The sequence below is a fragment of the Primulina tabacum genome, chromosome 5, assembly GCF_025594145.1.
Source record: "Primulina tabacum isolate GXHZ01 chromosome 5, ASM2559414v2, whole genome shotgun sequence".
In the NCBI taxonomy this organism is placed as follows: domain Eukaryota; kingdom Viridiplantae; phylum Streptophyta; class Magnoliopsida; order Lamiales; family Gesneriaceae; genus Primulina; species Primulina tabacum.
Window position 1 is genome coordinate 23,167,991 of NC_134554.1, and position 72,089 is coordinate 23,240,079.

General features: G+C 39.8%; 3 protein-coding genes and 1 long non-coding RNA gene across 4 annotated transcripts in view; 2 read left to right on the forward strand and 2 right to left on the reverse strand.

Moving 5' to 3' along the window:
- Positions 1–10,690: 10,690 nt before the first annotated feature.
- LOC142544274 (uncharacterized) lies at positions 10,691–12,449 on the reverse strand. Its single transcript, XM_075651334.1, has 3 exons — positions 11,873–12,449; positions 11,312–11,608; positions 10,691–11,034 (listed from the first exon to the last, which is right to left on the reverse strand). The coding sequence occupies exons 1-3, from the start codon at positions 12,447–12,449 to the stop codon at positions 10,691–10,693; spliced, it is 1,218 nt and encodes a 405-aa protein (XP_075507449.1).
- A 33-nt stretch (positions 12,450–12,482) lies between these two features.
- Positions 12,483–13,238, reverse strand: LOC142544275 (uncharacterized). Its single transcript, XM_075651335.1, has 2 exons — positions 13,036–13,238; positions 12,483–12,936 (listed from the first exon to the last, which is right to left on the reverse strand). The coding sequence occupies exons 1-2, from the start codon at positions 13,236–13,238 to the stop codon at positions 12,483–12,485; spliced, it is 657 nt and encodes a 218-aa protein (XP_075507450.1).
- Positions 13,239–33,278: 20,040 nt separating this feature from the next.
- On the forward strand, positions 33,279–34,800 carry LOC142547325 (uncharacterized). Its single transcript, XR_012820658.1, has 3 exons — positions 33,279–34,133; positions 34,243–34,468; positions 34,618–34,800. It is a non-coding gene; the product is annotated as an uncharacterized LOC142547325 (long non-coding RNA).
- A 34,921-nt stretch (positions 34,801–69,721) lies between these two features.
- The window catches only part of LOC142547326 (uncharacterized protein At4g37920), a 5,509-nt gene continuing 3,141 nt past the window's right edge, over positions 69,722–72,089 (forward strand). The window contains exons 1-2 of the mRNA XM_075655576.1: positions 69,722–70,032; positions 70,689–71,101. Coding sequence (XP_075511691.1) covers positions 70,862–71,101 — 240 coding nt within the window. The 5' untranslated portion in view covers positions 69,722–70,032; positions 70,689–70,861. The remainder of the gene's footprint in view (positions 70,033–70,688; positions 71,102–72,089) is intronic.

Below are 72,089 nucleotides of genomic sequence, written 5' to 3' on the forward strand. Positions count from 1 at the left end.
GATAAGTTTTATAATGCGTCTCCTAATAAGATACATGCTTTCTTTAGAATTGGTTTAATCATTTCTATTACAGGACATTTTATACTATCATGTATCCGTGAACTTTGTAATATAGAATGATCGATTTCCAGGGAACTTGGGAATCGAAATTACCTCTAGTAGAGTTTACATACAACAACAGTTTTCAATCATCCATTGGTATGGCTCCATATGAGGCATTGTATGGAAGGAAGTGCAGATCATCAGTTCATTGGGATGAGGTTGGTGAAAGAGTAGAACTTGGTCCGAAGATAGTTCAGCAGACTGCAGATGTAGTGGTCAAGATTCGAGACAGAATGAAGACCGCCCAAAGTCGCCAAAAGAGCTATGCAGATAAGAGGAGAAGAGATCTCGATTTTTCCGTAGGTGATCACGTTTTTATAAAGATAGCACCCATGAAGGGAGTTATGAGATTTGGGAAAAGAGGCAAACTGAGTTCGAGGTTTATTGGACTGTTCGAAATTTTGGACAGAGTTGGGACACTAGCCTATCGTGTTGCTCTTCCGTCGAATCTGGCCGGGGTGCACAACGTGTTCCATGTCTCAATGCTGAGGAGGTATCTAGCTAATCCTTCGCACGTGTTGAGCTATGAACTTTTACAGTTGGCTTCGAACCTGTCATATGAGGAAAGACCCGTCCAAATAGTAGACAGACAGGAGCGGAGACTTCGGAACAAAGTGACCAAGTTGGTCAAAGTCCGGTGGCTAAATCAATCAGTAGAGGAGGCCACTTGGGAAGTCGAAGAAGATATGAGGAACCGCTACCCGGAGTTGTTCGGTAAGATTTAATTTTGATGACGAAATTTTTATAAATGGGGGAGGAAATGTAGTGTCCAAATTCAGTACACGTATAATCCATGCATTATTTGAATTGTTAAATATTTTATTTAAGTTTAAAGTGATGTTAGTGATGCATGATTTATTTAAATTGCATTATTTTAATGTTCATGTGATGCACGTTAAAATGTTTTTCAAGTTTCATGTTTCAGACGATTACTCGAGGCGGGATCGAGGAAAAGATCGGTGACGAGTTTGGCAATTTTTAAGCATGGTATTTTATTTTTAAGTTAAGGATGGGGTATTTTAATTAATTTATTTAGTTTTTAGTATTTTAAAAGCTTTATTTATTTATTTAGTTATTTAAGAGTTTCAAACTTTTAAAGTTAAACACTTGTGTGCGTTATTTTACTTTTGGGGTATTAGCTTTTCAATTACCTTGTGATTGATTATTATTTATTTAAATGAACTAATTATCTCTAATTTCCCTAATTATCCACACACACACACACACTAATTAGCGACACAAACACACACACATATTTCAGAATTTTAGTTTGAGAAAATACTAGGGTTCCTAGAGCAAGAGTGCAGCCGCCCCTCTCTGAATTTCCCAACGAGTTTCGTTGATTTTTCCTTGAAGAAAATCACGCCACGTTCGTCCCGGATGAACGAGTTTGGCATTAGAAGTCGTAGGAAATATTTTGGTGTCAAAATGTCGTGTTCACGGTTTGAGTTGCGTTGTATAATTTGTATCGTTGTTTTGAGGCATCATGGTAGTTTGAATCATTGCCATAGCGTCCTAGGATGGGTCTCGAGGTGTTGGTTCATGGTCCGTATTATTGAGTTAGGAGGATTAAGCCGCAAGTGTAGTGAATTCTGTTGGTTTACAATTCCAGAGCCTACACGGACCCAGAGCCGGACTCTGACACGGGGTCCGTGCCCTTATTTCTTTCGAAATGTTAATTTCCAGCGTGTACCTGGACCCGGACCCGGACCCTTACACATGGTTCGTGTCTCCCATGTTTAAAAAAAAATTTAAAAATATGTATATATATATATATATATAGGGATTGTGTTGTGGTTTGGTGTCATGATTTAGTACGATGATTAAACGAGGTCGAGTCCCGAGAGATTTAGAACGTCATAAGGAAATTTGTCATTTTTGGGTGTGAGCATGACTAATACGTCTAAGTTATTAAAGATAAGTGTTTGAACTCATGTTAGTATGTGCATCAGTGGCCCCAAGCGAGACCCAACGCATCCTTCAATGCTATGTAAGTATGTTCGACGATGAAAAAAGAAATATTTTATGTTTTTGAGGTATGTTAAATGTCTTGTGATCAATTATGAACGGATTTGGAAGTCGGTGAATGTGGCCGAGGACCTCTCCACCCTGGTAAAGCATGACCAGGTTTAGATCAAGATCGAAAAGCGGTAAAGCATGACCAGGGACCAATCCACCCGTTAAAGCATGACCGGAGATCTCATGTATGTGGTAGTGGATTTTCCTTACCAGCCCAGTACTGTGGTTTAGTGTGATCAAATGCATTTATGTATGAGTCACTTGCTTTGAAACATATCTCTACGCAAAATGATGAAGTTTATGCATGTTCAAGTATGTATGATGCAAGTATGTTTATGAAAAGTTTTACGATGATGGCACGTCTAGGTTTATATAATTACGTTCAAGTTTCAAGTATGTACGCCCTACTTCATAGATGAACTAGTATTTAACCCGTGCATTGCACGGGATGATATTATTAAAAATTAGTGAAAAATAAATAGACATTTAAATTGAAAAAATAATATAAATATAAACTATTTTTTTCATTAATTTTAAAAAACTTTCTTAAATACAACGTATGTCGATTAATTTTTTTTGCTAATAATCACTATCATATATCAAAATTTTTGATTGTGTTAACCTAAGGCAATGGCATGTTGCTTATCGTGTTTAGTGTATTGATGTCAACCATCAAACTTAATACATATTTACTTCTTTAATTTTTGAGAAGCTATATATTATTATTTTTTAACATGTGATAAAAAATATTTTTAAATCAAATTCAATAAAATTAATGAGAAATAATTTTTTTTTAAAGTTCAATAATTTCATCTAAATCTACATGACACGTGTTTGACACATTTGAATGATAACAATAATTATTTTATCAATATCTTTATCCAAATGAGTTGTGATTTTATCTACAACATCTCTTCATAATATACACAACAATATGTTATTCCTAAAGAAAAATGAAATATGCGATTATAAATAAATTCTGTATAAACCGGAAAAGTTATTTTATTAACATTTACTATGTGTATTCCAAAACAATGCCGATAAGTTTTATAATGCGTCTCCTAATAAGATACATGCTTTCTTTAGAATTGGTTTAATCATTTCTATTACAGGACATTTTATACTATCATGTATCCGTGAACTTTGTAATATAGAATGATCGATTTCCAGGGAACTTGGGAATCGAAATTACCTCTAGTAGAGTTTACATACAACAACAGTTTTCAATCATCCATTGGTATGGCTCCATATGAGGCATTGTATGGAAGGAAGTGCAGATCATCAGTTCATTGGGATGAGGTTGGTGAAAGAGTAGAACTTGGTCCGAAGATAGTTCAGCAGACTGCAGATGTAGTGGTCAAGATTCGAGACAGAATGAAGACCGCCCAAAGTCGCCAAAAGAGCTATGCAGATAAGAGGAGAAGAGATCTCGATTTTTCCGTAGGTGATCACGTTTTTATAAAGATAGCACCCATGAAGGGAGTTATGAGATTTGGGAAAAGAGGCAAACTGAGTTCGAGGTTTATTGGACTGTTCGAAATTTTGGACAGAGTTGGGACACTAGCCTATCGTGTTGCTCTTCCGTCGAATCTGGCCGGGGTGCACAACGTGTTCCATGTCTCAATGCTGAGGAGGTATCTAGCTAATCCTTCGCACGTGTTGAGCTATGAACTTTTACAGTTGGCTTCGAACCTGTCATATGAGGAAAGACCCGTCCAAATAGTAGACAGACAGGAGCGGAGACTTCGGAACAAAGTGACCAAGTTGGTCAAAGTCCGGTGGCTAAATCAATCAGTAGAGGAGGCCACTTGGGAAGTCGAAGAAGATATGAGGAACCGCTACCCGGAGTTGTTCGGTAAGATTTAATTTTGATGACGAAATTTTTATAAATGGGGGAGGAAATGTAGTGTCCAAATTCAGTACACGTATAATCCATGCATTATTTGAATTGTTAAATATTTTATTTAAGTTTAAAGTGATGTTAGTGATGCATGATTTATTTAAATTGCATTATTTTAATGTTCATGTGATGCACGTTAAAATGTTTTTCAAGTTTCATGTTTCAGACGATTACTCGAGGCGGGATCGAGGAAAAGATCGGTGACGAGTTTGGCAATTTTTAAGCATGGTATTTTATTTTTAAGTTAAGGATGGGGTATTTTAATTAATTTATTTAGTTTTTAGTATTTTAAAAGCTTTATTTATTTATTTAGTTATTTAAGAGTTTCAAACTTTTAAAGTTAAACACTTGTGTGCGTTATTTTACTTTTGGGGTATTAGCTTTTCAATTACCTTGTGATTGATTATTATTTATTTAAATGAACTAATTATCTCTAATTTCCCTAATTATCCACACACACACACACACTAATTAGCGACACAAACACACACACATATTTCAGAATTTTAGTTTGAGAAAATACTAGGGTTCCTAGAGCAAGAGTGCAGCCGCCCCTCTCTGAATTTCCCAACGAGTTTCGTTGATTTTTCCTTGAAGAAAATCACGCCACGTTCGTCCCGGATGAACGAGTTTGGCATTAGAAGTCGTAGGAAATATTTTGGTGTCAAAATGTCGTGTTCACGGTTTGAGTTGCGTTGTATAATTTGTATCGTTGTTTTGAGGCATCATGGTAGTTTGAATCATTGCCATAGCGTCCTAGGATGGGTCTCGAGGTGTTGGTTCATGGTCCGTATTATTGAGTTAGGAGGATTAAGCCGCAAGTGTAGTGAATTCTGTTGGTTTACAATTCCAGAGCCTACACGGACCCAGAGCCGGACTCTGACACGGGGTCCGTGCCCTTATTTCTTTCGAAATGTTAATTTCCAGCGTGTACCTGGACCCGGACCCGGACCCTTACACATGGTTCGTGTCTCCCATGTTTAAAAAAAAATTTAAAAATATGTATATATATATATATATATAGGGATTGTGTTGTGGTTTGGTGTCATGATTTAGTACGATGATTAAACGAGGTCGAGTCCCGAGAGATTTAGAACGTCATAAGGAAATTTGTCATTTTTGGGTGTGAGCATGACTAATACGTCTAAGTTATTAAAGATAAGTGTTTGAACTCATGTTAGTATGTGCATCAGTGGCCCCAAGCGAGACCCAACGCATCCTTCAATGCTATGTAAGTATGTTCGACGAGAAAAAAGAAATATTTTATGTTTTTGAGGTATGTTAATTGTCTTGTGATCAATTATGAACGGATTTGGAAGTCGGTGAATGTGGCCGAGGACCTCTCCACCCTGGTAAAGCATGACCAGGTTTAGATCAAGATCGAAAAGCGGTAAAGCATGACCAGGGACCAATCCACCCGTTAAAGCATGACCGGAGATCTCATGTATGTGGTAGTGGATTTTCCTTACCAGCCCAGTACTGTGGTTTAGTGTGATCAAATTCATTTATGTATGGGTCACTTGCTTTGAAACATATCTCTACGCAAAATGATGAAGTTTATGCATGTTCAAGTATGTATGATGCAAGTATGTTTATGAAAAGTTTTACGATGATGGCACGTCTAGGTTTATATAATTACGTTCAAGTTTCAAGTATGTACGCCCTACTTCATAGATGAACTAGTATTTAACCCGTGCATCGCACGGGATGATATTATTAAAAATTAGTGAAAAATAAATAGACATTTAAATTGAAAAAATAATATAAATATAAACTATTTTTTTCATTAATTTTAAAAAACTTTCTTAAATACAACGTATGTCGATTAATTTTTTTTGCTAATAATCACTATCATATATCAAAATTTTTGATTGTGTTAACCTAAGGCAATGGCATGTTGCTTATCGTGTTTAGTGTATTGATGTCAACCATCAAACTTAATACATATTTACTTCTTTAATTTTTGAGAAGCTATATATTATTATTTTTTAACATGTGATAAAAAATATTTTTAAATCAAATTCAATAAAATTAATGAGAAATAATTTTTTTTTAAAGTTCAATAATTTCATCTAAATCTACATGACACGTGTTTGACACATTTGAATGATAACAATAATTATTTTATCAATATCTTTATCCAAATGAGTTGTGATTTTATCTACAACATCTCTTCATAATATACACAACAATATGTTATTCCTAAAGAAAAATGAAATATGCGATTATAAATAAATTCTGTATAAACCGGAAAAGTTATTTTATTAACATTTACTATGTGTATTCCAAAACAATGCCGATAAGTTTTATAATGCGTCTCCTAATAAGATACATGCTTTCTTTAGAATTGGTTTAATCATTTCTATTACAGGACATTTTATACTATCATGTATCCGTGAACTTTGTAATATAGAATGATCGATTTCCAGGGAACTTGGGAATCGAAATTACCTCTAGTAGAGTTTACATACAACAACACTTTTCAATCATCCATTGGTATGGCTCCATATGAGGCATTGTATGGAAGGAAGTGCAGATCACCAGTTCATTGGGATGAGGTTGGTGAAAGAGTAGAACTTGGTCCGAAGATAGTTCAGCAGACTGCAGATGTAGTGGTCAAGATTCGAGACAGAATGAAGACCGCCCAAAGTCGCCAAAAGAGCTATGCAGATAAGAGGAGAAGAGATCTCGATTTTTCCGTAGGTGATCACGTTTTTATAAAGATAGCACCCATGAAGGGAGTTATGAGATTTGGGAAAAGAGGCAAACTGAGTTCGAGGTTTATTGGACTGTTCGAAATTTCGGACAGAGTTAGGGACACTAGCCTATCGTGTTGCTCTTCCGTCGAATCTGGCCGGGGTGCACAACGTGTTCCATGTCTCAATGCTGAGGAGGTATCTAGCTAATCCTTCGCACGTGTTGAGCTATGAACCTTTACAGTTGGCTTCGAACCTGTCATATGAGGAAAGACCCGTCCAAATAGTAGACAGACAGGAGCGGAGACTTCGGAACAAAGTGACCAAGTTGGTCAAAGTCCGGTGGCTAAATCAATCAGTAGAGGAGGCCACTTGGGAAGTCGAAGCAGATATGAGGAACCGCTACCCGGAGTTGTTCGGTAAGATTTAATTTTGATGACGAAATATTTATAAATGGGGGAGGAAATGTAGTGTCCAAATTCAGTACACGTATAATCCATGCATTATTTGAATTGTTAAATATTTTATTTAAGTTTAAAGTGATGTTAGTGATGCATGATTTATTTAAATTGCATTATTTTAATGTTCATGTGATGCACGTTAAAATGTTTTTCAAGTTTCATGTTTCAGACGATTACTCGAGGCGGGATCGAGGAAAAGATCGGTGACGAGTTTGGCAATTTTTAAGCATGGTATTTTATTTTAAGTTAAGGATGGGGTATTTTAATTAATTTATTTAGTTTTTAGTATTTTAAAAGCTTTATTTATTTATTTAGTTATTTAAGAGTTTCAAACTTTTAAAGTTAAACACTTGTGTGCGTTATTTTACTTTTGGGGTATTAGCTTTTCAATTACCTTGTGATTGATTATTATTTATTTAAATGAACTAATTAGCTCTAATTTCCCTAATTATCCACACACACACACACACTAATTAGCGACACAAACACACACACATATTTCAGAATTTTAGTTTGAGAAAATACTAGGGTTCCTAGAGCAAGAGTGCAGCCGCCCCTCTCTGAATTTCCCAACGAGTTTCGTTGATTTTTCCTTGAAGAAAATCACGCCACGTTCGTCCCGGATCAAGCCTCGCTTCATTTCCGCTTCGGTAACGTCGTTACGGTATTTCAAATCATCAAAAAGGCACGTATATTCTGTTATTTCTGCATCGATCTCGTCATATTTTGCGTTGTGTTGTTATTTATGCGTAAAAATACATGTGTGATGCATAGAAGTTTGAGCAATTATGTTTAAAACATTTTTGAAACCATTTTCAGATCTAAATTCACGTTTTTACGGTCTTTTTAAATACTGCGATTTTTCGGTCGCGTTTTTGAGAAAACTTTCACACAAAAATTGTAGAACTTTTCGATACCTTATATTTGACAGTAAATTCGAAATATTTGGATAAAAATTGAGTGATTTATGATATTTTTCGTGGGACTGCTTAAACTGCGTTTTCAGAAAATTATGTTATTGATGTGTTCTTGAGATTTTCTTGTTGCAGGCTTCGTTCGGCATCGATGGTTGATCATTGCTGCGTTTAGGTATACTGAGAATGATGTTGGGGTGTACGTTTGTATTTCCTTTCGTGTCTTTAGGCAATTGGTTGAGTTAGAAATCGTAGGAATTGATTTTGATGTCAAATTTCGTGTTCATGAGTTGAATTGCGTTGTAAGTTGGACGTCGTTGTTTGGGACATTCTCTTGAGTTGAATGAGTGTCCTAGCACTCTAGGATGGGTCTCGAGGTGTTGAGTTGTGATCGGGATGATAGAATTAGGAGAAATAAGTTTTGAGTACACGACTTTCCATTGGTTTACTTCTACCGAGTCTATACGGACCCCTCGATGGACCCTGGCACGGGGTCCGTGTCCTTGATTCCTCCTTAGTGTCAGTGAACCGAGTCTAGACGGACCCAGACACGGGGTCCGTGCCTTCATTTTCCTTGAAAGTGTCAAATTTGCGAGCCTACACGGACCCCTAGACGGACCCTAGCACGTGGTCCGTGTCCTTATTTCTTTTCGAGCATTTCTTTTGCGAACCTACACGCACCCATACACGAACCCAGGCACGGGGTCCGTGTACTTCATATATCCTGGGAAATTCTAATTGTGTTTTGGGAGTTTCATGTCTTGGGTTAGTACGATAATTTAAAAAGAGGACAAGTCCCGAGTGTTCTAGAACGTCTTAAGTTATTTGTTGAATTCAGGGGTGAGCACGTGCGCCTACGTCGAAGCTATGCAAGTTAAGCATTTAAATTCATGTTAGTATGTGCAGCAGCGACCCCAAATGAAATCCAACGAATCCCTCAACGCCAAGTAAGTATGTCGACATGCAAGAAAATATTTTTTCAAGATTTTGAGATATGCTAAATGTCTTGTGACCAATGTATGTATGGGGTTGAAAAGCGTTAAATCATGAACAGGGACCAACCCACCCCGTTAAAGCATGAACGGGTTTAGATCAGGATTGAAAAGCGTTAAATCATGAACGGGAACCAATCCACCCGTTAAAGCATGAACGGGGATCTCATGTATGTGGCAGTGGATTCGTCCTTGTCGGCCTAGTACTGTGATTTAGTCTGATTAGGCGATTTATATTATGAGTCACTTGCGTTGAAACATGCCTCTACGCAAAATAATGAAGTTCATGTATGTTTATGTATGTACAAGTATGCAAGCATGTTTATGAAAGTTTTCACGTTATGGCACATCTAAGTTATGTACGTAAGTTCAAGTTGAAGTGTAAGTTCAGGTTTCAAGTATGTATATTCGATTTTAAAGTTTCATGTGGTTTTATTACGTATTATTCGTTACTCCCAGTTTATACGTGTTGAGTCTTTAGACTCACTAGACTTGATCGATGCAGGTGTGGATGATCATGAGGAGACGGGAGGTGGTGACCAAGGGGCAGGCTTGGACTGAGTAGGAGGCTATACCCGAGGACCGCCAAGGTTTAGTTTTATGAAAATGTTCAAATACTTTTGTCAAACTTAAATTCTTAGATCTTTTGTTGCAACAGATTTGGAGACGTACAGTTTACTTTATCAAACTCTGGGTGTTCATGATTTATTTAAGAAAATTTTAAATTTTTCCGCAAATTTTTGAATAGTAAAAGTACGGTACGTTACAGTCCCACATAACGGGGGTTTAGCTTCCCAGCTCTACTGAACCGAACAACTCCTTTCATGGGCGAGACTTTTACGTAGGCCTTCTCGCCAATGTTGAATTCTACTGGCCTTCTTTTCAGGTCTGCCCAACTCTTTTGTCGGTCTTGAGCTGCCTTGAGTTTCTCTCGGGCGACTGTAACCTTGTCTACTGTTGTCTGTACGAGTTCAGGTCCTACTACTACCTTTTCTCCCACTTCATCCCAATATAAGGGTGACCGACATTTTCTTCCATAAAGAGCTTCATATGGAGCCATCCCAATACTGCTGTGATAGCTGTTATTATAAGCAAACTCGATCAATGTTAGATGATTGCTCCAATTGCTACTGAATTCTAGGGCGCATGCCCGCAGCATGTCTTCCAGGGTTTGAATTGTTCTCTCGGTTTGGCCATCGGTTTGAGGGTGATAGGTCGTGCTAAGAGTAAATTTCGTTCCCATGGCCCCCTTGGAAGCTCTTCCAAAAACGTGAGACGAACCTCGGGTCTCTGTCGGACAGGATGCTCACTGGTACTCCATGAAGTCGTACAATATTGTCCATGTACAGTGTAGCCAACTTGTCCAGATTGTAGTTCATATGAACGGGTAGGAAGTGTGCAGATTTTGTAAGTCTATCTACAATTACCCATATTCCGTCCTGACCTTGTCTCGACTTCGGCAACCCTACCACAAAGTTCATGGAGATATGCTCTCATTTCCATTCAGGTATCTCCAAAGGTCGCAACAATCCTCCAGGTTGCTGGTGCTCTGCTTTGAACTGCTGACAAAATTGGTATTTAGAGACAAATTCTGGCACGTCTCTTTTCATTCCGTTCCACCAAAATTTTCCTTAAGGTCTCGGTACATTTTTGTACTCCCTGGGTGGACTGAAAATTTGGACTTGTGTGCTTCTGATAGTATTTCTTGGCGAAGGTTATCGCTGTCTGGTACCCACAGTCGTCCTTTCATCCATAGGACTCCCTTGTCATCAATTTGTAGATCTTGAGACTTCCCGCTTTCGAATTGCTCCTTAAGTTTCTTTAGCTCAAGGTCTCGGTCCTGATTTAACTTGACGGTCTCTTGCAGACATGGTCGAGCGGAGACTGAAGCTAGAGTGATCTTGCCTCCATTTTTACGACTTAGAACATCGGCCACCTTATTCGCTTTACCTGGATGGTAATTTATAGTCAAGTCGTAATCCTTCTGTAGTTCGATCCACCGCCTTTCTCATGTTTAGTTCTTTTTGGGTGAACAAGTACTTGAGGCTCTGGTGATCTGTGAAAATTTCACACTTGGCGCCATAGAGATAGTGCCTCCAAATTTTCAAAGCAAAGACGAATGCTGCTAACTCCAGATCATGCGTAGAGTAGTTCTGCTCGTGTGGTTTCAACTGCCTTGATGCGTGGGCGATCACTCTTCCCTCTTGCATGAGTACGCATACCAGACCTTCCTTAGAAGCGTCACTATAGATGGTGAATTCCTTATCTTCAGTGGGTAAGATTAGTACTGGCATGGATGCGAGCTTTTCTTTTAATGTATGAAAAATTTTCTCGCAACCTTCGTCCCAGACGAACTTGGAATTCTTTTGAGTGAGTTTAGTCAGTGGTATGGCAATTGAAGAAAAACCTTCGACGAACTTCCTGTAATAACCTGCCAATCCAAGAAAGCTCCTGTTGTCTGTGACGTTTTTAGCGTTTGGCCATTCTGTAATTGCCTCAACTTTCTTGGGGTCCACTGATACTCCTGCTTCAGAGATCACATGTCCTAAATAGGATACTCTTTAGTCAGAACTCATATTTCTTAAACTTAGCATAGAGCTCCTTCTCTCTCAGAGTCTGTAGTGCAAGGCGGAGGTGTTCTTCATGCTCTTTCTTGTTGGACGAATAGACGAGGATGTCGTCAATAAACACCACTATGAATCGGTCCAGAAATGGTTTGAACACTCTGTTCATTAGGTCCATGAAGGCTGCAGGCGCATTGGTCAGCCCAAAAGGCATCACTGTGAACTCATAATGCCCATATCTTGTCCGAAAAGCTGTTTTGGGGATATTTTCAGCCCGACCTTCAGTTGGTGGTATCCAGTCCTCAGATCCAGTTTAGAAAAGACCGCAGCTCCCTTAAGCTGATCAAATAGGTCGTCTATCATCGGGAGAGGGTACATGTTCTTGATAGTGATTTTGTCCAGAAATTCCTGGAGTTGCTCTTTTAACTCCTTGAGTTCAGCTGGCGCCATCCTGTAAGGTGCTTTAGAAATCGGTGCTGCACCAGGAACTAGATTAATTTCGAACTCAACTTCGCGGTCCGGGATTGTCCCTGGGAGTTCTTCTGGAAAAACATCCGGGAACTCTCGTACTATTGGGATATCTTTTATCCTCAGTTCGACTTCTCCTTGCACTTCACTGATCATTGCTAGGTAGAGGTCTTCTTCGGATTTCATGGCCTTCCATGTTTGGGAAGCGGAAAGGAGTGCTTTTCGTTCCTTGTATTTACCGTGAAACACGACTTCTTCTTGACCTGGGGTTCGGAGTTTGACCCCCTTTCCCTTGCAATCTACTATTGCATTGTTTCTTGCTAACCAATTCATTCCTAAGATGATGTCGAAATCGACCATAATCAACTATATCAAGTCGGCGCTAAAAGTCTGATTATCGATACTGATTTTACAATCTCTGTAAATTTCGTGGGTTTCAGTGGCCCTATTTGTAGGTGTGGCTATTCGAAAGGGCTCATTTAGTTTCTCGAGCTTACATCCTAACTTCTTAGAAAATCTCTTAGACATAAAAGAAGGCGTAGCACCACAATCAAATAACACATAAGCAGACACTTGCTGAATAAATATGGTACCTGACACGACGTTGCTTGCGTCGTCTGCCTCCTCTTGCGTCATGGCAAACACCCTGGCATTAGGCTTATTCTTCTTTGGTTTGTTGGGGTTAGCTCCCACATTTGACCCAGTTCCTTTGTTGGGCCCTGCTGGTTGGTTGGCAACGGTAGGGCACTCTGAAATTCTGTGCCCTGATTTCCCACATCCATAGCATACGCCGCTGGCCCTTCGGCATTCTCCGAGGTGTCTGAAACCGCATTTTGGGCACGGTTTGGGTCCTTGGTAGTCAGTGGCTACTGAGGGTTGCCCTGAAGAAGGTCCTCATGATTGATTGGGTTCCCTGAACTTCTGACCATTCTGAGAAGACTGACTGATATGCGGACGCTTGTTCTTATTCTCTCCATCTCTTCGGCGGATATCGGTTTCAGCTCGGATAGCTGCGCCCATAAGATCTGCAAAATTGGCGGGCTGATAAACTGCTAAGGCCGACTGGATTCGGCTGTTCAATCCCTTCTTGAAACGGTGCAGCTTCAAAACTTCGTCCGCCATGATTACCGGAGCATACGACCCAAGGGCATTAAACTGAGATGTGTACTCCACTACTGACATATCTGGAGCTTGAGTGAGGTTTTCAAACTCACTTAACTTTTGAAATCTGACTTCCACCGGATAGTATTGTTTCAGAAATGTTTCTCGGAAGTTTGAGTGCCTCGGGAACTTCCAATAACCTCAACTGAGTCTCAACACTCTTTAGCCAACTCTGGCCAACTTCGGGATCAGCGTCCGCTCTGAATATCGGACACCTGTTCTTGCGGAGGGACTCATAATGAAATTTGATTCCATTAGGTGGTGGTGGTGGTGGAGGTTGATTGGCGTTCGGGTTTCCCAACCCTTGTATTGTTGTCGCCACTATAGTTGCTATGGCCATGAGATCAGCTCGGCTTAGGTTGACTGCAGGCGGCGGTCCATTCTCTTGTACATTCTCCTGTCTGCCTTCGCGGTCGGTATTCGCGTAACGCGGGTTGCGATTCTGTCTCGGGGGTCTGCCGGCCATTTCCTACAATTGCAATTTCTAATAATTTGTAGTACAAGCAGAGTTCATGTAATAGATTGTGTTGAAATTAATTGAAATCAATGGAACAAATAAAATATTTATTGATTTCTCAAAAGAAATGAACATGACCAATCTAAGAGAAATAAATAATGTACTGAATTTTTGAAAAGAAAACGTAGCAACAAGAAAAATAAACTGCTAAAAATGGTCCACTAAAACGCCCTACTCTACTATCTCTCCATTTCCCATGGCCACATCGGGTGGGGCTTCTTCCTCCTCGGGATCCTCCTCCGGCACCTCCGGGTCTATCAAGTCTGCAAGCTGCAACTGGAGATTTTGATTCTCTAATTTCAACTCAGCAATCTCTTCAATGTGGGCTAAAATTCTTCCTACAGCATCATTTAACTCGTTTCTTGCATGCACACAGTTTGTCTTATTCTTCTCGATGAGCTCCTTCTTCTTCACTTTCCCTTTGTCCACCTCCTTGGACAGCCTTTGATTACTCTCGGACAACTGCATAATCATATTCCATGATTCTTCAATTTTCTTTTTATCCTTCAGTCGTGTTTGACGTGCTTCAGACAACTCCATGGTACGTCGATCTACTTTTTCCTTTGCCCGCTTGGCTTGACCCACCGCTATCTCTAAAGAGTCTCGAAGCTCGAAATTATGACCCTTAGTGAGCTCGAACTTTTGGAAGATCTCATCATTCCTCTTCTCTGCTGTCATCAGCTTGGTAGTTAAGTTCTCCACTTGTTGCCTGCTCTCGAAACTACTAGCTCTCAGCCTTCTGATAGTCTTATCCTGGTGTCCTAGAGCCAATTCGTTTAAACGTATAACCGCCTGAGCGTGCGTGCGAGGTTGGTGATAGTCTAACGGAATCGTCTCCCTGTGAGTAATCGGGGCTACATTCTTACGAGCAGTGACACGCATACGAGCCATTTCCTGGAAACAATAAAAAAGAAATGCTCAGAATATCATAAATAGGACAGAATAAAATATCAGGGTAATATAGAGTCAATTATATAAAAATAATTAAAATTTTCGAAAATTTCCAAAAATAGAAAGTTTTGAGATAGACATATGGATTCGAAGCATATGTCGAGAGGATTCCAGAACAGTTGACGGAATCGAATTCGGAGTTTCCTACAAAAAGTTATAGGGGTTACGAAACTTTCTTAAAACGGCAAAAACGGGATTTCGGAGGCCTAAACGAAGAAATTTCGCGATTTCGACCCCTACCTCACGACAAAGTCGTGAAATTGCTCGTTGGGCCGTTTCGGAGGGGATAGCGTCGGCCTCGAGTAAAAATTCCACCGAAAATTTTTTTTTCGTCGATTTTTTTTTTCGAAAATCGATTTTTCCCACTCGGATTATGAACCTGGCGGCTTTGATACCACTTAAATGTCACGCCCCGCGACCGGGGTTAGTCGACATCGACATTGTTTATCAATCATACAATCGAAAACAACCAGCCTCGTAGCACAGTATAAACCGAAAACCAGTTTATTTCATAAATCTCAAAAAAATACCAATGTCTTTACAACTGAAAAGAATTAAATGCGGAAGAGTTTTAAAAGGAAAATAACTAGATAACAATTTCGAAATATCATGACTACTAAACTTTCGAAAATCACCAGCCCTAGAATTGTTCAGATTTCTCTTCTTCAACCTGTTCTTCGGATTTATCTGGGGAGGGGAGAGTGAGGGGTGAGTATTTTGGGAAATACTCAGCAAGTGGGGGTCGTTCGAGCACAACAAATAACAACATGCAAATTTGAATAACTTGTACAACATTACATTACATGCATAACATTTTCCAGACACCGAGATTCCTCAACTTTCAATGGTTTACTGATATCAGTCCCTAATTTTTACTCCTCTAAGGGGGCGAGGCCGAATCGGTTATATCCTCACCGTATGAGGGTCATATCATGGTTGGAATTCCTACCCATATCGGGTTGAATCCTCATAGTGTCAAACAAACTCATATCGAAAATCTTAACCAGAAGGGTAGAAGAAGAATTTGCACTCGACCGAATTTTAAAACACACGAAATGCATAACCGAAACTTACACATTTAAAACAAGCCCACTTACCTTAGATCTTGATGAAGAAAAACGTGAAAGGCTAGGGTTTCTTGCACTGGAAATTTTGAATTTCCTTCCCCGGATCTGGACTGCAGCAGCTCTTCGAAACCCGGCAGAACTTCGAAAGCAAAAACTCGAAAATACTAGAGAGGGAGACTCAAAAATATGGAGTGAATGAGAGGTGTGATTTTCGAGATACTAGGCCCTCCTATTTATAGGGGTTGGCTGATATCCGATCGTGTATTATCCGCGCGTTTAAACTTGAATCAAATCTTCATCTAGAATCGTGATCTATCCATGATCTTGGGTGATATCTAAATCTTTCATCTCTATCAAATTTCGAAATTATCCATTAAATACACCATTGAATTTGAATTCTAGGGGTTGTATTATCCTTGGCTTGATTTTTATCTCGGTATCTCAATATCATCTCAAATCTTAGGTCTTTATCTGCTCAAATTTCGAAAATATACATGATTTTATCTTAAATTCTTGAGTTCAAAATGTTGCACACGATAGAATTATCCATTCTAAAATTACAAATACTATCATCATAAAAAAATCGAAATCTTGGATTTTACAATATGTTATTTATCGTCTGGAGCAATATATGAATACATAGAAAAAGCAACCGTGAGGTTGGGATTTCCAGTGCTGATGGAGCGAGCAGATGATAGCGCCTACAAACTTGAGTTTAAAGGTAAACATGTTGATAATATAATGCTTTTTATTATTAACTTGCTTCATTTTTGTGTAGCTAGCCAAGATTTGTGGACAAATCTTTTTTAATAAAGGGACTATGATATGAATCTGATCGGGCTTGGCGTGCTAATGGTTTGAAAGAGAGTCAAGGAAACATTGCATAGACTCATAAGTGATCGAGAAGAGCTTGCAAACAAGGTCTCAAGCCTCGAGGGATTCGTGATGCATGAGAGTGTGTTTGGAGGCCATATGAATGTTATTCAAGTGTGCAATGTTGATGGACTAGCGTCACATCGCCAAGGAAAAACCATTGTAGCGTTAAAAAGGAGCACTTAGTGCCTAGGCGCTACTAACTAGCGCCGCAATGTTGAATATGTCGAAATAGTAGCACCTAGGCGCTACAAACAGGTGCCTAGGCGTTGAGTCTACCGAAACGTCAGCGCCTCGATGCCTCAAAGCAGACTTTTGTATAGAAACCCTAGATTGCGATTTTGTTATATTTTATTATATAAATACATTGTATACACGAAGTAAATGATAGATATTGAGTTTTAATAATATTTTGGGAGTTTTTCTCTCAAATTTAAAGCTTGGCTTTATATATACCTTTGTGTGTTTCTCAAATCTAACTTATCAATGTTTAACACTTTCTGACGTTTTTCGATTGTTCTTACGCGGGTTGACAAAGACAAGTTCTTTGAAAGTTCGTTTGAGTGTCGATTGTTTATTTTTGATTGTTTATTACTAAACCACGTATTTTAGGGATGCAAATTGCGCATTACTTGATTCAATAAATCGAGACATCACAACACGGATCCTTAATCGTTATTGAATTGAGAGCACGATTCCAATTAATCATATTTGTCTTTCTTGCGTACGAGGATTCGAATCACTAAACTCGACACATTTTTATTTCTTATGGTTTTAAATTACATTGAGTGAAATTTGAAAACATTTTTCCCATGATATAAGAGAATGAAGAACATTGAGATAGAGTTGTATTGTGAAGTGAATCCTGAGTTCGATCCCCCACATATGACATGTATGAGTCCAATCTGATCATCTCTAGAGCTAGCTTTTGGAGTTGAATTCGGTCCAAGTCTTAATCTTAACAGTAGACAATGTGCCTGATGTTCGAAGAAGAACTCAAATTATATAGTCTCAAGTCAAAACACGTGTGTGGAAGTGTAGTCTGTGTAGGCCACAACCGATTTACATGTAAAACAACTATGCTGATGTATTTGTACCTTGAACTAAAATGTTTTCTAGCACACGGGAAAAGGAGAAGTTTAGAACAAATATTTTGCGATGATTCATCTACAAGAAGATGTACTCGATCCAGCAGCGGAATTTCTTATTTGTGGTGCGTCACATTTATTTGTTGTTGTTATGTTGTGGATTATGCAAATTTGGCATTTATTTCAAACTGCCATTTGCATTTTTGTGTACTCCTTCATAACATTTCTGGCTGTACTAATGTATAATAGGATCTTGTCAAAATTTCATCGGAAAGTTAGTGTGAAAAAAGATGAATTGAGCATTGTTGTACCGAAATGGCGGAGGCCATGAAGGTTGAGCAGAGCCCAACATCGCAAAGATCAGCCCGGATTGTAGGAGCTAACAGGTATGGGGCGCCCTGTATTGATCATCATTGGGAGGTCTTTTAGCACACGTGGGTGATGTGTCTAGACTGCAGTAGATATGGGTTGTCAGAATTGGCAGTATCATTGAACAAAAGTATGAGCGACCATCTCGCCATGAGTAACAGCTGGACAATAAAATCAAAGTGATCATTAACTTCTCTCCTCTAAATATCGGGTTTGTTTGAAATTAATTCATTTATACGTTTTTGATAAACAAGCATACTCTCTATACATTCTCCTGATATAAAATCACTTAATTGACTTAAGCGTCGGAGTGGACGCGTCTCCTTCGCCCTACTAATGATCTCTTTTATTTTAAGTGTGCAGACATACCAGAGTCCGGATAGTACTCTTCATCCAAGATCCTTCAGAAAACATCAAGGAAAAAACAAATATTTTTTGGTTTTAACCCTGCGACATTGAAGGAATAAGAAAAGACTTTATAGAAATTTTTTAAATTTAAAACGGCTCGATGGACCTGGTTTACGAATATATTCTAACTCTCAACGAATTCCTAGAATTTTAGGTGGAATGTGGATTGTAATAATAGAGCAGAAAGCAGCCCGATCCGATGTAATTGTCCACGACTCTCAAACTCAATTCACCTGGTCCTCAAATGATACACATGAATTGAATAATAACTTTTATACCAATCTATTATTCTAAATAAGGGTATCATTATTAAAAATTATATTATAAAAGATAAATATGGAGTAGAGTTAAAAAAAAAAATGGTACGCACTTTCCAGATTATCATATTTTTATGACCATTTTCTCGTAATATATGCTAAATTTCCAGATTAAGTACTGCATTTTAGACGAAATATACCACAATCACGTTACATTATGCCCAAATTGTCATAAGTGACTAATGTCATGTATTCGGTAGATAAAAATTATTATAAAATTTAGATGAATTATATTGAAATCATACTACATTATGCTCGAATTTTCATATTTTGTGTCAATAAATGTATTTGTAGTGCCTCGTGTTCGGTAGATAAAAAAATATTGTAAGAATTTTTCTTGCTAACTCTTATTTATTAAATATGGATTTGAGTTTCGTTGGAAAAGATTATAAAATTAATGAGTAAGAGTTTGAGAAATCAACTTATTATCATGATTTTAGTCTATCAAACAGAAGATCATGTCAACAATTTTATTAGCACAAAATATGATAATTCAAGCATAATGTCCTGCAAATGTCATATAATATGGTTAGTTACAATTGAGTATAAGGCATGACTATTGGAGCATAATTTTTAGGAAAACTCCCTTTGTCTTATTACTAACTAATATGCACATATGATGAGTAAGAGTTGAAAATAAACTTATTCCGTGATTTTGGTATTATTGGTATAAAATATGATAATTCAAGTATAATGTCTTGCAAATGTCGTATAAGGTGGCTACAATTTAGTAGTATAAAACCAGACTATTTAAGCATAAACTTTTAGAGAAACCCTTTTTGTCGTAAACAAAAACTTGTGTGATACAGTCTCACGGGTCGTATTTTGTGAGAAAGATCTCTTATTTGGGTCATACATGAAAAAAATATTATTTTTTATGCTAAGATATGTTTGGTGTAAGTGATAAGTGTAGGATAGTTTGTTAAACACGTGTTTGTCTCATTTTTATAGGCCCAATTTGTAATGCCCGGAAATTTAATCCTAGTAATCTGTAATTATGGATTTATAATTTGATATGATTATGAAAGGATTAACCGAGACACGATTTGAAGTAACGTGTGATAATTTATGTGCGAGGACAGTGCCTCTCGCGCACGTGCGCGACGTGATGCGCGCCCATGCGCCAAATGGACAGAAGACCTCGCGCATATGCGCGACATGAGGGCGCGCATATGCGCAAGCTGCACAGGTCGAGTCCAGAGAGTCTCGCGCATATGCGCGGAATCGAGGCGCGCATATGCGCGAGCGGCTGGGAAGACACGCGCCGAGACATATTGTCTCGCCCATATGCGCCGAGAAGGGTCGCGCATATGCGCGAGACGTGTTGCGCGTAGAGTTCGCCATTTGCCTTGATGCATGTTACGTATATATATATATATAAGCAAATACGTAAACATCAGAAAACGAGAAATCGAAGGGGAAACTTTGGGGAAAAATTGTCCTTGAATCTTAGGATCGCGATTGTGTAAAATCCGTCCGTCTGATTTTGAATCTGACTTCGGTACTGTGTTCATATCAACGCAGGCTACAACTAGGACGTAAGTTTTGTTACGTTTTGATATGTCTTGAAATTATGATATTGCCAGAATTGAATGGAATTCATATATGATGTTCTTGACATGTTAGACATCATAGAATCGAAGTCAGATTAAGAAACGGACTGATTATGGAATTGTTATGAATTTTGGAGTCGATTTGATTGAGAATCGATATCAGATTTATATCATCATTGAGATTATGATTTCTACCAATATTAATTATGAGTTCTGGTATTATATCTGTGGTATTGGAATTGACGGGGTTATCGAGACTGTATTGTTATGCCGTCGAAACATCCGTAAATTGATATTGATCAGACTCGGTATTGGTTGAGATGGTATTGTGGAATCATATATCGATTAGCATTGATCAGATTATGTTTTGATTTGAGTATTAATCAGAACAGGTTTTGAACTGAGTTATATACTGAGAATGTATCTATTCGATTGTCATTATCAGATTGGGTATGGACAGAGTTGACTTCGATACTTCGTCTTCGTCGGACTGAGAAAATAAATGTATAAATTAATGTTGAGTTGGGATTGCACAACTCGAGTGAGGTTTGGCTCGAGTTTCCCTAAATCACATACTTTACGTTATTGTATTGATTTGATTGATATACTTGTTCTCTTGATTTATAGACAGCAGGTATTAGACGAGTAATCTTGTGACAGAAGTGCCTGATAGTGATGGGATCGTCACGGGCACATTGCACGATGTCACAAGATAGTGTATTGGCGATAGTGCCAAAGTCTGTCACCGGATGATTGGCTATCGATGTGGATAGAATTTGGGTTTCTTCTATTACTGTTGATCGATGTCGTATCGGTGTGGATAGAATTGGAGCTTCTTCTATTACTGGTTATCGATATTATATCGGTGTGAATAGAATTAGAGTTCCTTCTATTACTGGTGATCGATACCATATCGGTGTGGATAGAATCAGACCTTTTTCTATTTCTGGTGATCGATACCTTATCGACGTGGATAGAACTGGAGTCTTTTCTATTACTGTTGGTCGATATAGGAATGCCAACTTCTGGAAACCGGGATCCCTAGACTAGGATTGAGTCTAGTCTGAATTGTAGAGTTACGAGTATTGTCGACAGTCTGATATTGATTATGTTTCAGATTTTGATACATAATGCTGTTATCTGTTACATGCTTTATATTTTTTTATATGATTGCATGTTTCGTTGATTTATACTGGAATTATATTCTCACCGGAATTATCCGGCTGTTGTCTTGTTTGTATGTGTACATGACAACAGGTGGGACAGGATCAGGGTCCAGGAGATGAGGAGAGATCGTGATAGAGTGGAGACTTCGGACTTTGATGTATATAGGGTTTTGGCACTTGATAATTAGATGTTGAACCTTAGTTTTTACTGATTTGTAGACGGTACAGGACTTGTACTTTATTTTATACTGAGTTGTATATTAGTTTGATTTCACTACATTCCGCATTATTTAAAAAAAAAAATTATGACCCTAATTACTTGATTAGTAAATTGATCCTGATGACGATTAAAAACTGATTAGCGTCCGGGTCCCACAACAGGTGGTATCAGAGCGATAGATCCTTTAGACTGAGATAGAAGAGAATGAGCGGGGTAGATTGAGTTTTCTTTCCTTGCATGTGATTGCTAGCATATGATTGATTATAATGTGGAATTATATTGTGTGTGCTAGCATGATGTTATGTGTTGTTGCTTGAAGTTACATAGCATATGATTGAATATAATGTTGAAATTACACTGTATATGCTAAGATTTCAGTATGTTTTTACTGTATATTAAGCTACATGTTACCTGAATATCTGAGTTGATTTGGTAATATGTATTATTTGAAACTGGATCAGAACCAATTTTTGATCAGAGGTAAGCTGATCAGGATTGGGATTGAGACGGAATTGTCTCCTGTTACTACTACCATCTGTGATTATCAGATATTCCTCCTAGAAGAGTTCCAGAACGAGGTAGTACTTCGACTGATCTGATGGATGTATCAGAAACTCTGATGGAAACACAGTTGATGAGATTTCAGTCATTTCAACCGTCGATTCTGAGGGGTATTGAGGCGCCAGGCGATTGTGAGAATTGGATGGAGGATATAGAAATGTTATTTGAATTTCTGGGTTTCACAGATGATTGCAGAGTTAAACTGGTTGGAAATCAACTACGGGAAGTCGCTAGGAGTTGGTGGCTGGTAACCAGGGAAGCCATAGCACAGCGTGGCTCAATGATTACGTGGAAAATTTTTAAAGTTGAATTCTATCAAAGATTTGTACCTCTATTATACCGACATGATAAAAGTGCAGAGTTTACAAATCTGAGACAGGGTCAGTTGAATGTTGATGAGTATTTGGCCCAGTTTTTCACCTTGATACATTTTGCCCCTCAAGTGGCTAGAAATGATACAACTGTATCTGATCAGTTTATCCAAGGGATTGAATTCGGAGATACGCACATTGGTGAATGTGAAACAACCGAGTAAATTTCCAGCAGCTGCAACCTTGCTTGCATCGCGTCGTTTGCGAGACTTTTGGCCATTGGGGCTTGAACCACCAACCAAAGCCTCTCCACAACGTCCCAAGGAATGATTTGAACCATGGCTAAGGGCCCTAGGCCAGCCACAATTCGCCTCATTCCAGCAACCACCCGAAAGTTCTTACCGAGGGCCCTCATGCGTGCGTGTGTAGTGTTTTGTTTTGATTGCTGTCTCATGTCGTTCCAGTGGCCATTTGATTGACCATGGCACGATCTAGACATCTAGGGGCATGGTATGAACCGTGGCTAAGGACCATAGGCCAACCAAGATCCACACCAAACCAACCAACTCGAAGTACATGTGCTGTCAAAACCGAAGGGGCCGAGAGGGGAGGGGGCTGTTCTTGATGTTTTATGTAAAAACCGATGAGCCATGGACCAAGCCACCAAAAGGGCGACTTAGTCACGTCTTAGACATGCTAGGGGAGTGATCCAACCAGGGCTATAGGCCCCTAGGGCAGCCATGATCAGATCCTTACCCTTGGACAACAAAACTGAATTTTCGAACACAACTCTGCACCTATGGGGAGCTTGCTGTGATTTCGGTTTTTTCCAGCAAGGATGGGGACTGAATGAATGGACCAACATGGTCCTAATGCATCCTATTACATGTATAGGAGCCGCCTTGGGAGCCTGGAGTCGAGACATCCACCTGAAACGTCAAAACAAGAGAACCCGTGAAGCTTGTCATGGAAACCGAAAATCTGCATGTTATATTTTTCTGAAATTTCTTGTTGTATTTCGGTTTATGGCCAAAGAAATCATGATCATGCAATGAAAATAATTGATAATAGGACTTGATTGAGGTGTGAAAGAATCTAGACATGCCTTAGTTTTCGTTTGAAATAAAAACGAAAAGAATACGACGACTCGGCGCGGAGGAGGTGGAGCGCTTCTCTCCTTTTCTTTTCTTGCTCTCGACTTTCACTCTTGTTCTAGGCTATGAGGGTCACGATTTTTCTACTCTATAAGCTCTGAATTTCGGTCATGGGGGAGGGAGAATGATGGTTAGGAGAGTGAGGGAAGTGGGTGCAAGATATAGGGGATAACTCAAGACCAAGTCTTCACCTTTTGAATTTTGAATTCTAGTTTGATATCAAATGATTTGTTGGTGCATGTTGGGGTGAGGTGACCGATCAATTACCATCTAGACTAGGTGAGGAGAAGGTTGATCATTAATTAAATTGTGCTCCCAAAAATAAAAGAATTATCCTACTAATTAAATACAAAGAAAGGGTCAAAGGTGTTGAGTTGGCATATCAATGCTTAATCATCTAAGGGGCCGAAAATTCATCTAATAAATGGAAGGAAAAATGTTTTCTAGCTAGTAAATTTATAACCCTTAAAAGCCTCACTAATCTTTAATTAATTTAGTGAATTAATCCCTTAATTAAGTAACTTAAATGAGCTTATTTCTTAATCACCTCAAGTAATTAAATTAAATCCTCAAAACATCCTTTTTAACTTAAATGAACTTACTTGCTAGCTAAATTAACTTCTGAAAATATTTCTCGAATCTTAAATTCTATCTCAAAGCTCCAACTCCAGTCCGGCCTCACTGAAATAACTGAAAAATCAAACTACTGCATGAAATAATAAAATAATTAACTTCAAAGAAATGCCTTTAAAATAATCATGCAATGAAGTCAATTAAATTTTAAAAATCTAGAATTATGCATGGCTTATACATAGACTGATTTACGGGTTCTACAATCCTTCCCCCCTTAAAAGAAATTTCGTCCTCGAAATTAGAACTCACCGAATAACTCGGGGTATCGATCTCTCATCTCAGGCTCAGACTCCCACGTAGCTTCCTCCTCTGAATGGTTGAACCATTTGACTTTAACTCGCTTAACCAACTTGTTCCGAAGTTTCTTCTTTTGCCGGTCTAGGATCTGCACTGGTCTCTCCTCATAAGACATGTTCGGAGTAAGTTGCGACGGCTCAAAGTTCAGCACATGCGAAGGGTTCGCCATGTACTTCCTCAGCATGGAGACGTGAAAGACATTGTGTACTCCGGCCAGATTCGGCGGAAGAGCCACACGATAAGCTAGCGTCCCAACTCTGTCGAGGATCTCAAACGGTCCAATGAATCTCGGACTGAGCTTCCCTTTCTTCCCAAATCTCATGACACCCTTCATAGGTGCCACTTTCACAAATACATGATCGCCCACTGCAAACTCTAAATCTCTCCTCCGCTGATCGGCATAACTCTTCTGTCGGCTCTGAGTAGTCCTCATCCTATCACGGATCCTGACTACTACATCTGCTCCCTGCTGAACAATCTCTGGACCCAACTCTGCTCTCTCTCCTACTTCATCCCAATGAACAGGAGATCTGCACTTGCGGCCATACAGTGCTTCATACGGAGCCATACCTATAGACGACTGGAAGCTGTTGTTATAGGTGAACTCAACCAATGATAAGTTCGACTCCCAACTCCCTGAGAAATCAATGACGCAGGCGCGAAGAAGATCCTCCAAAATCTGAATAACTCGCTCCGACTGCCCATCTGTCTGCGGATGAAAAGCTGTGCTAAACAGCAACTTCGTACCCAAAGTCGAATGCAAACTCTTCCAAAACGAGGAAGTAAATCTGGGATCTCTGTCAGATACGATCGAAACTGGAATACCATGGAATCGGACTATCTCTCGGATATACAGCTCTGCATACTGAACCATGGTGAAAGTCGTCTTAACAGGCAAGAAGTGCGCTGATTTGGTAAGACGATCTACAATCACCCAGATAGCATTCGATCCTCTGGCTGACCTCGGCAATCCGATCACAAAGTCCATGGTAACATTCTCCCACTTCCACTCGGGAATAGGGAGAGGCTTGAGCAAACCTGCTGGTCTTTGATGCTCGGCCTTCACTAACTGGCAGGTCAGACACTCGGACACAAAACGTCTGATGTCCTTCTTCATACCAGGCCACCAATACAATAGCTGCAAATCCTTGTACATCTTCGTACTCCCTGGATGAATAGAGTACGGCGACGTATGGGCTTCTGATAAGATATCTGCTCGGATAGAATCACTGCTATGAACCCATATCCTGTCTCGGTATCTCACAATTCCATCACTGACTGAATACAAGACACTGCCCTTGGCTTCATCTCTCTTCTTCCACTGTGCCAATTGCTCATCTGCTGACTGACCACTGCGAATACGGTCCATAAGGGAAGACTGAATGGTCAAGGTAGATAGACAAGGAACTCTACCTCGAGGATAAGTCTCGAGATCAAACCTCTGCATCTCAGTCTGAAGAGGTTTCTGAATCGTCAAATGAGCCATCACTGCGACTTTTCTGCTCAATGCATCCGCAACTACATTAGCTTTACCCGGGTGGTAGCTAATGTCACAATCGTAGTCTTTCACAAGCTCCAACCAACGCCTCTGACGCATGTTCAGCTCCTTCTGCGTAAAGAAATACTTGAGGCTCTTGTGGTCGGTAAAGATCTGGCACTTCTCTCCATACAGATAATGCCTCCAAATCTTCAAGGCAAAAACTACGGCGGCCAACTCTAGATCATGGGTAGGGTAGTTCTTCTCATGAGTCTTCAACTGTCTAGAAGCATAAGCTATCACCTTCCTATGCTGCATCAATACTGCGCCAAGACCGAGCTTCGAAGCATCGGTATACAGAACAAACTCACCAGACCCTGACAGCACGGCCAAAACTGGTGCTGAGGTAGAGCTTGCTTCAAAGTATCGAAACTCTTCTGACACTCCTCGCTCCAAACAAATTTCACATTTTTCTTGGTCAGTGCTGTGAGTGGAACTGCAATCGAAGAGAATCCCTTAATGAACTTCCGATAATATCCTGCTAAGCCAAGAAAACTGCGGATCTCTGAAGCATTCTGAGGCACAACCCAATCTTTGACTGCTGCAACTTTCACTGGGTCTACCTCAATGCCACTGCTGGAAACAATGTGGCCTAAGAACGCCACCTTCTCTAACCAGAATTCGCATTTATTGAACTTTGCGAATAATTTGTGCTTCTGCAATGTCTGCAACATTGTGGTCAGATGTCTGTTGTGATCCTCCCGATTCTTGGAGTAGACGAGAATGTCGTCTATGAACACTATCACAAACTGATCGAGGTACGGCTGAAATACGCGATTCATGAGATCCATGAAGATCGCTGGCACATTCGTCAGTCCGAACGGCATCACAAGGAACTCGTAGTGGCCATAACGAGTCCTAAAAGCAGTCTTGGAAACATCAGCATCTCTCACCCTCAACTGGTGATAACCAGAGAGCAGATCAATCTTGGAGAAAATCGAAGCTCCCTGCAACTGGTCAAACAGATCCTCAATCCTCGGAAATGGGTATTTATTCTTCAATGTAACCCTGTTCAACTCCCGATAGTCAATACAAAGTCTCATAGAGCCATCCTTCTTCTTAACAAACAAGACTGGCGCGCCCCAAGGTGAGAAGCTAGGGCGAATGAACTCCTTGTCCAGAAGTTCCTGTATCTGCTTCTTAAGCTCTGCCATCTCTGTCGGTGCTAGTCGGTACGACGCTTTGGATATCGGAGCCGTACCTGGCATAAGCTCAATGGAAAACTCCACCTCTCTCTCGGGTGGCATACCAGAGACGTCTTCGGGAAAAACGTCTAAAAAATCTCTGACAATCGGAACATCTGAGGCTGACTGGCTGGGTTCCTCGGGGACAGATAAAAAGGTCGCTAGAAATGCCCGACACCCTCTATGCATGAGCTTCCTTGCCTGAACATAAGGAATAATGCGCGGTAAAGGAAAGCACCTGTCCGGCTCAAATAAGAACTGCTCCATTCCAGGCGGTCGGACAAGAACAGATCTCCGCTGGAAGTCTATCAACACTCTGTTCCTCAATAGCCAGTCCATCCCTAGGATAATGTCAAATTCCGGCATCGGTAGCACAATCCGATCCGCATAAACAAGATTACCGTGCAGCTCAAGGTCTATATCTTGGATAACATTGGTGGCTGCCATCTCCTCGCCTGACGGCAACACTACTGAAAAGGCTGTATCTAGCCCAATGGTCTGGATCTTGAGAAAGTTTGCAAAGACCTCCGAAATAAACGAGTGAGTGGCCCCTGAATCTATCAAGGCCTTGGTAGCGGAACCAGATATAAAAATTCTCCCTGAAAGAGCGGAGCTCTAAGTTGAATCCAGTAGCTACAAGAACTAAACTTATGGACATGCAATGGTCAAAGTTCTTCTAACTTAAATCTCCAAAATACTACTGAGTAGAGCATGCAATCCTATCACAGTTCTAAGTTCAATCTTAATCCTTATTCCCAAAACACGGAATTTCAAATAACAACTTAAAGTTTAAAGGTACCTGTCAACAACATAGTCTCCGGGTTGGTTTCCGCGGCATGGAGAGAAAAAACTCTGCCTTGGGTAGGCATATTCCTCTGAGGGCACTGCAGCAACATGTGGTCTGGACTGCCACACTTAAAACACTTTGCTGAGCCAGACATACATGCTCCAGGATGGCGGCGTGAGCACTTGGGACAGACTGGGTGCTCATAAGTCCTCGGGGCTGGGCGTCCCCGCTGCTGCTACTGCTGCTGCTGGCCTCTGTTTCTAGGCGGTCCATGAAAAGGCCTCTTGTTCTGCTGCTGATGCTGATGAGGAGGAGGGCGGTGTGGTACCTGGACTGGGCGCTTGCCCTGGCGATCCCTCTCGATATCCCGCAGATCCTGCTCTGCGGCTAGGGCTTTGGAGACAGCAATCTCATAAGTAGCAGGGTCAGACACCCTAACATCCCGGCGCAAGATCGGCCGTAGACCCACCAGGAAATGCATCAACTTGGCTTTGGCATCATTCGCGATCAGGGGCACAAAATGACAGCCCCTCTCGAACTTACGGATGAACTCCGTAACCGTCATGTCTCCCTGTCTCAGGCTCATGAACTCAGTGGTCAACCTGGTGCGCACTTCCTCGGCAAAATATTTGGAGTAGAAAACCTCCGTGAAGCGTGTCCATGACAGTGTAGCCAAGGTCAGGGCTACTGACGCTCCTTCCCACCATAAGAGGGCATCTCCACTGAACAGATAGGTGGCACAACGGACTCGGTCTGCGTCTCCCAGCTCCATGAACTCGAAGATAACCTCGAGGGATTTGATCCATCCCTCGGCAATCATGGGGTCAGACGTCCCAGAAAACTCCTTTGGACGCATTTTCATGAATCGCTCGTAAACAGCCTCTGGCCCTGTCGGCCTAGTCACCACAGCATTGTTCCCCGCAAACTGTGCGAAGAACTGCGTCATCCCAGCTAGCATCTGGGCACTCATGTCAGGTGGGGGAGGTGGTGGAGGTGGAGGAGGAGGAGGAGGTGTCTGCCTCTCTTGTCTCTGATCGTCATCGTCCTCGCGACGGTGCTCGCCACTACCTCTCGGGCGTCCTACTTGACGTCTAGGGGGCATACTGTTCCAACATAACTCATACGTAACTAACATGCATAATTCCATAATTTATTTTAAATGAACACTGAAATGCTGAAAATCTGGTCGAAATTATTTCATGGAAGCATGCTGACAAAATAATTCATGATTTAAATAAAATGCTGAACTGTAAAACTTACAGACCGAAGGCGTGGCTTCGTGAGCTTCTCGTGGTCAGTAGTAGTGTAACCCTATACAGAACCACCGCTCTGATACCAACTGTCGAGGCCCGAAAATCCTTGCTTGAAAATTTGCCGAAAATTAAAAATTTTTCTTTTATAATAAATGGAGTGCCTCAAACATAAAATCAACTGATGAATCAAGTTCAATGTTTTAAAAAAATATAGCAGCTGAAGAAAATAAAGTTTGCCGAAAATAACAATTTAAAAATATTCAACAGCTGATAAAATGTCTGAGCATAAAAAAATGGCAAGTGCTGAAACTGAGGTCCTCGGGTGCCACTACTGCCGACCCAAGCTAGCTCACTGGTCCCCGCCCTCGGCCCTGGCCTCATCAGTACCTACAACAATCAAGTCTAGTGAGCCTAAAGACTCAGCATGCAAATATCGTAGGTAACGAGTAAATACTGAAGTAAAATGTGCATGGGATAAAATATCATGTCATGAGGCATACTGAAAATAACTTGTACTGAGCAATTATAATACGTGCATAACTGAACTGAAATCATAGTAAAAATGTTTGGTCCTTGGAGCCCTGAACTGAAATAACTGGTAAAAATTTTCTGTTAAGATTATGGTCTATGCCTGTGGCCTCTGCACTGAACTGAACTGATCGGTAACTGGCTACCGGGGAGTATAAAACTGAACTAATCTGGCCGGTTACTGGCGACCGGGTGGTACCAAACTGAACTGATCGGTCACTGGCGACCGTATAAAATAATGCTCCCATAATAATGAATTGACCACAAGCCATATCGCATAAATCTCAAAAATAAGTATTTTCTATTTTTCATGCACGTAATCTAATTAACTGGCATAATGAAAAAAAATCCTGTAATTTTACCAACTGGATTGGATTGGATCGTCCCCAGGCTCGCTGCAACCTAACTGTCATGAAAAATATGCAATAGCTTAAACTTGACCAACCATGCAATTTACGTTTGAAAATGCGAGAATTACGTCTACCGACTTCGTATTTAATCATGACTCCGAACCAACCCGAACCAACACTGAATCGACGTATAGTCATGATTAAAATACGCTTAAAATTATGAACTAATGCTCCTAAAATGATGAGGGTCGAAATCTAGGTGAAATGGAGGCCAAACAAGAAACGCTCTTTCGAGAGTCAATTTGGCACATCGCACCGTAAATTCTCGTACGACCTCAAAAATGATCCGAATCACAAATAGTCAAAAACACTACCTTCCTAACTTGATGAGGCACTGTCTAGTCCAAGGCCACAGGCTAAAAGCCAACCAAGAACTCAAACGAGCCTCCGAACCGACACAGCAACTTGCTGTAAATTTCCAGCAGCTGCAACCTTGCTTGCATCGCGTCGTTTGCGAGACTTTTGGCCATTGGGGTTTGAACCACCGACCAAAGCCTCTCCAAAACGTCCCAAGGAATGATTTGAACCATGGCTAAGGGCCCTAGGCCAGCCACAATTCGCCTCATTCCAGCAACCACCCGAAAGTTCTTACCGAGGGCCCTCATGCGTGCGTGTGTAGTGTTTTGTTTTGATTGCTGTCTCGTGTCGTTCCAATGGCCATTTGATTGACCATGGCATGATCTAGACATCTAGGGGCATGGTATGAACTGTGGCTAAGGACCATAGGCCAACCAAGATCCACACCAAACCAACCAACTCGAAGTACATGTGCTGTCAAAACCGAAGGGGCCGAGAGGGGAGGGGGCTGTTCTTGATGTTTTATGTAAAAACCGATGAGCCATGGACCAAGCCACCAAAAGGGCGACTTAGTCACGTCTTAGACATGCTAGGGGAGTGATCCAACCAGGGCTATAGGCCCCTAGGGCAGCCATGATCAGATCCTTACCCTTGGACAACAAAACTGAATTTTCGAACACAACTCTGCACCTATGGGGAGCTTGCTGTGATTTCGGTTTTTCCAGCAAGCATGGGGACTGAATGAATGGACCAACATGGTCCTAATGCATCCTATTACATGTCTAGGAGCCGCCTTGGGAGCCTGGAGTCGAGCCATCCACCTGAAACGTCAAAACAAGAGAACCCGTGAAGCTTGTCATGGAAACCGAAAATCTGCATGTTATATTTTTCTGAAATTTCTTGGTGTATTTCGGTTTATGGCCAAAGAAATCATGATCATGCAATGAAAATAATTGATAATAGGACTTGATTGAGGTTTGAAAGAATCTAGACATGCCTTGGTTTTCGTTTGAAATAAAAACGAAAAGAATACGACGACTCGGCGCGGAGGAGGTGGAGCGCTTCTCTCCTTTTCTTTTCTTGCTCTCGACTTTCACTCTTGTTCTAGGCTATGAGGGTCACGATTTTTCTACTCTATAAGCTCTGAATTTCGGTCATGGGGGAGGGAGAATGATGGTTAGGAGAGTGAGGGAAGTGGGTGCAAGATATATGGGATAACTCAAGACCAAGTCTTCACCTTTTGAATTTTGAATTCTAGTTTGATATCAAATGATTTGTTGGTGCATGTTGGGGTGAGGTGACCGATCAATTACCATCTAGACTAGGTGAGGATAAGGTTGACCATTAATTAAATGGTGCTCCCAAAAATAAAAGAATTATCCTACTAATTAAATACAAAGAAAGGGTCAAAGGTGTTGAGTTGGCTTATCAATGCTTAATCATCTAAGGGGCCGAAAATTCATCTAATAAATGGAAGGAAAAATTTTTTCTAGCTAGTAAATTTATAACCTTAAAAGCCTCACTAATCTTTAATTAATTTAGTGAATTAATCCCTTAATTAAGTAACTTAAATGAGCTTATTTCTTAATCACCTCAAGTAATTAAATTAAATCCTCAAAACATCCTTTTTAACTTAAATGAACTTACTTGCTAGCTAAATTAACTTCTGAAAATATTTCTCGAATCTTAAATTCTATCTCAAAGCTCCAACTCCAGTCCGGCCTCACTGAAATAACTGAAAAATCAAACTATTGCATGAAATAATAAAATAATTAACTTCAAAGAAATGCCTTTAAAATAATCATGCAATGAAGTCAATTAAATTTTAAAAATCTAGAATTATGCATGGCTTATACGTAGACTGATTTACGGGTTCTACAAAAGATGTATCAGTTAACATCATTGATTCGTTTTTCAATGTTCCGCGATATTCATGTTGTAACATTATATATAAAAGCAGAGACGGAGCCATAGGAGGGCAGTGGATGCGGTAGCCCTCCACGATTTTTTAATTTTATAGAGTAAAATGCTAGATGTAATATATTCGTTGCTGCATTACCATTGCCAAAATCGACTTGTCACGAGAAGCATAGAACTCAAATTAACTTGAAAGGCTGTAATTTGTGACTTTATTCATAATAAATAAGTAAAACATAATTTTTGAATGCCTTGTTATGTTCTTGGTTTTCCTTTCTCGGTGTTAAAACTGATCATGTTTCTCTCAGTGCTTGTTTCCTTGTTTCTCTACGTGTGTTTTCAACCATTCCTCACGTGACTGTGATGTGATGTTCTCCTTCATAATAAAACTTGTGAGTTTCAAGTATTTGATTGTCTGTTTTGTGCCCTCCCGCTACATTCATTGTGAACATGCCATTAGCACAAAACATTAAACTAACATTTCCAAAGTTTTTGAAGCATTAATATAAATATTGTTGAGAAAAAAAAAAATATAACTAATCAAACAGGTAGGATTACGGGGTTTTATTAGTTTTTGACTGTGCTACAAGAATCTTGAAGCAAGATGAGGGTGGTGGTAGAAATGTCTGCTAGCAAAGGTCCATTATCTCTATCAGCATTTCATCCTATCCATCCAGCCCAGAGAAAATAAATCCAAGAAAGATCATTTTTTTATACTTTATTATAATATTTACTCGAATGCAAGAATAAACTTGTACATAGATATTTTCCAAGCTCTGTTCAAAAATCTATTCTTTTTTTTTTTTGCAAAATACAGAGGCATGTGAATATATGATTACTCTTCGATTCAATGAAATCATTCATCTCTGTTTATTGTGTTGGTAAAAATCCGGTGATTTATTTGATCATAATTTTTCTTAGAATATCAGAAACATGGACAATAAACGTCGACAAATTCTACTTTTAGTGTTGCTGCACCAAATAATGTTTCGGTCTTTCGTGATGTTATGTCTTTTAACATTACAATACAAGAAGTTAGTTGCCAAACGATGACGTTTGGAGAGTAGAGCACCAGCCTCATACAATATAACACGAAGAATTAATGCGCAAATGAGCCACTTGTATCGAATTATTGAAATAGGAGAAGTTCAATGTGTGGTCAATTTGAGGATGAATCGAAATGCATTTGCACACTTGTGTTATTTGCTAACTACTGTAGGAGGACTGGTAGAATCTAGATATGTCCGGATTCAGGAGAAAGTTGCAATATTTTTGTCTATATTGGCCCATCATAAGAAAAATCGAATTACTGGTCACGATTTTATGCGTAGTGGCCACAAAATCAGCATTCATTTCCATGAAGTTTTGCGATCAATTCTTAAGTTGCATCCGATACTACTTGCTAAGCCTATTCCCGTTGACGACAATTGCACTAATGAAATTTGGAAATGGTTTAAGGTAATGTACAAATACTTGTTAATATTCGTTAACACTTGTTCCGTTTTTTATTTTGCACATACCATTATTCAATGACATGTAACATTACTGTGTATGATAAATTTTGCAGGGTTGTCTTGGTGCATTGGACGGTATATTAGTTAGCGTACATGTTCCTACCTCGGAGAAACCAAAAGACTGAACTAGAAAAGGTACTATTTCGGTAAATGTATTGGGGGTTTGCAACCGTGATATGAACTTCATTTATGCACTTACTGGGTGGGAGGGATCGGCGACAGATGCTAGAGTTATCCGTGATGCAGTGAATCGTGATGATGGTCTAAAAATTCAAAGAGGTCATATGAACATTTACATATTTATGTTGTTTCAATATATTATAAAATCAATTTATGTTGCTTACTTACCATGTAACCATAACAACATGGTGTTATTACTTGTGTGACAATGGATATGCAAATTTAGATGGATTTTTGACTCCTTACAGAAGAGTACGATATCATAGGGATGCTTGGGGAAATCGTTCAATTGGGCCACAAAATTACAAAGAGCTTTTCTATTGGAGACATGACCAAGCTCGTAATGTGATTGAAAGAGCATTTGGTTTGCTAAAAAAGAGATGGGCTATCCTTCGAAGTCCCTCGTTTTACCCTTTGGAAGTGCAGAATAAATCATATTGGCCGGCATTTTGTTACACAACTTCATTCGATCTCAAATGCCTAACGATCCTATTGAGGAAGTTGAAGAGGAGACAGATAGCCCGATCCATGAAAATGAAGATGATTTCATTGAAAATTTTGAGTCATCTGAAATGTGGGATATATGGAGAGAGAACTTAGCAATGTCCATGTATCACAACTAGTAGACATTATCACAGTAGTTGTGATTCAGTTTTAAACACAGTTTCATTTCCGAAACATGTATTAACCACTTACATTGGTATTTACGTTCAATTCGATTTAGATACACTAGTGCATATTATGTTGCAATGAATGTTATATATCCAAGTTGTGTTATTATATTGTGTTAGTTGTATTTATCATATAATATTGCATATTGTTCACTAATTAAATTAGCATAATTTATTTAGTGTTTTTCAGGAATATAATCTATGGAGTCTAGGGCAAGCTCCGCAAATTCTGGTGACAAAGGCAAGAAAATAGAGGAAGACTCGACGTACTTGGAGTACACGCGAGGAAGAAGTTCTTATTCAAGCATTGAAAGACGCTATCAACTATGGATGGAAAAGTGAGAATGGATTTAAATGTGGGTACTTAACATTTTTAGAAGATGCGATGAAGAAAATGTTCCCATATACTGACTTACGTGGCAATCCACATATTAATTCAAAAATCCATGTGTGGAAGAAAACACATGGTTCTTTGGTGACAATCTTAAGCAAAAGTGGGATCGGTTAGAATGAGACAGACAAAATGGTTGAAGCTACAAACGAGGCATGGGAATCAATGATTAAGATATTATTTTACATGGTTGTTTGTTTGGTTAATAGCTGGAATAATTTGTAACCTCCCAGATGACTAATGATGGAGGTCACTAAATGAACCATTTTGGAAACTCCCAAAGGTCTCTGGGTTCGGCTGAGGAGGGGCAGAGGGTGGTGGAGGAGGAGATGTGTATGCATGGTACTAGTAAGGATAAAAGAACTATGCTGTAGTGGGTGGTAAGGCGCAAGAGTGGGTGGAGGTGGTGGTGCTGAACCAGGATATGGGTAATTCAGGGGTGTGGAATGTACAGTATTATGTGTGGTAGGATAATGGGAATGTTGGATCTGGAGGAAGATGTGGGTACTGATTTGGAGGTACAGGAGCATGAGTATAACCATAGGCGAGATTAAAATAAACCTTTCTTGAGTGATTAGCTCTAAAAAAAGATTATGCTTAGTTTTTTTTTTCATTCTTTATCTTCTTTATCCTTGTTCTTTATCTAGTTTGTTTTTATAAAAAATAATGTCTCCTCAAGTTTTGCTTAATTTGTTACAGGTAGAAAATAGTGTATGTTTCTTGCGGCACAGGAAATGGTCGTATTACCATGATTGGCGTGAAATTTTTGGAATTGATCGAGCAACTGGTGAACATGCAGAGGACTTTGCAAATTTTATTAAAGATGTCCCTAATATGAATTACAAAGTATCTAATGACATCGAGGTTGCGCTTGAGGACGTATTTCGTGTTGTTGAAGGAGCTGGTGATTCTATTTCTGGCATAAAAATCCCCTCATTCAAGAAAACTGCAAGCAACAAGTCAAATCAAAGAAACGTAAGAAGTTAATGAAGAAGAATATAGCATCGTTGCAACCATCAACAATGTTGCAGAAGTGACCAAGAGTTCTATAGCAAACCTTGTTAAACAACTAGCAACTGATGAGAAGATGGAAAATGCAATGGACAAAGCGTTAGATGCATTAGAAGTGATTCAAGAGCAAAGCACAGAGGAAAAATTTCTTGTTGCAGAGTTGTTGGTTGATAACCCGAGAAAATTGGCCCTTTTCTTGCGTCATGGTCATGAAGGTAGGCTAAGCTTAGTCAAAAGGCTCCTCAAATCAAGTTAAAAATTTGGATTCCTAGATCTAACTTCTCTTTGGCTAATCTTAGTGCATATGTTATTTGGAAGAGATTGATATGTTTCCTGTTTTACATCCAACATCACCTTCAGAGTTGTATTGAATAACAAAACTATTTGTTGCTTTATGAATGCCTATCACTGGATATTTGTCACTCAATGTGAGGAAGCTGATTACACCTGTGGAGTTATCACAGCTGAAACCATGGTATAAAGGATCACCACAGTCTGGTCCGTTGCTCAGAGGATAAGGTATTTGGTTCAGAAAACATGGCTGACAGTTTCGCGTGGATTCTAAAACAAATACATAGAAAAGCTTCAGTAAATAACTTCGGTAGATTCTTCCCCAAGATGTCGAAAGAATTAATATAGAAAACTGCTAAATAAGTTTAATTAAATACATTTTAAACTATCAAATATGATTTTTAATACTGCAAAATTTGAAGAACCATTTGTCGTTTTTATTACTTTAATTAAACTCATATTACTCTAATTAAAATTAATATGAGAAAAAAAAACTTTCACTACTGCAAAATTTGAAGAAAAATTTGTCGTTTTTATTTATTTTTTATTAATATTTTAATGTATGTAATTATACACACATCTCGCGTTACGACACGGTTGTTGGTAGATCTTTGGTTCGTGGAGGTGAATCGATTTTAATGTATGTAATTATACACGCACATCATGTTATGACAAAATATTTATATTTATATATTTATATATATATATATATATTCAATATATCTTTGGTTTGTGGAGGTGAATCGATTCATCATCACTATTTTCTATATTAACACTAAAATTAGTATAGAAAACTACAAATATCATTTTATAAACTAAATTGTCATCAATGCTAGTTTAGAGATATTTTTGTCTCAAAAAAAATATATAAAATTTATCATACTCATTAAAATCTTACCAAACAAAACATATTTTATCACAACACATTACATATCATTACCTTGAGTTTTGTCATCAATCTAATTATTTATCCTATCCTATATACCAAACATAGCCTACGAGTAGTACTTTTTATTGTGAATATCGGTAGGGTTGATCTGTTTCACAGATAAAGATTCGTGAAACCATATCACAAGAGACATACTCTTTGTCGTATTATTAGATGAATTTTCGGCCCCTTAGATGATTAAGCATTGATAAGCCAACTCAACACCTTTGACACTTTCTTTGTATTTAATTAGTAGGATAATTCTTTTATTTTTGGGAGCACCATTTAATTAATGATCAACCTTATCCTCACCTAGTCTAGATGGTAATTGATCGGTCACCTCACCCCAACATGCACCAACAAATCATTTCATATCAAACTAGAATTCAAAATTCAAAAGGTGAAGACTTGGTCTTGAGTTATCCCCTATATCTTGCACCCACTTCCCTCACTCTCCTAACCATCATTCTCCCTCCCCCATGACCGAAATTCAGAGCTTATAGAGTAGAAAAATCGTGACCCTCATAGCCTAGAAAACTGCGGATCTCTGAAGCATTCTGAGGCACAACCCAATCTCTGACTGCTGCAACTTTCACTGGGTCTACCTCAATGCCACTGCTGGAAACAATGTGGCCTAAGAACGCCACCTTCTCTAACCAGAATTCGCATTTATTGAACTTTGCGAATAATTTGTGCTTCTGCAATGTCTGCAACACTGTGGTCAGATGTCTGCTGTGATCCTCCCGATTCTTGGAGTAGACGAGAATGTCGTCTATGAACACTATCACAAACTGATCGAGGTACGGCTGAAATACGCGATTCATGAGATCCATGAAGATCGCTGGCACATTCGTCAGTCCGAACGGCATCACAAGGAACTCGTAGTGGCCATAACGAGTCCTAAAAGCAGTCTTGGAAACATCAGCATCTCTCACCCTCAACTGGTGATAACCAGAGAGCAGATCAATCTTGGAGAAAATCGAAGCTCCCTGCAACTGGTCAAACAGATCCTCAATCCTCGGAAATGGGTATTTATTCTTCAATGTAACCCTGTTCAACTCCCGATAGTCAATACAAAGTCTCATAGAGCCATCCTTCTTCTTAACAAACAAGACTGGCGCGCCCCAAGGTGAGAAGCTAGGGCGAATGAACTCCTTGTCTAGAAGTTCCTGTATCTGCTTCTTAAGCTCTGCCATCTCTGTCGGTGCTAGTCGGTACGGCGCTTTGGATATCGGAGCCGTACCTGGCATAAGCTCAATGGAAAACTCCACCTCTCTCTCGGGTGGCATACCAGAGACGTCTTCGGGAAAAACGTCTAAAAAATCTCTGACAATCGGAACATCTGAGGCTGACTGGCTGGGTTCCTCGGGGACAGATAAAAAGGTCGCTAGAAATGCCCGACACCCTCTATGCATGAGCTTCCTTGCCTGAACATAAGGAATAATGCGCGGTAAAGGAAAGCACCTGTCCGGCTCAAATAAGAACTGCTCCATTCCAGGCGGTCGGACAAGAACAGATCTCCGCTGGAAGTCTATCAACACTCTGTTCCTCAATAGCCAGTTCATCCCTAGGATAATGTGAAATTCCGGCATAGGTAGCACAATCAGATCCGCATAAACAAGATTACTGTGCAGCTCAAGGTCTATATCTCGGATAACATTGGTGGCTGCCATCTCCTCGCCTGACGGCAACACTACTGAAAAGGCTGTATTTAGCCCAATGGTCTGGATCTTGAGAAAGTTTGCAAAGACCTCCGAAATAAACGAGTGAGTGGCCCCTGAATCTATCAAGGCCTTGGTAGCGGAACCAGATATAAAAATTCTCCCTGAAAGAGCGGAGCTCTAAGTTGAATCCAGTAGCTACAAGAACTAAACTTATGGACATGCAATGGTCAAAGTTCTTCTAACTTAAATCTTCAAAATACTACTGAGTAGAGCATGCAATCCTATCACAGTTCTAAGTTCAATCTTAATCCTTATTCCCAAAACACGGAATTTCAAATAACAACTTAAAGTTTAAAGGTACCTGTCAACAACATAGTCTCCGGGTTGGTTTCCGCGGCATGGAGAGAAAAAACTCTGCCTTGGGTAGGGAGATTCCTCTGAGGGCACTGCAGCAACATGTGGTCTGGACTGCCACACTTAAAACACTTTGCTGAGCCAGACATACATGCTCCAGGATGGCGGCGTGAGCACTTGGGACAGACTGGGTGCTCATAAGTCCTCGGGGCTGGGCGTCCCCGCTGCTGCTACTGCTGCTGCTGGCCTCTGTTTCTAGGCGGTCCATGAAAAGGCCTCTTGTTCTGCTGCTGATGCTGATGAGGAGGAGGGCGGTGTGGTACCTGGACTGGGCGCTTGCCCTGGCGATCCCTCTCGATATCCCGCAGATCCTGCTCTGCGGCTAGGGCTTTGGAGACAGCAATCTCATAAGTAGCAGGGTCAGACACCCTAACATCCCGGCGCAAGATCGGCCGTAGACCCACCAGGAAATGCATCAACTTGGCTTTGGCATCATTCGCGATCAGGGGCACAAAATGACAGCCCCTCTCGAACTTACGGATGAACTCCGTAACCGTCATGTCTCCCTGTCTCAGGCTCATGAACTCAGTGGTCAACCTGGTGCGCACTTCCTCGGCAAAATATTTGGAGTAGAAAACCTCCGTGAAGCGTGTCCATGACAGTGTAGCCAAGGTCAGGGCTACTGACGCTCCTTCCCACCATAAGAGGGCATCTCCACTGAACAGATATGTGGCACAACGGACTCGGTCTGCGTCTCCCAGCTCCATGAACTCGAAGATAACCTCGAGGGATTTGATCCATCCCTCGGCAATCATGGGGTCAGACGTCCCAGAAAACTCCTTTGGACGCATTTTCATGAATCGCTCGTAAACAGCCTCTGGCCCTGTCGGCCTAGTCACCACAGCATTGTTCCCCGCAAACTGTGCGAAGAACTGCGTCATCCCAGCTAGCATCTGGGCACTCATGTCAGGTGGGGGAGGTGGTGGAGGTGGAGGTGAGGAGGAGGAGGAGGTGTCTGCCTCTCTTGTCTCTGATCGTCATCGTCCTCGCGACGGTGCTCGCCACTACCTCTCGGGCGTCCTACTTGACGTCTAGGGGGCATACTGTTCCAACATAACTCATACGTAACTAACATGCATAATTCCATAATTTATTTTAAATGAACACTGAAATGCTGAAAATCTGGTCGAAATTATTTCATGGAAGCATGCTGACAAAATAATTCATGCTTTAAATAAAATGCTGAACTGTAAAACTTACAGACCGAAGGCGTGGCTTCGTGAGCTTCTCGTGGTCAGTAGTAGTGTAACCCTATACAGAACCACCGCTCTGATACCAACTGTCGAGGCCCGAAAATCCTTGCTTGAAAATTTGCCGAAAATTAAAAATTTTTCTTTTATAATAAATGGAGTGCCTCAAACATAAAATCAACTGATGAATCAAGTTCAATGTTTTAAAAAAATATAACAGCTGAAGAAAATAAAGTTTGCCGAAAATAACAATTTAAAAATATTCAACAGCTGATAAAATGTCTGAGCATAAAAAAATGGCAAGTGCTGAAACTGAGGTCCTCGGGTGCCACTACTGCCGACCCAAGCTGGCTCACTGGTCCCCGCCCTCGGCCCTGGCCTCATCAGTACCTACAACAATCAAGTCTAGTGAGCCTAAAGACTCAGCATGCAAATATCGTAGGTAACGAGTAAATACTGAAGTAAAATGTGAATGGGATAAAATATCATGTCATGAGGCATACTGAAAATAACTTGTACTGAGCAATTATAATACGTGCATAACTGAACTGAAATCATAGTAAAAATGTTTGCTCCTTGGAGCCCTGAACTGAAATAACTGGTAAAAATTTTCTGTTAAGATTATGGTCTACGCTTGTGGCCTCTGCACTGAACTGAACTGATCGGTAACTGGCTACCGGGGAGTATAAAACTGAACTAATCTGGCCGGTTACTGGCGACCGGATGGTACCAAACTGAACTGATCGGTCACTGGCAACCGTATAAAATAATGCTCCCATAATAATGAATTGACCACAAGCCATATCGCATAAATCTCAAAAATAAATATTTTCTATTTTTCATGCACGTAATCTAATTAACTGGCATAATGAAAAAAAATCCTGTAATTTTACCAACTGGATTGGATTGGATCGTCCCCAGGCTCGCTGCAACCTAACTGTCATGAAAAATATGCAATAGCTTAAACTTGACCAACCATGCAATTTACGTTTGAAAATGCGACAATTACGTCTACCGACTTCGTATTTAATCATGACTCCGAACCAACCCGAACCAACACTGAATCGACGTATAGTCATGATTAAAATATGCTTAAAATTATGAACTAATTCTCCTAAAATGATGAGGGTCGAAATCTAGGTGAAATGGAGGCCAAAACAAGAAACGCTCTTTCGAGAGTCAATTTGGCACATCGCACCGTAAATTCTCGTACGACCTCAAAAATGATCCGAATCACAAATGGTCAAAAACACGACCTTCCTAACTTGATGAGGCACTGTCCAGTCCAAGGCCACAGGCTAAAAGCCAACCAAGAGCTCAAACGAGCCTCCGAACCGACACAGCAACTTGCTGTAAATTTCCAGCAGCTGCAACCTTGCTTGCATCGCGTCGTTTGCGAGACTTTTGGCCATTGGGGCTTGAACCACCGACCAAAGCCTCTCCACAACGTCCCAAGGAATGATTTGAACCATGGCTAAGGGCCCTAGGCCAGCCACAATTCGCCTCATTCCAGCAACCACCCGAAAGTTCTTACCGAGGGCCCTCATGCGTGCGTGTGTAGTGTTTTGTTTTGATTGCTGTCTCGTGTCGTTCCAGTGGCCATTTGATTGACCATGGCACGATCTAGACATCTAGGGGCATGGTATGAACCGTGGCTAAGGACCATAGGCCAACCAAGATCCACACCAAACCAACCAACTCGAAGTACATGTGCTGTCAAAACCGAAGGGGCCGAGAGGGGAGGGGGCTGTTCTTGATGTTTTATGTAAAAACCGATGAGCCATGGACCAAGCCACCAAAAGGGCGACTTAGTCACGTCTTAGACATGCTAGGGGAGTGATCCAACCAGGGCTATAGGCCCCTAGGACAGCCATGATCAGATCCTTACCCTTGGACAACAAAACTGAATTTTCGAACACAACTCTGCACCTATGGGGAGCTTGCTGTGATTTCGGTTTTTCCAGCAAGCATGGGGACTGAATGAATGGACCAACATGGTCCTAATGCATCCTATTACATGTCTAGGAGCCGCCTTGGGAGCCTGGAGTCGAGCCATCCACCTGAAACGTCAAAACAAGAGAACCCGTGAAGCTTGTCATGGAAACCGAAAATCTGCATGTTATATTTTTCTGAAATTTCTTGGTGTATTTCGGTTTATGGCCAAAGAAATCATGATCATGCAATGAAAATAATTGATAATAGGACTTGATTGAGGTTTGAAAGAATCTAGACATGCCTTGGTTTTCGTTTGAAATAAAAACGAAAAGAATACGACGACACGGCGCGGAGGAGGTGGAGCGCTTCTCTCCTTTTCTTTTCTTGCTCTCGACTTTCACTCTTGTTCTAGGCTATGAGGGTCACGATTTTTCTACTCTATAAGCTCTGAATTTCGGTCATGGGGGAGGGAGAATGATGGTTAGGAGAGTGAGGGAAGTGGGTGCAAGATATAGGGGATAACTCAAGACTAAGTCTTCACCTTTTGAATTTTGAATTCTAGTTTGATATCAAATGATTTGTTGGTGCATGTTGGGGTGAGGTGACCGATCAATGCTAGTTTAGAGATATTTTTGTCTCAAAAAAAATATATAAAATTTATCATACTCATTAAAATCTTACCAAACAAAACATCTTTTATCACAACACATTACATATCATTACCTTGAGTTTTGTCATCAATCTAATTATTTATCCTATCCTATATACCAAACATAGCCTAAGTGTAGTACTTTTTATTGTGAATATCGGTAGGGTTGATCTGTTTCACAGATAAAGATTCGTGAAACCATATCACAAGAGACATACTCTTTGTCGTATTATTAACTCTTGTGCATATATAATGAGTATGATTAGAAAAATATATTTATCAAGTATAAAACATGAGAATTTGAGCATAAATATATAGGAGAACCACCTTTATCTTACTATGTCATATATATATTTAATGAATAAGAAACTCATTATTTTGTTCTAAAAAATACAAGACCATATCAAATTATAGCCACATTATACTATATTTGCAAGGTATTAGTACTAACTCATATTGTAACGTCCAAAAATCAGTCCACGCCTCATGCGTGAAAATTATTTAAAATTTTCTTATTTATTTTATTAATGCTTAAATGATATATTTTATATTATTAAATGTTTAAATTGCATAATTTCACGAAATTAAGGATTTTGTCCGGATATTTGATATTAGACCGGGGAAAGGATATCGAGGCCGACCAAGATGAAAACATTTTTTTCGATAAATGTTTTTAAGGCTCGATAATGTGATTAAATATGATGAAATTTTTTTGAAAATATTGGAGTCCAAATTATTTTATGAGTTGAGCCTTATTTTATTCGAGAAGTCGGTTTTAGTCAAACAAAGAAATTTTATGGACCCGAAAGTTATTATTTTTGAAAACGATTTTTGTAAACTTTTATTTTATAATTAATTGGACCTTAATGGTCCTAATTTACCTAGGATTCTTGGGCCTAATTATTCCCAAAACCAAAAACTTAAAAACCGTAACTTTTAACACATGAATTTTCGAAAATTATAAGATCAAAACTAGGACTCTAGACTCGTAGTTTTCAGCCAAAAAACACATATATCACACACTGAAATTTTCAAAAAATTGGAGAGCAAATATCCAAGGTTGTTCGTCATCCGTTCGCTCCTCTACGCAACCCGCGCCAATGATCGAATTTTCGAGCGTTTTAATGCAAAGACAAGCTTATAAACTTTCTTTTCGTACCATTCAAATCATAGTATACATGATTTACCTTTTAAGCATGAAAAATATTTGGGTCAAATTATTTAATATTTAGACATATTTGTGTTATAGGTTCTAGGGGGAACGCTGCCATAGGGAGAAGTTAAAGGAATAGGAAAATGGTAGCTCTGTACTTGCTGAAGGCAGACGTAAAGCATGCCCCTGGTCCTATCAAACCAGACTCGATTGTGATAATATGAAAATATATTTCATTGTAAGAATTTTCTATTACAAACAGCACAAAACTTTAATCAATAAAATGGCATAGTAAGGTGCTTTCCTTTGTTAGAAATCCACAGACAACATTCTAGAACTTCCCTCGTTTTAACTTCTTGATTGAAAGAATATGCACATATATGCGCAATAATCGTAGATATATTACCAATTGGGATTTTTATAAGGTCGTCTAAGAAAATAACATAGGCTAGACAACGTCATGGGAGAGGCTCATGGGTAAGGTTCGAAGGGGCTAGGGTTTTCGAGAGTTGCTTGAGGAAGCATGGAACGGCTGAACCACAACCGTACCAAGGTTCGACCAGGCTCAGTCTTGGCCCTGTCATGGTCGTGTCCAGAGGGTAGGAGGTGGTTGTGGTGGACGGCTCGAGAGGCAGGAGGAAGCCGCAGCCTTGGGAATGGTTTTAAGGCTCATGGGTGCGGGCCATGAGCAGGAGAGACTTGGCCGACTATGGATGGTCCAAGTTGGTTCAGGTAGAGTCCAGGAGGGTATGCTAGGGTCTGGTCATGATCTGATCTAAGAGGGCTCGAGGGTGGCTCGATAGAATAGGGCGCACGGCTTGGTAGTGGATGAAGGGTTCGAGAATGGATAGAAAGGGAGATGAGGTTCGAACCATGGTTCACGGGGGCTGGTTCATGGTTCACGGAGGTAGTTTAGGGATGGAAAGATTAAGTTTAAAATTTGGGAAGAAAATATTAAGTTTGGAATTAATTCGAGTTTAAAATTTATCTATTAAGTAATTAAATCGAAAGACTTGAGTTTACATTTAAGAAAATTATTAGAAGTAAAAAATAAGGTTATATGATGGTCTGGGATAGGCTTGAGTCAAGAAAATTAAGAAAAAGTCAAAATCGAGAAGTTTGGAGTTCATGGGTAAAATGGTCATTTTACGTCCAGGGTAGTTAGAGAGGTCTGGCAGTGTCCCGATGAATCGTAACACATGCTAAATGATATTTTAAGATGTTTATGATGAAAATATGATATTTTTATGATATATGCAAATGTTGTATGATTTTTCCTGAAAATGATATTTTACGACTTTTGGAAAAACTATATTTTATAAACAAAGGAAGAGGAAAAATATTTTGAATGATGTGAATTGACTGTGACATAAAGATAAAAGTGAGGATATCGTGAGGAAAAAGGCCCCAAAAAGAGCCCGTTTATGGGAGAAGGCCCCAGAGGAAGCCCGACGATCGTATTTTCATATTTGGCCACAGTCCAGTGACGAAAGTTGCTGACGCCCCGCCCCACCCCCAAGTACTTTGTGTATATAGACTGATCAGTTTACCAGAGGATGAATGATTAAGGATAGTCACTTTCAAAAATCAAATTTCACCCAAAATAATATATGATGAGGAAATCATTTATGATGTTGTACGCTAAAATGATCTACGCAAATGATTTATGCTTACGAGTTTTTACGCCAGCTCATTTTACTAAAAGATTTATTTTAAAGCTGCATATGCTTGTATTTATTTGCTACGTATGGTTAGAATGTGCTGAGTCATTAGATTCACTAGGTTGGTCGCAGGTGAGGATGATTTTCAGGGAGGCACTGACGCTTGAGTTGATTGGGTCCGACAGTACACTCCCAAGGGACTTTTTTTTCCGCATTAGTTTAAGATTAAATTTTTAAAATAAATAATTTGAGGATTATTTTATTAAAGATTTTATGATTATTTTGAATTATTCATTGGATTATTTTAAATTGATGTACGATTTTGTGGTTGATGATTTGTGAATTTTTATGTATTTAAGATTAAGATTTTTTTAAATGTAGAATTTATTTTTAAATGAGGGTTTCGCATTACATGGTTTACGATTATAAAAAAAAGAAAAAATTCTCTAGTATTTATTAGATTTTAAAGTTAAAAAGGAAAGTACAATTCACATATACATATTTAATGAGTAAGATAATATTACCACCATTTTGGTCTACGAAGCACACGAACAACGTTATTGGTACAAAATATGATAATTCATGCATAATAGTTTGCTAATATGGTATAATGTGGCTACAATCGAGCATAAAACATGAGAATTTGTGCATAAATATGTAGAAAACATGTGTTGTCTTATCACTTGACATGGACATTTGATGAGTAAGAGTTGAGAAATGAACTAATGTACTTGTTACTATGATTTTGGTCTATCTAGCATAATACTATATCAACAATAATATTAGTGCAAAATATGATAATCCGGACATAATTTCTCGCAAATATGGTATAATGTGGCTAAGATTGATCATAGAACATGTGAATTTAAGCATAAATATGTAGAAAATCATCTTTGTCTTATGAGGTTGCTCGTTAATTATATTTACTAGTGCACCGACACGAATGTTGCTGCGTGCTTGTACAATATTTTTTATAATTCATTTGTTTTATATTTAAATGAGGATCAAAATGTAATTATAAGAAATAACGATAGACTACACTTCAATTTTGATATATGAATTAAAAAAATAATAGAAAAAAGACTCAATTATGAATTGAACCTACAGCTTGATACTTAGAAAACAAAAACTCTATACGTTGAACTACATGTTACTTGAATTAAAGTTTTAACAATTTATTAATATATATAATTATTAAAACAGATGATAAATTGCTCATATTTTTTCGCGTCTTATATGCAACTGTTGAATAGGCTACAAATATTGAACTACACTTTATACATGTTACTACGTTCGGATCAAACAGTGCGTCATTTGGCCTTTCACAGAAAGTTGTGTTCATATCCAGAAGGTTGTACCCTTCTTATTAATTCTAAGTTTGAACTATGGGATTGGACCCTTAGGGACACCAAAAGGTTTTGGAACAGAGAAGATGCTGATAGGCTGAGTCTCGGTAAAACATACACGCGCACGCGCAAGGTCGGTCGGCTCGGATCGGTGAGGTCAGGTCTCTTGACCGTATTAATATTTTTGAACAAAATTTATTTGAAAAATAATTTTTATTTAAAGATTGCACACATTCGAAAACTTTGTGTTCCTTAGTCTATCATCTGCGTTCAGACCCAATAATGCGACCTTTAGCCTTCACAACAGACATGCTACGTTCGGATCAAACAGTGCATCCCTTGGCCTTTCACAGAAAGTTGCGCTCGTATCTAGAAGGTTTTCCTGCTTCTATGAAACTGCTGAATAGGTTACAAATAATCCCTACATCTGCATTACTCATATTGTTTCGCATCTTTGCTGCATTTCCCTCTCTTTCATTGTATAATTGTAAGTTCTGCATTAAGTCGCTGTATCTTAAATACAATTGTCGTCAACGTAGATCACTGTTATACGAGCAATTTCGTCTTGCGGATAAAATATTCATCCCTGCCTTGACTTCCTGCTTCTGTTGTTTGACATTATTCCAGTCAAAAGAGCCAGACTAATCACTTGTTATGGGGTCATGAACACATTAAAAAAGGATTTGTTGGAGAGTAGGAGATGGGCGGAGTATTTTAGCGAAAGTGGATAAATAATTTACTAGACAATGACTTCAAAGTGGCAAACCTTTCATGGTTCATAAAGTAGAAGCAATCTTGGATACCCCTCTGAACCGTAGCAAAAATATAGACATGATATTTTGGCCGAGCAATGTGGGTGGTAGATATTCAGTTAAGGCAGGATACATGTTGTAGAATAATAGTGTTGAAACTCATCCATTCCAATCCATGCTCCATAACCAAGATTGGTGGAAAATCCTCTGGCACCTCCGAATCTGTACGTACATTTATGTGCTGTGCATCCAGAGACTACATTCCTACAGCAGCTAACCTTGCAATGCATTGTCCTACAACTAGTCATTTGTTATATTTTGTCCAATGTTAAACTGTATTTGGAAACATACTATTTTTTAGATTGTTTGAAAAAGCTCCGCTATGCATCTTTTCTTTGATACCCCATGACCCGGTATATTAAATGTATATCTCAAATCAGGATCAATCTGCAGGATGAATTCTTCAGAAGTCGGGCAGGTGGATGGCCGGGACATCTTCTTCCCAGGCTTTCCCGGGAGGCATTCTACCCGAGTTACCTCGGCAATAGCACTGGACTCGAGTGCATCAGTATGTGACACCTTATACTTGACAATCATTACTGTCAGAACCACAGGGGTTGGCGTGTCAGAAAAAGTTGTCAGAAGTAGGATATGGGCAGCCATATTACCCTAAGTAGTAAGTGTGCAAAGAAAACAAGGTAATCATGATATTTTCTCCTATAAATAGCAGGTATGTATTTTTTTATTTGAACGATTCAGGACTTTTGAGCATTCACGTATATTCACTCACATATGTGGCTTTTCTTCTTCATCCTTCACCTGCTGACTTGAGCATCAGAGTGGTCACGCCGGACACCCCTCCGGCGCCCATTAACGAGTTCATTTCCTTGTTTGCAAGTTACATTTGAAGATATATCCCTTGCTCATCTTCCTAAACAAAAAACTCTTATCTGATCCGGTGGATTACCCCGACCCTGCTCACCCAATCTACATGGATCGCATCTTTGGCGCATGTTTGGGAAATTGAGCTCAAGACGTAGATATGGTTTCCATTAAAAAATAAGTTCGACCAGCTCGATACTCAGATTTTATCTAGGGATTTCATATGGGCTCGAAGCTTAGTAGCTATTCCGGATTGGCGTGGAAAAGTATTTGCTATGCACTCAGTAGCATACATCTATATTAGTCACCTAATTTAGCTCAACTAGAGAAGTTTCACTCTACCGGGAGATATGAGTCCCCGAAACCATATTTAAAGTCCGGGAGATATCAGGCCCCGACACCATATTTAAAGTCCGGGAGTTATGAGGCCCTGGAACCATATTTAAAGTCCGGGAGATACGAGGCCTCGACACCATATTTAAAGTTCGGGAGATATGAGGCCCCGACACCATATTTAGAGACGGGAGATATTTGGCCCCGTCACCATATTTAAAGCCCGGGAAATATGAGGCCCAGGCTATTCTGTAAGTCAAGAGATCCGTACCCTGGATCGGGGCTCCGCATCTCGACCATTCTGTAAGTCCAGGGATCCGTACTCTGGCTCAGGGCTCTGCATCTCGAACATTCATTAAGTCAAGGGACCCATACTCTGGCCCAGGGCTCCGTACCCTAATCATATAGTAAGCCCGGGAGACATGAGGCCTCGGCACCATATCTCAAATTTGGGAGACATGAGGCATCGGCACCTCATCCCATCTCTGGGAGACATGAAGCCATCGATGCTTTTATAGCCAGGATTGATCATCTTTCTGTTGGAGTCCAAGAAAGACTGATTCGGTACAGTGAGTATGATTCTAGCCCGGATCATGGTAGGATGACGGAAAGGGCTCATGAGTTGTAAAGCAAGTAAGTACCCGGGAAGTCATCCACCCGGACAACCAGAGGCTCGAGCTCTCAGGCAAATTCCCGGTTGATGACTCACTACCCAGGAAGCCTCGATAGTAGTGCCACACTCGAGTGCAAGAACATGTAGAATCTTACCTCGATAAGCATACCTGAGAGAATCATACTGATTTGACGTGATGGAAAGGACAAGAAGTTGATGTGACATGGCTATAAGTGGTAAGTGGACATTGAAAACGAGGTCATTACCATCTTTTTTCCTATAAATATCAGGTTCATTCTACATTAAACATGGGTGCACACACCTATTCATACCAGTAGCAATATTTTCTCTAAAGAGCTTCCTCTTTTACACCTGCTAACTTAAGCATCAGAGTGGTCAATGCGGAAACCCATCTGGCGCCCCTTCATGAGTTCATCTTCTTGTTTGCAGGACACGATCGCGGCCATATTGTACAAAAATATACCTTCGTCACAAGATATATCCCTTGCTCATTTTCCTTAAACACAAATCTTATCAGATCCGGTAGATTTTCTCGACCCTGCTCACCCAAAAGGAGCTTGTTTATAGGAGAAGGCCCCAGAGGAAGCTTGGCGATCAAGCGTATTTCCATATTTGGCCACAGCCCAGTGACGAGAATTGGTGACGCCCCGCCCCCAGGTACTTTGTCTATATAGACTAATCAGTTTACTAGAGGATGAATGATAAAGGATAGTCACTTTCAAGAATCAAACTTCACCCAAAATAATATATGATGAGGAAATGATTTATGATGTTATACGCTAAATTGATCTACGCAAATGATTTATGCTTACGAGTTTTTATGCCAGCTCATTTTACTAAAAGATTTATTTTAAAGCTGCATATGCCTGTATTTATTTGCTACGTATGGTTAGAACATGCTGAGTCATTAGGCTAACTACGTTGGTCGCAGGTGAGGATGATTTTCAGGGAGGCACTGACGCTTGAATGGATTGGGTCCGGCATTACAATCCCGAGGGACTTTTTTTTCCCGCATTAGTTTAAGAATAAAGTTTTAAAGTAAATAATTTGAGGATTATTTTATTAAAGATTTTATGATTATTTTGAAGGATTCATTGGATTATTTTAAATTGATGTACGATTTTGTGGATGACGATTTGTGGATTTTTATGTATTTAAGATTAAGATTTTTTTAAATGTTGAATTTATTTTTAAATGAGGGTTTCAAATTTCATTGTTTACGATTATAAAAAAAATAAAAAATTCTCTAGTATTTATTAGATTTTAAAGTTAAAAAAGAAAGGACAATTCACATATACATATTTAATGAGTAAGATAATATTACCACCATTTTTGTCTACGAAGCATACGAACATATGAACAACATTATTTGTACAAAATATGATCATTCATGCATAATAGTTTGCTAATATGATATAATGTGGCTACAATCGAGCATAAAACATGAGAATTTGTGCATAAATATGTAGAAAACATGTGTTGTCTTATCACTTGACATGTATATTTGATGAGTAAGAGTTGAGAAATGAAATAATGTTCTTGTTAATTTGATTTTGGTCTATCTAGCATATTACTCTATCAACAATAATATTAGTGCAAAATATGATAATCCGGACATGATATCTCGCAAATATAGTATAATGTGGCTAAGATTGATCATAGAACATGTGAATTTAAGCATAAATATGTATAAAATCATCTTTGTCATATGAGGTTGCTCGTTAATTATATTTACTAGTGCACCGACACGTGTGTTGCTGCGTTCTTGTACATTATTTTTTATAATTCATTTGTTTTATATTTAAATGATGATAAAAATGTAATTATAAAAAATATCGATGGACTACACTTGAATTTTGATATATGAATTAAAAAAATAAATATAAAAAAGACTCAATTATGAATTGAACCTACAGCTTAATGCTTAAAAAACAATAACTTTGTACGTTGAACTACATGTTACTTGCATTATAGTTTTAACACTTTATTAATATATATAATTATTAAAACAGATGATTAATTGCTCATATTTTTTCGCGTCTTATACGCAACTGTTGAATATGCTACAAATATCGAACTACACTTTATTACATGTTACTGCTTTCGGATCAAACAGTGCGTCATTTGGCCTTTCACAGAAAGTTGTGTTCGTATCCAGAAGGTTGTACTCTTCATATTAATTCTAAGTTTGAACTATGGGATTGGATCCTTAGTGACACCAAAAGTTTTTGGAACAAAAAAGATGCTGATAGGCTGGGTCTCGGTAAAACATACACGCGCACGCGCACGGCCGGCCGGCTCGGTGAGGTCAGGTCAGGTCTCTTAACCGTATAATCTTTTTGGACAAAATTAATTTGAAAATTAATTTTTATTTAAAAACTGCACCCATTCGAAATCTTTGTGTTTTTTAGTCTATCACCTGCGTTCAGACCCAATAGTGCGTCCTTTAGCCTTCACAGCAGACAGGCTGCGTTCGGATCAAACAGTGCATCCTTTGGCCTTTCACAGAAATGTGCGCTCGTATCCAGAAGGTTTTGCTGCTTCTATTAAACTGCTGTATAGGTTACAAATAATCCCTCCATCTGCATTGCTCATATTGTTTTGCATCTTTGCTGCATGTCCCTTCTCTTTCATTGTATAATTGTAAGTTCTGCATATTTCGTTTGATGTTATCATGAGTTTTAGTGCTGAATTCTCTTGATTCAAAGTCTTTGTATCTTAAATACAATTGTCGTCAACGTAGATCACTGTTATACGAGCAATTTACTCTTGCGGATAAAAGATTCATCCCAGCCTCGACTTCCTGCTTCTGTTGTTTGAAATTATTCCAGTCAAAAGATCCAGACTAATCACTTGTTATAGGGTCATGAACACATTAAAAAAGGATTTGTTGGAGAGTAGGAGATGGGCAGAGTATTTTAACGAAAGTGGATAAATAATTTACTAGACAATTACTTCAAAATGGAAAACCTTTTATGGCTCATAAAGTAGAAGCAATCTTGGATACCCCTCTGAACCGTAGCAAAAATATAGACATAATATTTTGGTCGAGCAATGTTGGTGGTAGATATTCAGTTAAGGCAAGATACATGTTGGAGAATAATAGTGCTGAAACTCATCCATTCTGGAACGTACCGTACTTTTACTACTAAAAGTAATTTGCGGAAAAATTCAAAATTTTTTTAAACATAAAATCCCCTTTCAAATTGTTATCAGATACAAAGTTTGCTAAAGAAATTACTTGTTCAAAGCATCATAAATCAAGACATAAAATCAGAGTTTTTGATCATTTCATAAAAATTTCAAAACGTGGGCGGTCCTCGAGTTTAGCCTCCCGCTCAGTCCAAGCCTGCTCCTTGGTCCCCACCTCCAGCCTCCTCATAAACATCCTCACCTGCATCGATCAAGCCTAGTGAGTCTAAGGACTCAACACGTATAAACTGGGAATAACGAATAATACACAGTAAAACCACATGCAGCCTAAAAATAGAACATACATACTTGAAACTTGAACTTGAAGTAACCTTGAACATTCATACATAACATAGACGTGACATAACGTAAAAACTTTCATAAACATGCTTGCATACTTGTACATACATAAACATACATGAACTTCATAATTTTGCGTAGAGATATGTTTCAATGCAAGTGACCCATAACATAATCGCCTGATCAGACTAAACCACAGTACTGGGATGACAGGGGTGAACCCACTGCCACATACATGAGATCCCCGTCCATGCTTTAACGGGTGGATTGGTCCTCGTTCATGCTTTAACTCTTTCCAATCCTTATCTAAACCCGTTCATGCTTTAACGGGGTGGGTTGGTCCCCGTTCATGATTTAACGCTTTCCAACCCCATACATACATTGGCCACAAGACATTTCGCATACCTCAAAAACTTGAAAATATTTTCTTTGCACGTCAAACATACTTACTTGGCGTTGAGGATTCGTTGGACTTCGATTGGGGCCGTTGCTGCACAAACTAACTGAATTCAAAATACTTAACTTGCATTGCTTAGACATAGGTACTCATGCTCACCACCAAACTCCATAAATAACTTAAGACGTTCTAAAACACTCGGGAATTAACCTCCTTTAAATCAATGTACTAAACCCTCACACGAAATCCCAAAGCAAACAATTAATTTTTCCCAAAACATGAAGTGCACGGACCCCGGAACTGGGTCCGTGTATGGGTCCGTGTGTGTGCGCAAAGAAAGTACCAACAAAAGGAGGGAACACGGACCCCGTGCCTAGGTCCGGCTCCGGGTCCGTGTAGACTCGGTAAAATCTGTCGTGCAGAAGGGGAAAGGCACGGACCCCGTGCCAAGGTCCGTGTGGGGGTCCGTGTAGGCTCGTAAAAATGGCATCAAGGAGAAAACGAAGGCATGGACTCCGTGCCAAGGTCCGTGTCCGGGTCCGTGTACCTGCGGGAACTGTAAACTCACGAAATTCCAATACATGCTATGCTTATCATTCTAGACTCGATCGTATGGACCATGAACCGACACCCCGAGACCCATCCTAGCATGCCATAACATCGACCTAACTTTGTACAAGCACCCAAAGCAACGATTGCCAACCTATGACACATACAATTCAAAAACGTGGCAATTGACACCAACTTGTTTCCTACGACTTCTAATGCATTCGCGTACCTATCGACACTAAACGGCATATCAAATAATATCCCAACATCGTACTACGCATACCTAGACGCAGCAACGATCACCCGTCGATCTCCAACGAAGCCTGCAACAATAAAATCTCAAGAACCCATCAATACATAATTTTCTTTAAAACGAAGTTTGAGCAGTCCCACAAAAAACGTCATATCTCACTCAATTTTTATCCAAAAATTTTGAATTTACTGTCAAATCGAAGGTATCAAAAAGTTCTACAATTTTCATGTTGAAATTTTTCTCAAAAACGCGATCAAAAAATCGCAGTAATTAAAAATACAGCAAAAATAAAAATTTTAGATCTAAAATGGTTTCAAAAGTGTTCTAAATGTAATTGCTCAAACTCCTACGCATCGCACATGTATTTTTACACATAAATAACAACACAACGCATAATATGACGAGATCAATGCAGCAATAATAGAATATACGTGCCTTTTGATGATTTGAAATACCGAAACGACGACACCGACGCAGGAAAGAAGCGAGGTTGATCCGGGATGACTTGCGGCTCGACTTTCTGGCAATAAAATCACCGAAACCTTGCTGGGGGAACAAAGGAAAGGTCAGCTGCTATTCTCTCAAGAACCCTAATATCTATTGCTCTCAAAATAAAAACTGAAAATGAAAGTGAATGTGTGTGCTATCGTGAATGTGTGCGTGAGTTAGTGGGTGTGTGCGTGTGTTTAGGTGATTAATTAGGAGAATTAAGTTGCTTAATCACATAATTAACATACAAATAAAAATGCTAATTCAAATGCTAGTAAAAAAAATGTTACTTAGAAATTCTAATGAAATGTTAACCCACTAAAGTTTAAAATGCACGATTGGAAATTCTTTAAAGATTTTTAAGGAAACCTCAAATTCATCTAATAATTAAATTTAGGCTTTTAAAATATTAAAACTACATACGTTGATTAAAATGCCCATCCTTAACTTAAAATAAGATACCACAAAAAAAAATTTGCCAAACTCGTCACCGGTCTCAATCCTCGTTCCCGCCTCGAATAATCGCCTGAAACATGAACTCGAAAAACATTTTAACGTGCATCACAAAAACATGAATAATTTAAAAATAATACATTTAAATAAATCATGCATGGTTAAAACTCAATTTAAACTTAAATAAATGCTCTAATAATTAAATAAATGCATGGGTTATACGTGTACGGAATTCGGGCACTACACATTCCAATCCATGCTCCATAACCAAGATTGGTGGAAAACGCTCTGGCACCTCCGAATCCCGCCTAAAGTACGTACATTTATGTGGTGTGCATCCAAAGACTACATTCCTACAACAGCTAACCTTCAAATACATTGTCCTACAACTAGTCATTTGTTATCTTTTGTCCAATGTTAAACTGTATTGGAAACATATTGTTTTTTGAGATTGTTTGAAAAAGCTCCACTATGCATCTTTTCTTTGATACCCCATGACCCGAGATATTAAATGGATATCTCAAATTAGGGTCAATCTGCAGGATGAATTTTTCAGAAGCCGGGTAGATGGATGCCCGGGACATCTTCTCCCCGGGCTACCAGAAGCCCGGGCTCTCAGAAAAATTCCCAGGAGGCATTCTACCCGAGTTACATCGGCAATAGCACTGCACTCGAGTACATCAGTATGAGACACCTTATACTTGACAATCATTACTATCAGAACCACAGGGGTTGGCGTGTCAGAACAAGTTGTCAGAAGTAGGATATAGGCAGCCATTTACCCTAAGTAGTAAGTCTGCACAACAAACAAGGTAATCATGGGATTTCCTCCTATAAATAGCAGGTATGTATTTTTTTTATTTGAATGATTCCGGACTTTCGAGAATTCACATATATTCACTCACATATACAGCTTTTCTTCTTCATCCTTCACCTGCTGACTAAGCATCGGAGTGGCCACGCCGGACACCCCTCCGTCGTCCATTCACGTGTTCATTTCCTTGTTTGCAAGTTACATTTGAAGATATATCCCTTGCTCATCTTCCTAAACAAAAAACTCTTATCCGATCCGGTGGATTACCGCGACCCTGCTCACCCAATCTACATGGAACGCATCTTTGGCGCATCTTTTGGAAATTGAGCTCAAGACGTAGATATGGTTTCCATTCAAAAATAAGTTCGACCAGCTCGACACTAAGATTTTATCTAGGGATTTTCATATGTGCTCGAAGCTTAGCAGCTATTCCGGATTGACGTGGAAAAGTATTTTCTATGAACTCAATAGCATACAGCTATATTAGTCACCTAATTTAGCTCAACTAGAGAAGTTTCACTCTACCGGGAGATATGAGTCCCCGACACCATATTTAAAGTCTGGGAGATATCATGCCCCGAAACCATATTTAAAGTTCGGGAGTTATGAGGCCTTGTCACCATATTTAAAGTCCGGGAGTTATGAGGCCTTGTCACCATATTTAAAGTTCGGGAGTTATGAGGCCTTGTCACCAAAGATCTGTACCCTGGTTCGGGGCTCCGCACCTCGACCATTCTGTAAGTCCAAGGATCCGTACCCTGGCTCGGGGCTCCGCACTTCGAACATTCATTAAGTCAAGGGACCCGTACCCTGGCCCAGGGCTTCGTTCCCTAGTTATCCAGTAAGCCCGAGAGACATGAAGCCCCGACAACATATCTCAAGTCTGGGAGACATGAGGCCCCGACACCTCATCCTATCTCTGGGAGACATGAAGCCCTCGATGCTTTTATAGCCAGGATTGATCATCTTTCTCTTGGAGTCCAAGCATGACTGATCAGGACAGCGAGTATGACTCTAGACCGACTATTTAAGGAGGGAGTGGTGATAACCTTGGAAGAGCCTCGGTCACGGATGATGCTGGACATTAAATGGCAAGCCCGTATCATGGTAGGATGACGGAAAAGGCTCATAAGTTGCAAATCAAGTAAGTACCCGGGAAGTCATCCACCCGGACAACCAGAGGCCCAAGCTCTCGGGCAAATTCCCGGCTGATGACTCACTACCCAGGAAGCCTCGATAATATTGCCACACTCGAGTGCGAGAACATGTAGAATCTTACCTCGATAAGCGTACCTGACATAATCATACTGATTTGACGTGATGGAAAGGACATGAAGTTGATGTGACATGGATATAAGTGGTAAGTGGACATTGAAAACGAGGTCATTACCATCTTCTTTCCTATAAATATCAGGTTCATTCTGCATTAAACATGGGTGCACACACCTATTCATACCAGTAGCAATATTTTCTTTAAATAGCTTCCTCTTTTACACCTGCTAACTTAAGCATCGGAGGGGCCACGCCAGAAACTCATTTGGCGCCCATTCAAGAGTTCATCTTCTTGTTTGCATGACACGATCACGGCCATATTGTACAAAAATATAACTTTGTCACAAGATATATCCCTTGTTCATTTTTCTTAAACACAACTCTTATCAGATCCGGTGGGTTGTCACGACCCTGCTCACCCAATCTACACGGATCGCATCATTGGCGCCGTCTGTGGGAGATTGAGCTTAAGACGAAGATATGGCTCCTACCAGAAGGACTAATCAAGATACTTATCGGCCTCCTGGAGATAATCCACTTATCTCTGGTCAAGATGATCCTCAACTCATAGGACATCCACCTATTATTATTTTGTCACATGAGGAGTTGGCCAGGATTATATCTGACGCCGTGGAGAAGGCCGAGGAGTTGGAAGAATTGAAGCAGAAGATGAGGATTTTGGATAGGTAAATGGAGAGCCGGAATAATGCTCGGGTAATCACTAAAGGATGTTCTTTTGTTGATGCCATTGTCCAGGAACTTCTGCCTGGGCATTTTAAATCTGCAAAAATCAAGGATTATTATGGCAATGCTAACCCTGAGGAGCATTTGGATCGTTTTGAGAATATGGCCATGTTGCATTGCTATGGGGATCGAATCAAGTGCAATGTATTCTTAACTACTTTGGTGGACTCGGCCCAGATATGGTTTGAAGGATTGTCCCCACAGAGCATACAATCTTTTGAAGATTTTCAAAAGGTGTTTTTACACCACTTCAACAGCAGTAAGAAGTATAAAAGAACTGCTTTCAATCTTTTTGTAGTAAAGCAGAGCTCGAAAGAAAGTTTGAGGCTTACATCCGAAGGTTCAATCGAGTTTCTTTGGATGTTCCCTCCTGTGCTATCGAGACCAAAACTACTGCATTCACTCAGGGGCTACGGGAGGAAGAATTTTTTCGATCGTTGACCAAGAAGACACCCGAGGACTTTGAAGATGTTTTGGCCCGGGAGAAAAAATACATTAATATGAAAGAGGCTCAGAAGCAGAAGAGGGAGGCTTTGAGGAGAGAGAGAGGTGACAGGGTGGCCAAACCCGAGGAGAGAGGGCAGAGGAGAGGCAACCCTGGGTATTTTTCTCATCATGTGCCTTTAAAAATTTCCTAGGACCCAGAAGTTCAAGAATGCAGTGCAGAAAGATTGCAAGATCTGAATCGCACTCCACAGCCTGCTAGGTCCAAGAAGAAGGGATATTGTACCCTTCATAAAGTGTGTTTTCATAACACAGAGGACTGCCGGATTCTGAAGAGAAATTATGTCTCGCCTACTATCTAGTGCCCGGGAGAACACAAGAGGTGCCCCTAGTGGGAGGAGAAATCAGGAGCCCGAGAGGAAGAAGGCCTCGCCCCCTGACTTGGGGGTAATAAAAATGATCTATGGAGGTTCTACCGATGGTGATTCCAATCGGGCTAGGAAGTCAAATAGTAGGAGATATTGTATGGAGGTTGAGGGAGTGAGGAGGAGTGAGGAGGAGTGAGGCGATTATCAGTTTTGGCCCGAAGGATCTCAACGGTGTCAGTCTTCCTCATAATGACGCCCTAGTAATCCAAGCTCAGGTGGCCAACTATAATATCATGAGGGTTCTTGTTGATTCGGGCAGTTTTGTAAATGTTATTTTCAAGAAAGCCCTGATACAGATGGATTTGCAAGGGTACCAGCTGAAGACAGTGGAAACCGCAATTTTTGGCTTTGCTGGCCACGCTGTTTACTGGAAGGAGAGATCATCTTGCCCCTGACTTTGGGCACCCGGGAATTAAGGAAAACTATCATGACTACTTTCACGGTTGTGGATGATGCCCCATCATCATATAATATTATTCTAGGGCGACTGGCCATGAATGAGCTGAAGGCCGTAGCATCCACATAACATCAGAAGATAAAATTTCCAGCGGGAAATCAAGTGGGAAAAGTCCGGGGAGATCAGCCTTCTTCGTTGAACTGTTATGTGGAAGCAAAGTAGGAGGAGAAGAGAGTAAGTAGGGGTGAGGAGATGGAGAGAGTAGTAGAGAAGGGGGAGGTTCACTTTGTAGCAAAGGAAGAGCAGGAAGTGGTGGAAATTGAGCCAAACAAGGAGATCCGGGTGACTCGAGGTCTTGACTTATCCACTCAGGCTAGTTTACTAAACTGTTTAAAAGCTAACGTTAATGTTTTTTCCTGGTCCCAAAAGGAATTGATCGGGATCTCACCCCTGATAGCTGAGCATAAACTGAACATCCTCCCGGGATCTCAACCTATTAAGTAGAAGAAGATACACTTTGGTCCTGAAAAGGACAAAGTAATTGATGTGATTTGTTGCAGGCCAGACACATTCGGGAAATCCAATTTCCTACCTGGCTCTCGAATGTGGTGTTGGTTCCAAAGGCTGCCAGGAAATGGATGATGTGTTAGGATTTTAGAGATCTCAATAAGGCTTGCCCCAAAAACCATTATGCCTTGCCCCGAATTGATCAGCTGGTGGATTCCACCTCTGGATATGAAATTACTCAGTTTCATGGATTCTCACCAGGGGTACCATCAAATTCTTCTGGCCAAGAATGATCAAGACAAAGCTAGCTTCATTACCTCGGGAGGCACATTTTGTTATGTGGTCATGCGTTTCCGGTTAAAAAATGCCGAGGATACATATCAGCATCTGATGAACAGAGTATTTGAGAAGCAATTGGGTAGGAATATGGATGTGTATATTGATGATATCTTGGGCAAGTCTTGAGAGTTTTCTTGCTTTTATTTCTTGTTTGGAGGAAACTTTTGCCACTCTCATGTATTATGGGATCAACTCAATCCAGCTAAGTGCATATTTGGCGTGAAGAGTGGTAAAATTTTGGGTTTTGTGGTTACTGACCGGGGGATCAAGGTGAATCCTGAGAAAGTTAAGTCAGTGCTAGACATGTCATCCACTCGGTCTTTCTGAGAAGTACAAAAGCTAATCGGGAGAATTGCTTCACTTTCTCGGTTCATATCCCGATCTGCACATCGGAGTTATCCATTCTTCCAGGTCCTTTGGAAGGCACAATAATTTGGGTGGGATGAAAAGTGCGAGCAGACCTTCAAAGATCTTAAAGTCACTTTGCAGAGCTTCCTATCTTAGTGAAGCCAGAACACGGGAAAAAATTGTTTATATAATTGTCCACTACTGAGTATGTTGTCAGTTCGGTTCTTATAAGGGAAGAAGGCTCTGATCAGAAGCCTGTTTATTATGTCAGCCATGTTCTCAGAGGACCCGAGCTCCGGTACAGTGAAGTGGAGAAGATAGCCCTGGCCCTGGTTGTGACTGTCCGAAAATTGCGACCTTATTTTCTGTAGCACCAAATTATTGTGCTCAATAATCCTCTCCGAAGGATTATTACTCATTCGGAGGTGTCTGGGAGAATGATAAAATGAACAGTTGACTTGGGAGAGTATGACATTGAGTACAGGCCCTGGGTTGCCATTAAAACACAAGACTTATCAGATTTCTTATCAGAAATTATTCAGCCTGATGAGGAAGAAGTCTGGAGAGTATTTGTGGATGGAGCGTCGAGTCTGGCTGGATGTGGAGTGGGAGTAGTAATAATTTCCCCCTCGGGAGAAAAGATAAAATTGCCTTTGAGATTTGACTCCCGGGTGACCAATAATAAAGCAGAGTATGAAGCCGTTCTCATCGGTATACGAGCTGCCCAGGAAATATGAGCTTCTCGGATCATTTTATATTCCGATTCACAATTAGTCACTCAGCAGATAAATGGTGTTTATGAGGCTAATGATGACAGAATGCTTAAGTGTCTAAAACTCATTAAATCCCAGGCAAAATCTTTTGTGGATTGGAGTATTGAGCAGATCCCTTGGAATGAGAATGGGGAAACAGATGCTTTGGCCAAAATGACCGCCTCCTTATCAGAATTCAATACTCGAGAAGTATTGCATGTTGCCCGGCTGATTCTTTCCACGGAGGAGGAGATGCTGCCAGCATCAGAGGATTCCTGGATTACACCTCTGATAAAGTTCATTGCCCACAATGAAATACCTGAAGATTGAGCTCAGGCTCAAAAGATCAAGAATCAAGCTCCCAGGTTTGTTCTTTTAAATAACATCTTATACAGGAGATCATACCAGGGACCGTTGTTAAAGTGCTTATCTATGGGAGAGGTGGAGTATATCCTCTGGGAAATACATGAAGGGTGCTGCGGGAGCATCTCGGAGAGACAACATTGGCTCGAAAAGCAATGCTTGCTGGATTCTGGTGATCGAGTATTTGCCAAGATTCTTCTCAAGTTCTCCGGGCTTGTGAAGGATGTCAACATCATTCCAAATTTCAACACAGCCCGGCCATTCTTATGAAACCCATTTGGGCATCTTGTCCCTTTGACCAGGCATGGATATTGTGGGACCCTTCCCAGTTGCTCAAGCTCAAAAGAAATTCCTCTTGGTAGCAGTGGATTATTTCTCCAAATGGATTGACACTGAACCTCTGTCTAGAATTACTGAAAAGGAAGTATTGAAGTTTCTGTGGAGGAATATTGTATGCAGGTTTGGAGTTCCCAGGAGACAAATTTTAGATAATGGAAGGCAGTTTCAGGGAAAATAGATCACGTCCTAGTCCCAAGAAATGAATATCACTCAATATTTCACTTCTGTTGCTTACCCTCAAGCAAATGGTCAAACAGAGGTTGTAAACAGAATTATTGTGCAGGCCTTGAAAACTAGGCTGCAGGACAAAGGAAAAGATTGGATGGAGGAGCTACCTAGTGTCCTCTTGGAATACAGGACTACTCCCCGAGCACCTACTCAAGAAACTCCTTTCAACTTGATATATGGTTCTGAAGCAGTAGAATATTACCCAGGTGACAATGATCAGAGCCGGGCGATGGAATTGTATCTGGTGGAGGAGAAGAGAGAGCGGTTTATGGTTTGAATGGAAGCTTATCGAGGTCGGGTTATGAAATCATACAACAAGCGAGTCCCAATCCGATACTTTCAAATAGGCGATCTGCTGATGAAAAGAGTCAATCCAGCTGGAGATATTGGTAAATTGGAAGCTCGATGGGAAGGAACTTTTAAAATAATACGACAAGTCAGCTCGGGAGATTTTTACCTAGAGTATGCTCAAGGACGCTCTCTCAAGCGAACCTGTAATATATTTCATTGAAAAAGTATTACGATTAAAATGTAATTATTGTTTGAAGATATAATTAAGTTCTTTTCTTCTCAGAAAATGCATGAATATTATATCAAAACTCGGGAGATACAAGGCTCGGGTTAATCTATAAGTCCCGGGATCCACTCCCTGGCCCAGGGCTCCATACTCTGGTTATTTATTAAGCTCAGGGCTCCGTACCATGGCTCAGGGCTCCGCACCTCGACCAGTGCAAGTCCCGCGATCGCTCCCTGGCCCAGGGCTCCGTACCCTAGTTATTTATAAGCTCAGGGCTCCGTACCCTGGCGCAAGGCTCCGTACTTCGACCACTCCAAGTGGCGGGATCCGCTCCCTGGCCCAGGGCTCTGTAACCTGGTTATTTATAAGCCCAGGGCTCCGTACCTTGGCTCGGGTCTCCGCACCTCGACCACTCCAAATCCCGGGATCCACTCCATGGCCCAGTGCTCCGTACCCTGGTTATTTATAAGTCCAGGGCTCCGTACTCTGGCTCGGGGCTACGCACCTCGACCACTCCAAGTCCCGGGATCCGCTCCCTAGCCCAGGGCTCCGTACCTTGGTTATTTATAAGCCCAGAGCTCTGTACCCTGGCTCGGGGCTCCGCACCTCGACCACTACAAATCCCGGGATCCACTCCCTAACCCAGGGCTTCGTACCCTGGTTACACATCAAGCTCAGGGCTCCGTCCTCTAGATCGGGGCTCCGCACCTCGATCATTTACTAAAAGTAGGGATTCATACGCGGCTCAGGGATTAGTATCCCTATCACTTCTTGAAAATACCGGCTATTTTATAACACTTAGAAATATTCAGAGATTCAACATTCACAAGCAGTTTATGAATAAGAAGAATCTAATTATTTCTAAGGCCGGGAATATTGCAAGCATTACCAATTTATCTATGGAAGCAAGACAAAGAAAGGGAAAGATTGTATTTATTGATAAAAATCCCGAAGGCCATAATTACAAGCAAAGAAATTGAAAGAAGATAAAAAAAATATACAAGCATATTCTAAATGTATTAGACTTGACCCTAGCTGCTCTTCTTTCTGGTGATCCTCCTTCTCCTCTTTTGCATCCTTGGGAAGGGACACTATGGCCTGTTCAAAATGGGGAAAATCTTCCCTATCCTCCGGAATGAGCCCGACTTCTTCAAATAACTTCCGGCATTTGTCAAGACTGGTCTTGAAGAGAGGATAGGCCCGATCTTCAACGGCCTTCTTGAATTCTGGAGAGTGGATGAAGCAGGCCTGCCGCTTGTCCTTATTATACTCAGCAGCAGCCAGGGTACTCTCAGCAGCTTCCGCCTAGGATTGTTGTGTCTCTACCTGCCCGGATAGAGAATGATTCGTCGACTCCAAGACATAGATAGTCCCTTTCAGAGCTTCTTCCCGGACAAGGCCCTAATTAACATCATCTCTAGCCTTCGCTAGATATGCTTGAGCCGCTGAGAGCTGTTGGTTGGCCTTCTCCAAGGCATCTTGAAGGTCGGAAACTGCTTCATCATGAATTGATCGAACCCGGGACAATTCCCTTGTAATTGGTCGTGAAGATCCTTGGAATGCCCGGGCTCGATTATTTGCAATTGTGGCCGCCGAATCTACCTCTTCAAATGCCAAAACCAACCGCCGACTCCTGGAATGCCCGGGCTCGATTATTTTCAATTGTGATCTTAATATTCTTCTTGGAAGTCTACCCGAGTCACCTCTCGCTCTTGCTGAGTTGCTGTCCGGACAGATTCATTCAGCCGAGCCACCTCCTCCTCGACCGTTTTCTTTTTTCTCAGCAGCCGCTCTCTGAGCTGCCAATTTCTTCTCTTTGGCTGCCTTCTCAGCCGCTCACTTCTTCGCAAAGGCCTCTTGCATTTTGGAATTTTCTGTCAAAAATAAAGGAAAAGATAAGTGAAGCAGTTAAAAATCAAGTATACAACAAAGAAATAACAGAAGAAGTAGAGGAAAAGTCCAGAGTTGAAAATTACCAGGTTAAGCGCCCGAGACAATTACCTCATCAACTGCCCGATCTATGGGGTCTTCAGTCCGGGAACCCAGCCTATAAGTTATTCAGTTCTCCTCGGAGATAAGGGTGGAAGAAGAAAAATTTTGACCCTCCACCAAATCATGGTTCGGGTGTATGACTCTTCGAATTTATATGATCGAGGAAGAGCGGGTTGGGGAGGAAGAGTAGGAAGAAACCCGGTCAAACAAGGAAGGGGAGCCGAGAGTTGTATATAAAAGAAACGTCCTTTCCTTCCCTTCTAAGAAGAAAGGATATCATCAAGGAATCGAGATTTGAGTCGGGCAGGCAGGGAGAAGGCATTATCTCCCAGCCGACAAACAAAAAAATAATGAAGGATGAGAGGAGAAATGAGAAGATTGTGCATCCTAAGTAGAATATAAGTAGAGGCCATTATTCTAAAAGAGTTGGGGTGGAGTTGCTTCACAGGTACACCAAAAAACATGACCACCTCAATATAGAAGGAAGGGACGGGAAATCTGAGACCATTTCTAACTTGGTCTCGGAAAAAGTAGTAAACCCGGGAGGAGGGTTATCGGCCCTGTCAGAAGGGCCGGGAATCAAAATGGGAAAAGAAGAAAGAATGGAGCCCATGGCCCTGAGTTCCTCTTCAGCTCCCGAGCAGTGTACTGCTCATTGAAGAGAACCAAGGAACTCCCGGGGTCTCAAATTGAGGAGGGGAAGAAGCACGAGCTTTTCCCTTGCCCTTGCTCTTGCCCTTTTTTAGAGCTCGGGAAGGACCAGCAGAGGAGGGTTTGGATTTTAAGGTTTTTGGTTTTGAAGAAAGTTGCGCGAAAAATCGTTTTTGAGGGGGGGAAGAAGGTGAATCGGAGCACATCGCAGAGGACTCATAGCCATATGAGCCTCGCGCATTTGCTCCAGAGGTGGAAGAGGTAGAATCAGACATTTTCGAAGGAAAAATGAAAGAGAACTTGCAAGGGTGATGCAAAGGAGGATTAGCTGACTAGAAAATTGCCAGAACGGAGGAGCGCCGCATGATCAAGAAGTTGAGAGAATTTGGAAGAAATCCAGAAATTGTAAAACTGAAAAATGAATGGGGTTCATCGTTTTATATAGGTGAGGGAATGATCTCAATCGTTGATTTAAAGGCGAATCGGATGGCCAAGATGCATCTTGGAAATTGTTTAGGTAGATGAAAGAACATGCACGGAAATCGAGGTGCATCAGACTGTTTACATTCTCAGAATTCGAAACGTTTCAAACCATTCAAATTACAGGCAACACATCATCATGACATCAGCCCTACTAACCGAGAATACCATACGACGAAAATATTCTAAAGTCCAGGAGAGATGAGGCCCCGACATCTTATTCTAAAGTCCGGGAGACATGAGGCCCCAACATCTTATTCCAGAGTCTGGGAGACATGAGGCCTCAACATCTTATTCTCAAGTCTGGGAGATATGAGGCCTCGGCACCTTATCTAATGTTCAAAAAGCATAATCTTCAATGCATGCGTAAGTCAGAATTGATTATCTTTATATTTGAAGTCCAAGCCTGACTGATCGGGAAAACGAATAAGACTCTAGCCCGACTATTTAAGGGAGGGTGGTGATACCCCCATAAGAGCTAGGGTCATGGATGACCCGGGATATTAAATAAATATCCCAAATCAGGGTCAATATGCAGGATGTATTCTTCAGAATCCGGGGAGATGGGTGCCCGAGACATCTTCTCCCCGGGCTCTCATACAACTTCCCAGGAGGCATTCTACCCGGGTTGCCTCGGAAATAGCACTGCACTCGAGTGCATCAGTAAGGGAGTGCATCAGTATGGGACACCTTATGCTTGAAAATCATTATTTTCAGAACCACAGAGGTTGGCGTGTCAGAAAAAGTTGTCAAAAGTATGGTATGGATAGCCATATTACCCTAAGTAGTAATTGGGCACAGAAAACAAGGTAATCATGGGATTTCCTTCTATAAATAGCAGGTATATATTTTTTTTATTTGAAGAATTCTGGAATTTTGAGCATTCACGTGTATTCTTTCACATATACAGATCTTCTTCTTCATCCTTCACTTACTGACTTAAGTGTCGGAGTTGTCATGCCGAACACCCCCTCCCGCGCCCATTCACGAGTTCATTTTCTTGTTTATAAGTTACATTTGAAGCCATATCTCTTGCTCATTTTCCTTAAACACAAATCTTATCAGATCCGGTGGATTGCCCCGACCCTGCTCACTCAATCTACATGGATCGCATCATTCTTGATTGTGTATTAGCATTATCGAATTGCTATAAAGGAGAAGATCTGGAACTGTCTGTAATGATAATATGGGATGTTTGGCTAGAAACTTGTAAGCATACACATGAACCATTGGGGCACCAATTAGACGTTAACATTGACCGGGTATTTGCGTTGTCGGATGCCTATCGCAAGTCTAGTTCGATGTGTGCAAATCTGTACAACGGACAACAACCAGCCTCTGAGTGAGCTTGGATTGCTCCAATAGAAGAACAACTTCGACTTGATGTGGATGCAGGTTTTGACGGCATTGGAAACCGATATAGCATTGGTACAATGATTAGAGACTCGTTGGGTTCTGTTCGGGGTGCCAAAGCATGCATTATTAGGAATCCGGGTTCGACGAAACGTGCAGAGCTGTTGGCGATCCGAGAAGGAATGGACCTGTGTTTACGGCTTGGCTTAGCAAATGTTTGCATTTACTCGGATTCTAGCCAGGTAATTAGAGCTGTCCAAAATCATGCGGAGGACCTCATCTTGAATGGCACAATAGCGGAATAAATACATGAGCTTTTGGAGTCATATACTTTCATTTCGCTATCGCGTATGCGATGGACGACTAGTGGAATAGCTAATCTTCTAGCTCGGAAAGCTCTTTTATCTTCTTCACTATTAGATTTTACTAATGGTGGCTTTCCACATTGGCTTTCAGATTTTGTATCATTGGATGCTATTTTCCTTTAAAAAAATGGAAATACTCCTAATCCAATTACAAATCTGTTTGAACCTTAATTCCAACGACCATATTCAAAGTTAATAAAGTTTTTCTTTTTTCATACTAAAATAAGTTCCCTGATAGGAGGAAATATCTATTTAAACGAATTAATCAATTGAAGCGAATTGGCTCGATGATGCGATATATACCCGATATTAATTCATAAAAATATTGATTAAAATCGTTTTTATTTATATAATATATTTTTTTAATCAAACGTGTCGAAACCTAATAAAAAGAACAGAGACGTGTATTATCTTGTATATATTTAGGTTTTGGTTGATAATTTCGATTATGTTAGTTGTTTAAGAATATGTTTGAATAAAGTTATTTGAAAACAACTTATAAGTTCGTACATTTTATAAGTTATTTTAGGAGCTTATAAGCTGTGAAGTCGTATTTTAAAAATAAGTTGTTAAAGTCTTTGAATAAACTTATTTTAAACAACTTAAAGATGATAATGCGTTTGATATTATATGATGTTTTTATTGTCAAAATCACTAAAAAATATGATAAAGTTAAGGTAAGTAGTTATATGTATATAATTATATATATAGTTATATATATGAAAATAATTTTATATATAATATTAAAAAATAAATGTATTTTATGTTCATATTAGAAAAATTTATGTTTTTTGGAGAAAAAATATTTAATATTAATTTTAATGTGTGTACATAAAATGTTTATTAAAATAGTGTATTTAATAATTGACTTAATAAAATATTAACAATATTGTTTTTATATCTTAAAAAAATATTGTTTGAAACCGTATTTTAAATTTTATAAAAAGCAAACTTACAAATTGGTGTATTAAAGAATTGAAGATAAAACGAGGATTTAAGAAGATATATATATAAGGATATTTTGAAGAAATGAAATAAAAAAATAAGTTAAAAATCGTCAAACAATTTAAGTTAATTTGAGTCTAATTTTTCAGTTTGGGTTGAGTTTTCATATTTGGGTGATGTTTTTCATATTTGGGTTGATTTTTTTGGTAGAATTTTGAAATGAGTCGAGTTTGGGTGAAGTCTTAGGTGGAATTATGAAATATATTTGACATTTGATGAAGCCTCACTTTGAGTTTTGAAATGATCGAGTTTGAGTTGATGATCGAGTTTGAGTTGAGTTTCGGGTGTATTTTTCGGGTTTTGGTAGAGATTTTTATTAGTGTCGATTTTGAGATGAAATTTTAGGTTTTGGGATCTGGAGTTAGAATTTTCAATCTAAGTGGAGTTTGAGCAAAAATTTTACAATTTGAATTTTATTATTATGGACAAATTAAAAGAAATTATACCTCACTTCTTTCTAATTATCGTGTAAAAGAGACTCCGATTCCCTCTTTTCCCACCCCCCTCTCGTCAGGCTCGTATATCTATCTAGCTTCATCCCATTGATAACCGCCGCTCTTCAAGGCGGCAACCTCCCATTTTCTCCGACCACGCCGTCGTAATCTGCATATATCCAAGTGTGGCTGCCGGCACTGAAATGGCCGCTTCTTCTTCTTTTCCTCTAAAGATAAGCTGTTGCGCCCTTTCACCACGACCTCCCGCTACTATTTCAAAAACTTCTACCCGTGTCTTTACAGAACTTCAATTCTAAGATTATCTTCTCCCATTTTGACTTCTAAATCCACAGGTATGTGCGAGATTGTTTGTTCTGTGTTGAGTCAGGTTGAACAAAGTGTTTGGGGCAGATACTTGACACTATAACTGGGATGGGACGGGATTGGAGTCAAGGTCCCATCCCCATATACCGCGAGTTGCAGATTAATGAGGAATAATTTTTCTGCTGCATAAACAAACAAGCTATTAGCATAGAGATTGGGCTATTATAAGGATTAAAAAAATTTAAGTTGTGCCGACCACTGGCTTAAGTTTTTCGTATTTTGGTAGACTCTTGATTCTGCTAAATGCTCATACAGTTTCTGGACTATTGAGAGAACTTTTTGCTATGTTTTTTTTTAATTAATGACCTGATGTTTTGTCGCGTGGATTATCTTTATGTATATGTGTGGTCAATTGGATCCTTGAAATATTTCTTTTCAGTTTTCCCTATTCTCTCTCATCCATATTGAAAGTTTTCAGTTATCCAAATTTGATATTGCTGTAGTCGTTTATTTTTCTGCTTTTTTACTTGTGTGATACTACAAGAAATGCTCATTGAGGTACTTTTTCTCATGATGTTTACAAGGATTAATTCCTCTTTTGTTTGATTTACAAGTTTTTGCTAATTTATTGTGATTTAATTATATATTATTTGAAAATTTACGAAATCACTCGATGTAAATGCAGGTCACCTCTCATCACTTGAGACCATTGGGCGGCACACTTTTTTTTTACCGGCTTGTGTTGGTGATACAAAATCTGTGACAATTGAATCTGCTGAAGAAGATATTCCACTTAATAGAGTACCCAATCCTACAACTAAGAATTATGTGGAGGAAAACAATGAAGAATCTATCAGTATGAATGTTGCTAGTGAAGGATTGGGTGAACATAAAATGGTGCGCATATGTGATAAACTAATAGGAGTTTTTATGGTCGACAAGCCAACTCCAACCGATTGGAGAAGATTGCTAATTTTTAGCAAAGAGTGGAGCAATATACAACCTTACTTCTATAAGCAATGTCAGGACCGAGCAGATAGTGAAAATAATCCTGAAATGAAACACAAGCTGCTGCGTCTTGCAAGAAAGTTGAGAGAGGTATTGAGCATTTTCCCTTTTCTATTCTAGAATTAGTTAATGAACCGGCAGACTTTTTAATTGCCTTTCCTTTCTTTTTTATATCTTGTTACGGATTGGTGGGTATAAATGGTACTTCTCTTATATCTATAATGTTTATGCCTCTATCGTTTTATGAGATAGGTTTTGTATAAACCTGAGCGTCTGTATGGGCTTACATGTGAGTTTAATAACATAAGTTTATAGAAGTACAAGGACTAGTGGAAATCCATGAAACAATAGAGAAAAGGGCCATCCACTGGCACTGGAAGTCGAGGTTTCACGAAGTTCTGAGTTTTGGCTCTTCATGCGCTGCTGGAGTCTGCTCTCCTTGACTTGTGGATGTTAGACATTTGAATTAACAAGAAATGGTTTAGAGTTATATTGAATTCAGTTTGGAGCAATGTTGTAAATGGCGGGAGGCGGTGGCGGGGCGGTCACCGTCTCGGCGGTTGAATTTTTAAATAATTTTTTATAGATAATCATATATAATCATGCAATATAATCACAAATAATCATCATTTTTTTATGTAAGATGTGTAATTAATAATGTTTAAACATAAAGAAGCTTCATACAATATAATATTATCTAGATAATGTGCAAATAAATATATAAACTCATCATCGGATGTTTTAGGACATGCTTGTTTCATCCTATAAACTCATATTTTAATATGCCTCTTACACAATTTGCATGTGATCCAATCCCTTTTCTCTTTATTATACAACACCAACACCCCATATTCCCAAACAACATAACTAGACTTTGGCTTAAATTCCAACTCCGGTTGTTTATCCTTTTCCGACATTAATCTTCCATAATAAATCAATAATAGTAGGAAAAAAATAAATTTTATTTTTGAAATTACAAAATCTAAAATATTATAATAAAATATGTTAAATAATAAATATACAATGCCCAAACTTAAGCTTCTTGCTGCTGGCGCTGGGCGGCGGCGGCGAATAGTTT

Excerpts from the sequence above, each read along its gene's own strand:
- LOC142544275 (XM_075651335.1), bottom strand. The coding sequence starts at position 13,238 with ATGGCGGACGAAGTTTTGAAGCTGCACCGTTTCAAGAAGGGATTGAAC. Across the intron at positions 12,937-13,035 it reads TCTTCTCAGAATGGTCAGAA|ACACCTCGGAGAATGCCGAA; the intron begins GTTCAGGGAACC and ends ATGCGGTTTCAG.
- LOC142544274 (XM_075651334.1), bottom strand. The coding sequence starts at position 12,449 with ATGAATTGGTTAGCAAGAAACAATGCAATAGTAGATTGCAAGGGAAAG. Across the intron at positions 11,609-11,872 it reads ACAAGATATGGGCATTATGA|GAGTATCAGTGGACCCCAAG; the intron begins GTTCACAGTGAT and ends TCTCTGAAGCAG. Across the intron at positions 11,035-11,311 it reads TAGTGACGCTTCTAAGGAAG|GTAAAGCGAATAAGGTGGCC; the intron begins GTCTGGTATGCG and ends ATTACCATCCAG.